General features: G+C 42.3%; 6 protein-coding genes across 9 annotated transcripts; 3 read left to right on the forward strand and 3 right to left on the reverse strand.

Moving 5' to 3' along the window:
- Window positions 1–956: 956 nt before the first annotated feature.
- lrit2 (leucine-rich repeat, immunoglobulin-like and transmembrane domains 2) lies at window positions 957–5,176 on the reverse strand. Of its 2 annotated transcripts, XM_062401371.1 has the most exons (4): window positions 5,046–5,176; window positions 4,000–4,790; window positions 1,823–2,568; window positions 957–1,533 (listed from the first exon to the last, which is right to left on the reverse strand). In XM_062401371.1, the coding sequence occupies exons 1-4, from the start codon at window positions 5,153–5,155 to the stop codon at window positions 1,507–1,509; spliced, it is 1,674 nt and encodes a 557-aa protein (XP_062257355.1). In that variant the 5' UTR covers window positions 5,156–5,176; the 3' UTR covers window positions 957–1,506. The 2 variants fall into 2 exon arrangements, with proteins under 2 accessions (XP_062257355.1, XP_062257354.1); XM_062401370.1 differs by having other exon boundaries at window positions 957–2,568.
- A 612-nt stretch (window positions 5,177–5,788) lies between these two features.
- lrit1a (leucine-rich repeat, immunoglobulin-like and transmembrane domains 1a) lies at window positions 5,789–13,988 on the reverse strand. Its single transcript, XM_062401256.1, has 4 exons — window positions 10,352–13,988; window positions 9,433–9,893; window positions 8,204–8,509; window positions 5,789–7,942 (listed from the first exon to the last, which is right to left on the reverse strand). Exons 1-4 carry the CDS (start codon window positions 10,471–10,473, stop codon window positions 6,876–6,878), a joined length of 1,956 nt encoding a protein of 651 aa, XP_062257240.1. The 5' UTR covers window positions 10,474–13,988; the 3' UTR covers window positions 5,789–6,875.
- Window positions 13,989–14,292: 304 nt separating this feature from the next.
- Window positions 14,293–19,350, forward strand: rgra (retinal G protein coupled receptor a). 2 transcript variants are annotated; one of them, XM_062401259.1, is made up of 7 exons: window positions 14,293–14,653; window positions 15,003–15,159; window positions 15,681–15,802; window positions 16,375–16,528; window positions 16,625–16,742; window positions 18,837–18,950; window positions 19,187–19,350. In XM_062401259.1, exons 1-7 carry the CDS (start codon window positions 14,575–14,577, stop codon window positions 19,328–19,330), a joined length of 888 nt encoding a protein of 295 aa, XP_062257243.1. In that variant the 5' UTR covers window positions 14,293–14,574; the 3' UTR covers window positions 19,331–19,350. The 2 variants fall into 2 exon arrangements, with proteins under 2 accessions (XP_062257243.1, XP_062257244.1); XM_062401260.1 differs by lacking the exon at window positions 14,293–14,653 and adding an exon at window positions 14,724–14,903.
- A 10,223-nt stretch (window positions 19,351–29,573) lies between these two features.
- slc18a3a (solute carrier family 18 member 3a) lies at window positions 29,574–32,132 on the forward strand. Its single transcript, XM_062400449.1, has one exon. The coding sequence runs from the start codon at window positions 29,959–29,961 to the stop codon at window positions 31,519–31,521; it is 1,563 nt and encodes a 520-aa protein (XP_062256433.1). The 5' UTR covers window positions 29,574–29,958; the 3' UTR covers window positions 31,522–32,132.
- A 1,222-nt stretch (window positions 32,133–33,354) lies between these two features.
- Window positions 33,355–42,996, forward strand: chata (choline O-acetyltransferase a). Its single transcript, XM_062400448.1, has 14 exons — window positions 33,355–33,402; window positions 33,835–34,026; window positions 34,181–34,299; window positions 34,861–34,914; window positions 35,021–35,201; window positions 37,528–37,705; window positions 37,808–37,977; window positions 38,532–38,632; window positions 38,792–38,920; window positions 39,005–39,127; window positions 39,218–39,359; window positions 40,100–40,162; window positions 40,262–40,399; window positions 41,115–42,996. Exons 1-14 carry the CDS (start codon window positions 33,355–33,357, stop codon window positions 41,499–41,501), a joined length of 2,025 nt encoding a protein of 674 aa, XP_062256432.1. The 3' UTR covers window positions 41,502–42,996.
- A 769-nt stretch (window positions 42,997–43,765) lies between these two features.
- On the reverse strand, window positions 43,766–60,631 carry ogdhl (oxoglutarate dehydrogenase L). Of its 2 annotated transcripts, none has more exons than XM_062400843.1 (23): window positions 60,532–60,631; window positions 59,712–59,944; window positions 59,078–59,248; window positions 58,030–58,132; window positions 56,230–56,345; window positions 55,972–56,126; window positions 55,089–55,235; window positions 54,890–54,980; window positions 54,621–54,800; window positions 54,387–54,515; window positions 53,625–53,804; window positions 53,387–53,539; window positions 52,695–52,797; window positions 52,484–52,612; window positions 51,617–51,767; window positions 48,615–48,742; window positions 48,346–48,524; window positions 48,128–48,199; window positions 47,478–47,603; window positions 45,947–46,019; window positions 45,694–45,857; window positions 45,433–45,587; window positions 43,766–45,350 (listed from the first exon to the last, which is right to left on the reverse strand). In XM_062400843.1, exons 2-23 carry the CDS (start codon window positions 59,940–59,942, stop codon window positions 45,227–45,229), a joined length of 3,060 nt encoding a protein of 1,019 aa, XP_062256827.1. In that variant the 5' UTR covers window positions 59,943–59,944; window positions 60,532–60,631; the 3' UTR covers window positions 43,766–45,226. The 2 variants fall into 2 exon arrangements, with proteins under 2 accessions (XP_062256827.1, XP_062256828.1); XM_062400844.1 differs by lacking the exon at window positions 60,532–60,631 and adding an exon at window positions 60,277–60,388.
- Window positions 60,632–60,948: the final 317 nt, after the last annotated feature.

Below are 60,948 nucleotides of genomic sequence, written 5' to 3' on the forward strand. Positions count from 1 at the left end.
GGCACAAAGATCATGTGTGACGCATGCCTGCTGAGTGGTGTGTGCGTAGAGGGGGCTGACGTACATGTGCAGTGATGCACAGAGGATTAAACACATGTTAATGAAACTTTGCAGTTCAGTGGTAACTAATTGTGAAAGTGACACTCAGTCACATGAACCGTCGATCATCTGCAGTCCTTATAAGTTCCTGTATGTAAAACTAGTATCACTGATCACTTCAATGCAGATACATAATGTGAACAAGTAATGCATGTAACCTTGTGCATAATCAAATAAACACACACTGAATTGCATTAAAGGTGAACTTCAGATATAAACAAATTTAGAAATCTATAGAGGAAGCTTTTTGCTAAATTGGTCTAAATGGAACTAGCAGAGATACTCTGACTCCTCGAATAGATCCAGCTTCGGAAATGCAGGGTCCTTCAACCTCTGTAATTGAACCCAATACCCACTTCTTTCCACACCTCCAGTTTGTATTGATGACTTTCAGTTAAAACTTAGTACGTGTCAAACTGACAAACTCAAATTTTAGAAGGTTTCCTCCAGAGCCATTTCAGCCAAGGGGTTATGTTTTCGTCACCTTTTTTTAGTTTGCAGGATTCATCGAAAATACCAAATTAATTCCCACAAAACTTGCTGGAAGGATGTGCAAGGGATCAGTGAAAGCCAATTTAGGATTTATTTTTTTACTTTCTTTAACATTGTGAAATTTTATTTCTCTGAAAATACTAGTAGAGGACTTATATTCACGAGTGCGTGCATCTCGATTGAATTGAAGGGGATCATTGGACCTTGGTGGGGGCATGAGTTCTACTGACGGCCATTTTAGTTACATACTTACTGCCCCTTAAATCATTATTTTGCGGTAAAGCATGAGTAATTAGCCCTAAACGATGAAAAAAAAAAAACACAACATTTGAATAATTAATCAATTTAATTTAAATTTGGTGCTAGTGTGTCTGCCTGGCAACTTGACAATATAAAATGGACAAATACAGTATTTAAGGTTTTGTCACTTAGTTTGAGGTGTCATATTAATGCTGTGGTCAAAAGTGCTATGCAAAGGTACTATGTCACCACGACACATGGTATGACCTCATACACAAAGACATATAAACATAAATACAAACAAATCCAAATCTAAAATGAAATTATCAATTAATGAAACGTTTCCAATTACAAAATGCTTAAATATTTGATATATTCATTATCGAAATAGAACGTCTTTCTTTTCAGATCAAGTTTCATTTTACAGTAAGAAAATAATAACAGACTAACTGACAGTCTATGTGAGATGAGCCTAAATGAAACAGGTTAGCAAGAAAGTCAACAATCACAAAGGCTTCATATAGAGCAGCAATTAAAAATGTGTGATCACTTACATTTATATATCTCATGATAACAACGTCCAACATGTCGTATTTCAGACAGAGACGAACTGGGGCACTTTTCTCTACACTGTTGCAAATACTTGAATAACATTCTCGACATTATGGTCACCATTCACATCTTTGCAACACACTCCCCGGCCTAGAACAGAGGAAGAGATGAGATTAAAACCAAGGCAGACATGAAGGTCATTCTTTTGAATATTCGAGTCACTGTATATCAGTATCAAAGTCAGCACGATGCAGTGGATTTAATTAATCTGACCTCTTGTTGTAAGGTTATTGATACAGACTGAGTCATCGGCCTGTTATAAGGTCAGTTTCATGTTTTCTCGCTGATTAAACAGAACAGTAAATTAGTATAGTACAGCTGTGACTCTGCTGGGTTCAGCTTTGCCCTTAATCGTTCTGTCCTCGGACCTCCTCCTCACCTTCCTGTCTTCACTGGATTCCTTATTAACCAGGCCCTCGTCGCTGGCGGCCTGCAAGCTGTCGAAGGTGCCCTGCCTCTCCCGCTCCATCTCATGCGAGCCGCCCTCTCTCCGCTGTCTCTTCCACAACTTCATGACATCCTCCACACAGGAGAACCTAGTGTCAGTGGTGCACGCGTACATGCCTATAGGCACGGCCAGCACCATGGCTAAAACTATCACTATTATATGAATCAGTTTCTCCCTCTGTTCCATCTCAGTGACGTCACTTCCTGTTACAAACACAATGCACTGGCCTTGACGCGGCGCCTTATTCTTGAGGGTCACACAGATTTCATATTTGGTGGCAGGCATCAAATCAGAGACCGAGTATGAATGAATCCCGGGACCGATATAGACCATTTCTTTCTTATTATCATCTGCACGGCCAAAGTGGATGGTGAACCAGGTTTCTGCAGGACGATCCAAGGCAGCGTACCACTCAATGGCTATGCCACGTATTGTCTGTTTGGCGATGCGGATGTCAATGTAGAAGTTTTCATCCCCAACACCGGGTGCAGCAGGGAAGCCGGGGAGGTTTGTCAGGTGGGAGCCGTCAAGAGAGTGAACATCCAGGAAGACACTGACAGACGAGTTCCCTATAAAGTTGACAGCTGTGCAGGTGTAGACGCCCCGGTCGGCCGCATGGAGGGAGGGGATCACCAGGAGGGATCTGATGGTGTCCTCATCCACTCTTTCCTGAGACTCTGGTAGGAAATAAAGGGGGATCCAGTGTTATTTTAGAGAAACATTGTAATTTAAAGAATAGAACTTAATCTGTTTTGACAGAAAGAAAGAAGATAGTAAATTCAAGACAAGACAAAGGAAAGACGGAAACGTTCAACGTTAGAAAGATAAAGCCAAATCATGTTTGGCATTTTTGGCATAAATTTACTAAAACAATTAATATATAATAAAATATTAGAAACAAATAATTTCCCTGTCATTGAACCAGGACTAATCAACTATCAGGAAATACGAAAGGATACTGTGATATATTTATTTGACACATTAGTTACATGGTTCATTTGATGTATTAAAGAGGCAAATTGGGGCATAATAGTAAATAGTTTGTACTTGTGTAACTAATATAATATAATATAAAATTGAGATTTAGAGTTATGATGGTCAAAACAACATCAACCACATCCACATGGAGTAAAACTTGGCATCAATGTGCCAGTATTTGAAAACTGTGTACCACTTTCTAATATGGTACTGTTTTTTTTAATTGTGCATACTTTGCAATTATTATATACTATTTAAATGATTCACTGATGATAATAATAACAAAAGCCTCTAACAGAATAATAGGTTTGGGCAGCCTGATTGGCCTTTGTCCTCATTCATATGTTGTTGTTTCATTCTTTAATTTACCAAGAAGATCCTAAGTTAACTTATCAACACCAAAATGCATTCATAATTGGAGTGTTGGCATTTAAGACTAGATCAATAAGGTTATTATAAAAAACACTTTAGGGGGAAAAGAACGTCTATAAATGAAAGTGACTGAAGGTGCCTCTCATTAGACAGAAAGATGTCTTTGGTTCTTTGTAAGTAACTTGTGACTGCAGCCTTGGATCAATTTTCTCAAATTGTCAATTGTCGTGATTTAGAGTTGGACGATGGAATGATTGGAATGATCAATGAACAATTTATTGAACATTTGATTTAGCTAGAGTAAACTCAAGGTAGCCGAATGTTACCTCTAGTCTCTAACTATTGGTTACATGTTATCAGTAGCAGTAGAAGCTGTGATAGTATCAGTATAGGGGCAGTATTGGCTGCAGCAGCCTGCTTCTCAGTTTATGATGGACTGGTAACTTGCAGGTCTGATCTACAGTAATCAAAAGTGTAAGTCTAATGACGCAGATGTTTACTTAATTACTCAGTATCCCAACACTGCTGACATTAGGTAGGCTACAGTACACTATAATCTCCAACACTCTTAATCAAGAGTGATGGTGATGTGCAGCTTGAGGGAATCAGTGGTGGGCCAATGGCCAGATTTAGCCCTTCTCCCTTAAGGAGAGGTTCGAGGCCTCTGCGATTAAAATGTGTGCTTAAGTATCTAATTTACCGCGAAATATCAGTGGCGCCAGTGCCTGGATGACCCGCTGCGAGTGTCACACTCTTACCATGAAATCCTCTGATTATCTTCAGACCATATGTCCACCACACCGCGGGGTCTGGCCGGGCCTTGGCGAGGCAGCGCAGCGTCAGGTTGGTGCCCTGCGGCATGCTGATGTTGGAGGCTGGGCTGCTCACCGCTGGCTTCACGCACGCCTGTAGCTCGACCTCGTGGAAGAACTTGCCCGCCCTAAAGTCCGGCCCGGAGCAGGTCAAGTAGGAGTTCATCAGTATAATCGGGGGCGTGGGGGACCTGATAAACTCCACGAAGCCCTTCAGCCGGCAGTCGCACTGCCAGGCGTTGTCGTGCAGCGCCAGGACAACGTTCACCCCGAGGGCAGTCGCCTCCCGGTCGTCCATGCCCTGCAGCTTTTGGTAGAGGGGCCAATTTTGAAAGACCTCCTTTGATATGACCGTGAGCCGATTGAACGATACGTCTAAGTACGTCAGTCCTGGCAGAAATTTTAACGCATGCTCCGGCAGCACGTCCAGCTGGTTGTGCTTCAGGTCCAGGATCTTGAGAGCCGGCGTGTCCTCGAACGCTGTCCATGGTACTGAACGCAGCTTGTTCCCCTGCAGGCGCAGCTCGGTCAGATTCCCCAAACCCTCCAGGCCCTTTGAGTTTATGAGTGTGATGTCATTGAAGTTCAACCACAGGTTCTCCAAGAAGGACGCCCTGGTGAAAGCCCCTCTTGGTATTTCAGTAAAGTGAGATTTTTCTATGCGTAATTTGGTCATGTCATCTGGGAGGTTCCCTGGTATGGCCCCAAACGCGTTCTCCTCCATACATATGAGCGACCTACATGATTAAAGGGAAATAGGATAGGTGAGCATTTGCTTTCTGTGCCTCATGAACACAGCTTTATAGCCTGTGTTTGGCTGTTATTGGGACCACATGTTAGAAACAAACGGTGCTCGACTCGATTGAGAAAATATGCACTCGGTAATTTTACAGTAAAACATAGTCTCCTTCATCCACAGCCACCCAGTGACAGAGTTAAACCGGATAAATATACCCCTGCCTCACAGTGAACTTCGTGAAATCAGGTCTCACCTTCCATGACGGTCCTCGACGCAGCTGCACCCGCGTAAACATTCAGGGACGCTTCCGTGCGCTTGGGTGCTCAACACAACTATAACTAGAAGGTAACAAATTATGTCCATAGTCCGCGAAAAATCCCAGAAGTCGTGGGCTACATTCGTGCTCAAGACATGTCGAGTGCGGCAGACGAGAGAAGCCTATTAGACCTAATCCCTGACGCACCCTGAAGTGCACTAAGCAAGTGGCATCTAATTCTTAGGAAAGACACGAAGGATTGACACTTGACAGTGTTAGTGCGTCTGGCCCACTCAGTTCAAATTGGCCACACTGTCTGATAAGGTCAACTGTTTTTTTCTAAATGATTAATGATGCTTTAGTGAACAATTCAATTGATAATAAAGACCCGTTTATTATTATAATAATACGTATTATTATTATTGTAATGTGTTATTAATGTTGTTATTAATAATTATTATTATAATCACCATCATAATCATAATCGTTTAATAGTGTCAGATCTGGATCCTGCAGCTCTGGAGTGAGTGAGAGAGAGAGAGAGAGAGAGAGAGAGAGAGAGAGAGAGAGAGAGAGAGAGAGAGAGAGAGAGAGAGAGAGAGATAATTGATACCTTTATTGGCATGTTCTGATCTCATTCCTCAAAATTGGTTTAATCAATTAACAGCACTTCTCCAAAATGAATAAAATCAATAGTATAACATTTTTCCCAGTGATTGAAAAGTTTTCAATATGTCGAGGTGAAAGAACACATGTAAAAAGACACGGCAATGCCTACTGGATGTGTATATATAAAAGTTTATTTAACTATATTCAAATAATATAATTGAAATGAACAGATCTACATCTCATTGGGGGTAATGATGCCTCTAGGTGGCACAAAACAGGTACATAGAGATATTTCAGTATGTGTCTCGTTGCCGGGAGTATAAATCATTTTTTTAACATTTCATTTTTTGCATCATGTCCACGCTATTTACACGGTGTCATAGTTCAGACCTTCATGTACTTCTTTCTCCAGCTCCAGCTTTTTTCTCCATTCACCAGAGTTGTTGAACCATGCCTGTGTGTATATCTTCTCTGAGAACGTATGACAGATTATACAGGCACAGACATAACTGTATATGTAAGTGTACATCATCCAGGTAACATATTTACAAATCATACACGCACATATATGATATAAACAATGGAGTGTCTACCGCTGATTTCCCTTTTAATCAGATAAGGATGTGGAGGTTTCTTTGCTGGGCCCATTGAGTGAAATGAAATATTAATTACAATAATGATTTCATATGTTGACTTGTTTCCTCTTACAGGCGTAGTGATAAAAAAAAAAAAAACATTCTTTTAGACATTAAAGCATGAGTGTGTTCTGATGCTGGGTCAAATGTCTTGTAATTGTCTCACTATTAATGAGTGGATACATGTGTGACCGGTGAGGATGGATGTTTGGATAAAATACAAGTTAATTAAAATGTTTAATATTCTCTAAACTGATATTTCCATGATAGTGCAGCGTGCAAAGGTCCTTTGATAGAAGTTGGCTCTCTGTGGCGGCGGAGTCTGTGGCGTGATCCAGCGCGGAGGAACGGGTGGGGGGGAGTCCCAAGGTGTGGGCGTACGGGAGCGGGTGGGAGGGGGACTGACGTTAGGATGTCGCTGAGGGTGGGGGTACTGGAAGTGATGGGGGTATGGATGTGGATGGACATGCAGGTGGGGGTGGTGATGGGTATGCGAATGCGTGTTAGTGTGTGGGCTGGGACGTGGATGCGGGTGAGTGCGAGGGATATAGCGCGTAGCAGGAGCCGGAGCTGGAGCATGATGTCAGCAGAAGTACTCGTTGGGCTGTCCCTCTATCTTAGCCGTGGCCTCAGAGTCCAGGCTGGAGCGGGCCGACAGCAGCCTGTTAGACTCCTCTGGGTTCATTCTGTTCAAATACTCGCCCTCGAGACCTTTGGCCTTTGTACCAGGTGACAGCGTTTCAAAGGTCACGTATGAATCTTGGATGTCCTTGGATTTCTTGCCCCAGTACTTCTGAATGCGTCTCTTCAGCGCCCCACAGCACACGATGACGGTGAGTGGGACTGCGATGATACAGGCCACTGTGATCACAATCACGTTAATCAGCCTCTGGGTGCCAGTGGCACTGGCTGCTTCATCAGTGGAAAATATCACACACTGCTCCTTCTTGGGGATCAGCCCCCTCACACACACACAGGCAATGTACTTGGTCCTGGGCACCAGCCCTTCGATGGTTACACGGTTCTGTCCCGCTCCAACATTGATCTTCCTCATGTCCCTCTCTCCAAACACAGCGTACAGCACACTAAAGGCTGTAGTGTTCTTGGCTTTAGGGGCTCTCCAGTTCAGAGCAATTGTATTGTCTGTGTCCCCCACTACCTTCACGGAGCGGACCACTCTGTCTGGGTCCTGCTGCAGCGACGAGGTGTTGGCAGCCAAGTTGCTTAGGTTTGTCTTCTCCAGATCCAGCAGTGCATCTGGGTTGGAGGAGGTGGCAGGCCCCGGTGTGGTTCGGTCAGCCAGGCTGAAAATAGCCTGTTCAGACTCGGAACCAAGCCCAGGTGGAAGGCCAGGATCCAGGGCAGGCAGGGATGAAGGGGTCGAGGTTGGAACCAAATATCTGGCTACCAGTTTCTCCTGGTAGGCGGCTTTGCCTATTTGGTTGGATTTCTTGGCTTTTGCCTTCTTTTCACTACTGGTTTGGTTCCCCTCTGGCTTTGGGGTGTTAGAGACAATAAGAGAAATAACAGCCTCTGCATTCCCTGCATAGTTAGTGGCCTTGCACATGTATTTCCCTGAATCCCGATAGGACACAGCTGGGACACTGAGGATGGACCAGGTGATTCCTTCCTTTGACGTTTCCTGCTGAACTGTGGCAGCAGAAAAGAGAAAAAATGTTTGTTACACAATGACAAAAAAGGACAATACGAAAACTATAACATGAGACACCAGCTGCTGAGCAGTGCTGCAGAAACCACTGTTGTGGCTGCAGCTGTCAGTCAGACTTACAACCTCCCTATCTCCGCAACTCTATGTTTAATTAACAGCAGCACTTTAGCTCAGACAAAAGCATCTTATCTCAAGCTCTAAACAATGAAAGTCCCTGGTGTCCACAGAGCTGCTTGACTCACCTGTTCCATTGAGGGCTCGTCCATCGGCCCTGCGCCATGTCAGGTCCGGGATGGGGACTCCAATGGTCCCACAGCGGAGCAGCACATTGTTTCCAACAGCGCTCCGGACTCGCGCCACGGCTGTGTGGATACGTGGCAGCTGACAGCGCCTCAGCTCTGCGTCACTGAACAGAACTCCCGACACACTCTCCGGGGCTGAACACCGCAGTCTCGTGTCAATGAATGCCACAGACAGAGTTGGGGACTTCTGGAACTGGACCAGGTCGTAGAGCCGACAGTCACACACCCAGGGGTTATCATGGAGACCTGAGGGAGAAGGTATAAGTGAGGCTACAGCAGGAAAGACAAGCGTCCAGCTGTGTGCAAAGTGATGGACCAGCCAGCAGATGGCTGGTGTGGATGTTACAATGTTAATCCAGTAAGAGGATTAACATTTAATTCATAAACTACATTATGACCATGACTATGGCAATGATGATGATTATTATGATGATGATGATGATGATGCGCTTGCGGTCAAGGTCAGGTTTTGCTGTCATTTAACCCACCTGCCCTCAAAGTAGTGGACAGCTAAGCGTGGAGCAGCTAAGCGTGGAGCAGCTGTCCACTACTCAGTGAATGAGGAGGTTTTCTGAACATGCGGTGGGATGTGAAATGTAGAAATATTGAGCAAGTCTTTCTTAAAAATTTTAGGAAAATTGAACAAAACACAAATTTAATTCTCACTATTTCCACATATACTTAAACAGGGCTTTATCCTAGAGTAAACTGGTGCAGAATGGCCAAAGGATCATGTCTAAGCATGAGGAGAAACAAATCTATGACAAAAATGGCATAACCCTCAAAGAAATATTTAATAACTGATTTCTGTAGCCTGTGTTTGTAACTGAATTTTTATCAAATATCGTTTGTAACGACATTAAAGTGTTTTTTATTAAATGCTTGATAATGGATGTTAAAAAAATTGATTTTGGTCTTTATGTGATATATTTTTTTTGCTTGTGATATATATCTTTTCCTCAAATATTGATCTATTTTTATCGTCAGATATACCGATAATAAGATGTGATCTGTTGCTTAGCGGCTGCTATCCAGCTGTTCAAGGACATTTCTTTGCGCAAACGTATCACAACTGTCTTTGACAGTGCGCACTAAGTGTTTCAATTAAGACGCAACCCTGGAGCTGAGGGATTGGGTGCATGAAGGTTGTGTGACAGGATGTCACTTACCAAGTATCATCTTGGAGCTCTCTGGTCCTTGCGCTGGTTTCACCGCCAGCCAGGTGAACAGCACCTCTGCAGGCAGGGTCAGCAGGTTGTTGCTGGACAGGTCCAGGTAGGTGAGGTTCTTAATGTGACTGGTGGCCTCCGCGGGCAGCGAGGTGAGCTGGTTGTTGTGCAAATCGAGAAGTCTGAGGCTGGGCATGTCCATGATAGATTCCCAGGGAAAAGCGGTGAGGGCGTTCCCGTCCAGACGCAGCTCTTCCAAGTTGAACAATCCACGGAAACTGTCCGGATTCAAGGCGGACAGGGTGTTGAAAGACATCCACAGGAATTCCAGACTGGAGAGGTAGTTAAAGGCGTCGCTTGGTATCCGTTGAATAGCCGTCTTCTCAATCCGCAGCTTGGACGTGTCAACAGGGAACCCGACAGGCACAAGGGATATGTCGGGATCATTGCAAATCACGCTCCTAAAGGAGGAAGAGACAAGTGACTTTATGTTCAACATCCTATGCAAATTACACAATTTGACATATTTCGCAGTAAATTAAACGAGTAAATGAAATGTAAGATAACAAAATTACCATTAATGTCAGTAAAATCATGTTTTGGACTCTAAATGACAGTTCACATGCAAATAAAATCCTGTGGATAATTCTGAAAAACACTCATTCCCCAATCCATCCAAACACTTAAAAACGCATACATGGGAGGGTTGAAAGTGCCTTTGAGAGATAATCCTGCATTAAATAAAATTGGACCGACATGCACTCCCTGAATTATCTTTTGTACACGTGTTCACCTCTGTGCAAATACCTATCCTCATGTGAGGAGTAGACCTGCCCGTTTAAAGAAAGCATGCGTCTTTACGCACAAACCAAACCACACTGCAGTGTGTTTTTGGATATCAAATAAAGTCCGTGCTTACCTGGCCTTTGATCCATCACTCAGGTTGTGGTAGAAGCAGCTGCACTGCGACGGGCAGGAGCTCACTGGGGAGACAAGTTCACCTGTGGCCAAGTAGAGCCCCAGAAGCAGAACGAGGAACATTTTGGCCCACTTTTACGCATACGCAGCTACATGCGCCCAGTCTGCGCCCACTGAAGTCAGACAGACTTGTTTTTTTTCTCTCATTTACAAGAATATCATCCGCATGGCTTTTGTCCCACCGCTTCGCTGTCCCATAGTGATCAGACTGCTATGAGTCCCGAGATAAAAAGGATATACAAGGATTAGCGAGGACTGGCGTTCTTTTCATTTGGATGCGTATTGCATCCCGGAATCCGATAGGCTGTGCAGAGACGTCCCTATTTATTATCACAGAAAAACACTTCCGAAATGGTCATAATCCACTGTGATGTTTGGATTTTTTTTCTTTCTCTCAAATGTAGTTTGTTCATTTGATCCCTGCCATGACTGTTAATCTGAGTGGGCAGCACTGCGTTTTACCACACGGTGGCCCCTACAACAACCTGAGGCTCCTGTGCAGTCAACAGATGTGCATTTTCGGACTCTTATACCGGTTTTATTTGGAGGACAATGAATGTTAATATCACAAAAGAAAATAGTATATCACAGTTCTACAATATACTGTCACATTTTTTTTGTGATCAAATTTTTATTGGGATTTGAAGGACAACAATCATCATCATTCAACAGCACATAAATAAAGTAATTACCGTATACAAACATAAGCATACCCATGTTCTCACACAGACAGATATACACATACACGCCGGATAATAATAAAATGAAAACATAAAGGGGAGATACTGTCACATTCTATGGTGTTCATCCTTATCTGATATAACGATTTTATAATCAATATTTTTCATAAGGTGAATATGAATTTGCTTTGTTACTGTTCATGTGTGATCATTGGATGATTGCATGTCTGCTATTTCTGGGGTCTGTTGATCAACCAACACAATCTTCAGACCTTTTTTTTAAACAAACACTTTGTTATTCAGCTCTCAAAAGCACTGAAGCATCTCCACCAAAATTGTGCTTTAACTTTGTAGACAAATTGCTAAGAAAGAAAGTGATTATATGAATGTTGCTGCCAGGACAGAGATCTGCACCTCCAATGTCCGACTCTGTCCAATATGAAATGGAGAGGCGGTGGACTAGTGGCAGAAACTTGGACTATGGGCAGAAAAGGTCTCTGGTTCGTCTCTGGTTCGACTCCACGGAGAAACAACAAAAAGACGAACCTGGATTGATCTGTCCAAAAATCCAAGAGGATTCTCCCTACCCTGTCTAGTGCCCCTGAGCAAGGCATCTTACTCCCCCAACATCTGCTCCCCGGGCGCCGTACATGGTCGCTCACTGCTCTGTGTGACCTGCACCAGATGGGTCAAAAGCAGAGGTTAAATTTCCCTACATGCATGAGTGTGCCTGTGCATGTCTTTGCATGTGTTTGGGACTAAGAAATGCATCTTAATCTTAAAATGAAAATATTCTAAATGTTCTGGCTGCGATTCTGACCCGGGTTTTGACTCAGGGGTCAACTGCTGCAGTTGTTTATCAAAGGCATCGGTCCACAGCCTGAAGGCACCCTGCACCACTGACTATTATAGCACTGGTAAATACTACACGCACGTTTTTTGGCACTTGTCCCTTGTGTTTCCCCCTTGGCATTAGAAAGTGTGCCGACTAAATAGCTAAACATGCTTTGTTTGAAAAACTTGGCAGCTGGAACCCACTTTTACATTTGACCCAGATTTAACCACTGAGCCCTGGTGAGTTTTTTTTTTATTACAACACAAATAGTTTATCCCATTCATAATAACAGATTACAGAGTTGCTTTATTCAGAAATCATCAACTTCTATGTGTCTTGTGTGCATCATTCTGACATATTAGCCTCTCCTGTCACCCATCCTGCACATTTACACACAATATTAGTTTCATTGAGCTCTTACACTTAATATTAAAATCCCTCTGAGAGGATGAAAGACTTGTTTCACAATGTATGGTTTTAGGACCGTGCAGGTCGGTACTGAGGCCATTGACGTGTTAAGCAATCATGTTCCCTCGTGTTAAAAACGTATACATTCCACATTGCAGTGCAAGACGATAATCTCATTTACTGAGGCCCCTTTTATATGGTTTGAACCAGAGGACTGGACTTTATTCAAGCTGCAACGTCATTCTCACTGTGCAGAAAGTCTAACATAGAAAGGATGAGATAGTTATATTGGATTAATCAGGCTTCACATGACCAGCAGAAATGTTGTATATTCAGGCCTATTTGTGTCACCATTTCTTTACATGTAGGATTATTTTTAACCCTGATTAATCTCTGTAGAGAAAAAAAGTGCACACGTCAACTCATGTTGGGGTCAAGCAAGGACAAAGAGATTTGGGTGTTTGTCATCAACATCGATACAACAAATGTAACCAGTGTATTGTCATATTTTCTCTTTATCTGTATCTTGCAAATCGTTTTTATGGTTATTTGTCTTATTATGGCCACATAAACTGCTGTCAAGTTCTGGAATGACTATTCTGACTTTGTCATAATATGTAGATGTAAGTGTAATAACATAATGGATTGTATATTATAATGTCAAATTGCATTGCCATATGCTTAGCACTTTATGCATGTTCACCTATATTTCACGGGATTCCTGATCTTATAATCCTCAGAGTGAGACAAACCTCAGCCACACAATGTCCGGCTTGTTTCCCCTCCTTCATCCCTGTGGCATGAAAAGCTGCAAGTGATGGTGCAACTGAAACATAGCAAATCCATGGGAGGCTCTGCATGATGGCAGGATTTCATGTCATTCAAACATTTGTCGATCAGCTAAAGCTAAATAAGAACACAGACTTTAATTTGGCACCACATTTCATTTCACCCATATCACCCATTAAACCCCAGACTGCAGCAATGTTGTGTCTGCGGCTCCAAAAACTCAAATTTAGTTTTGTCCCTCATCATTTCAGGCAGATATGGAGTTTAATCTCTTGACGTCAGTATGTCTGAAAAAAGTTTTTAAACGAAACAACAAAGGCATCCAGAAATCAAAGGCTGACATGTCGAGTTTCACATTCACTAGTCGATCTGAGTCCAGCCACGTGGGTCAGTGGATTAATAAAGAGACTCTGCAGTGTATTCACAATAATCACTTTGTGTCATCAATCAGTGAATGGACAGGGTTATGTAATGAACTGATATACATCATATACATTTATGATTGTGTTTCTACATAAACTGTGGATAAGACGCAGAGCAATGATGTGCATATAGGAGGATGTATATCTATGAATAATAAACCAGGAGTCCTGTATCATACACCAGAGTTAATGGAATTCATATATGCTATCATATATTTTTAACACTTTGTCCAGTGCATGTAACCTTGAGTGAAATAGTTGCAGCAAAACGCGGGGATTTAAACCATGTTTGAAGAAAACTCCATCACGAAATGACTCTAGATTTGGAACCAGAAGATGCAATAACCTGAATGAGATTAAAATAACTGTCGCTGCTTAAAAAAATGTCACATTTTTTACTGTTCAATACCTAGTCCTCGTAGACTGCTTTATCACATTAATACATATTAATACACATTAATATATATATATATATAATTACGTGTATATATCCTATATTATAACGTTTTGGAGGTACACAGCCTATTTCGTTGCACAAGAAGATGTGATAATATATTGCGTGTGTGTGTATGTGTGTGTCGTGGTGTGTGTGTGAGGGGGGGGGGGGGGAGGGGGGACGACGACGACGACACCTGTTGTGTCTCCTTAAAGCGAGACGGAGGCTGCATCCAACCATCGTGTCGTCTGGTCGCTCGATACCGGCGCAGCCCGCATCCTCGTCACTGGGTGGCAGACACAAGGGCTTTGTTGTGCAGGAGCTCAAACTAATTGAGGGCTTTGCGGTTGCGGACAAATGCGCATTACGGGTTACTATTTGTGTGGTTATGTTCATTAAGACATTCCAGCACGGATTGGGGCGACGCAGAGAGAGGGGGGCTTTACATAATGGAGTGCATGCTTTTCACGTGAAATGCGCCTTTAAAAAGCGGGACTCTCCTCTCTGCTAGTCGTGGCACATCGTAAACCAGCGGACGCGCACGAGTGAAAAGTATTTGACAGCTGCACTTTGTTGAGTGGACTCGGATTCAGGATGGTGTCGTCGTACCCGCTGCCAGATGGCTTTACCGACTTTGATGTGTTCTCCCTGGGCTCCTGCCTGCTGGTGGAGGGTGAGTGATTGTGTGTGTGTGTGTTTGCCTGTTTTTACGCTGGATTTCAGCCAAATACGATGTTAACCCGTGACAGGACCTGAATCCACCTGGGCTCCGCCAGCTCGCTACTGTCGGCGGGAGGAGAGGATGTGCAGCTTTACGCTGACACACATCCGCGTCGTGTTTTTGTGCGCAAACAGAGAGAAACACTGCGATGTTTGAAAACACTCTGATGTGGTGCCACTGGTTCGGAAATGTCACGGTGCCTGTATGTGACGCCACCAGCGCCGCCGCCGTGGTGCGCACTGATTTCCATTCATGTTTTGTTTTTTTATTGTTTTGGTTTTCTCCTGCTCTTCGCCAAAAGGTCTGCTGGGCTTCTTCCTGAACGCGGTGACCATCGTTGCTTTCCTCAAAGTCAGGGAGCTGAGGACCCCCAGCAATTTCCTCGTGTTCAGCTTGGCCATGGCTGACATGGGCATCTGCATGAACGCCACCGTCGCCGCTTTCTCCAGCTTCCTGAGGTGAGTGATGCAACCGGCCGCCGCTTTCATGAGGAAAATATCAAGGTCTGATCTGGACCAATACAATTCTGTGAGAGAATAATAACAGCTGCTTATACCAGTGCTCGAGGCGAATAATCCAACCTATGGAACTATATGTAATCGATAGATGGTGAAGTAACGGGGGAGTAATGGGGGAGGGTCGGAGGGTCAGTCCACTGCTGTAGCCTGATGTACCGAAGCAGGGGGCTTTCAAGCTGTCAAATCACAGCTGCTGCTCTGGCTGTTCATGAGCCCAGGGATTATATATATAGGCTATAAACATATATGTGTGTATATGTATATGCAGTATATACACTGTCTATGTTGTTTTAAAAAATAAATATATATCCAGGGTCTAAAATGCCTCTGCTTGAAGGTTTTCTCTGCATGTTTGGTCTAGATAACATCTTTCGGCCACACCCTGCTATAGGGACCAATTCACCCCATTCTTTGTTGGTGGCTAAATATTCACACCCACTCACTCATGTCCTTATCTCCAGGTATTGGCCATACGGCTCTGACGGTTGCCAGACTCACGGTTTCCAGGGTTTCGTGACAGCTCTCGCCAGTATCCACTTCATCGCCGCCATCGCCTGGGACAGATACCACCAGTACTGCACCAGTAAGTCAACACCTTCCCCGGGCCCTGAATGACGACAAAAGCAAACACATCATCCCACTGTCCACCCTCAGCGTCACTCTCACAAACACACACACACAGGCACATGTAAACATATAGGCATACTGAACAGGTTTTTGTCCTTAGTCTCCCCCCGGATCTTGAGACCTCTCACGGCTCTGAAGTGGTCAGGTGGTCATCATGCGGCCTATTGTCTTTGGAACGGCCCGCGGGAAAATCTAAAAGCCTTGTGATGAAATACATTTGAAGAGACAGTTCCCTAGGAGACACTATTGTGTACAAAACAACCCTTTTATTTAACTTTTAATTAATTCTTTTCCAAATCAGCCCCACCGCTGTTTTATTTTTAACAGGAGACAGGGGGAAGGGAGGTGATCCAACACCTCAGCTGATCTCACATCTTTCACACCGATTAGCGAGTTCAGCACATTACAGCAGACCACTGTGAATACATGATTAATCATTAGCCCTGGAGACCTTTAGAAAAAATAAGAAAAGTGTGTCAAGCATGTATCTATTATTGATGACGAATGGTTTGACTCTGTGCTTTCCAGGGACCAAGCTGCAGTGGAGCAGCGCCATCACTCTGGTTGTGTTCATCTGGCTCTTCACTGCCTTCTGGTCCGCCATGCCCCTCATTGGCTGGGGAGAGTATGACTACGAGCCCCTCAGGACCTGCTGCACCCTGGACTACACCAAAGGAGACAGGTAATGTCTCCATGCATCGAGATAATTACAGATGTCTCTGTATCTTCAATAAGCTGATTTTTCTGACACCTTTCTCATGTGTTTCTTCCTCCCCAGAAACTACGCGTCCTACTTGATCCCCATGAGCATCTTCAACATGGGCATCCAGGTGTTTGTTGTCATGTCCTCTTACCAAGCCATTGCACAGAAATTCAAGAAGACTGGAAACCCCAGGGTAAGTGTTGGAAAAGTCCAAACATATTTCAGTCAAGTTTTCTTTTTTCATGCCAACACAGAGGACGGTAGTCTGAGTTTGGCTTCAGATACTCCAAACCCAGATTAGTTTGCATGCATGATGTGATAGAAATCCGGAAATACAAGAGGCTGAACACACCAAAGTTGTATCTAATTAGGGGCTTTCTGCAAATAGGATCAATACATGGAGTCACAAGGATCTCAGAGTGAGAACAGTTGAATACAAAGATCTTGTGTAGGAGGAATGAGGGCTTTCTCTCTGAACCAATCCAGACTGGTTCCGTAGGCGCGGGAAGGAGAGGAATCTAAACACAAAGAACTGATTAACATGCGTGTCCTAATGAGATAAACAGACATACACTCCTTCCTGTGGTGGATAAACAAGTGGCAAAAGGCTCCGGCACTTCTCAGGTCGTCAACAGTTCAGACCACAAAACAGCTCAGATCATACATGTCTTTAGACAAGGCTGCAAAAGATTACTTTCCAAATACAAAATAGATTCAACCACACTTAGTTAATTTTTCTAATACAATGATGCAGAGGAATTTTGGAATCATTCTGAAGACCAAGAACCTAGCAGCTGAAACTAACAGAGAAGTTAAATCGAATGCGCAAATCCTTTGAAGCACAAATCATTGTCACAGCTCATGTAAACACTGTGAGCGCTTTTCGTCGCTTCCTCGCGTGAGCACAACTCCCTCAACGTGGTCCTTATTCAGAGCTACACAAACAGTGAATGGGGGGCGTGGTGGCTGTTGCACACCGTATATAGGTCATTGCCTCGGGGGGAAGACCCTGTGCTCCGGCCGGGGAATGCGGACAGTAGCTGGTCTGCCGTGAAAAGAACAATGTATCTGTGAATAGATAATTCAGTAGAGGAGTTCCTCAGGGGCTGAATCAGGCTGCCTCACTTTACATTGCATAAGGCCATTAATCACAGTTATCTGAGTCGGTCAGCGACGCTTTTATTCCAAATGAAAAGGCTCTGGAGGAGAGACACCAAGCACACCACCACAACAAGGCAATTATAGAATGACTTAAGGCCTTATTGCCCCAACGTCAAGAACGTAGCGTGCAGAGTATGTCACAAAAACGCTGCAGAGACAGGGTTAGAGGTTGTATCTGATGTTCCTCTATCCTCAAATTAACCCCCTGTCTGTCATTTCCAGACTCCTGCTGGGCCTGTCAGTGCAAGCCTACTCTCACCTTTTTCCTCCTCCCCTTCAGGGCTTTATTTTTAAACTGTACAGGAGCTCCTGCAGTTCATCAAGATGCCAAATACATCAGGGTGAAAGAAATGTAGAATACTGTATGTCCATATGACTGAAGATGCAGCCATTAAATGTCTGTGATTCTGAGGGGCATTTTGTTACACTGTCCAACCCATTCATCTAACTAATTAAGACAAGGTGCATTAGCAGCAACAATCCGGAATCAACATGCCAGTGACTCATGGTTCCTTTTGAATTCCGGACCAGCCAATTCTTCCAGAGTTTTTGTCCCTTTCATAAAAAAACCACTAAATCAACACAAAGACCACAATGAAAGTTGGAGAAGTTTAGCGTCTTCAACGTGTGTATTCCTCGATTTCCCCGCTTGAATGTGTTATCAGTGTCTGCATCACAATCAAATGTAAAACATGCACGAACTATATTTTATTCCCCAACCTTAAAGCCTTTTATGTGGAGTAAACTGGACATTAAAGGGTTAAACTGTGCTTTGCATGCGTACGCTCAAGCTCAGAATAATGTCTGCTCTGACCCCTGGATTACAACAGCGTGCCTCTTTACTCATTGGCTGCCTGCTGTTTTCTCACTGAGCCCGAATTATCTTAACACAGATATTGTTTTTATCCCAGACTTTATCCCCGGCGTGTGATTCGCCCCCAAGTAAAAAAAAAGAAACAGAGGCCCAAGGCATTGCTTTGGTCTCCTTCGCTTTGTATGGTTTATCGGTAACTAATCATTTTTGTTCTGATCCTCTCTCCCGCGCCCTCTCTCTTTTCTCCACTTTTCATTCCTTTCCCCGTTAATCCCTCCCCCTCTACCTCTCTCTCTCTATCCCCTGCTGCAGTTCAACCCCAACACTCCTCTTAAGACCATGCTGTTGTGCTGGGGCCCCTATGGCCTCCTGTGTTTCTACGCCATTTTGGAGAACGCCACCCTGGTCTCCCCTAAGCTCAGGATGGTAAGGAAAACATGAAACACATGAGCACAAATATTATTTCACCATAATCCAAACATATTGATGGATATAGTTTGAAATGCAGCTCACACACCACCAGCTGCTCACTGCTGACGGTTGGATGTGCCTAAATTTCCAGTCTCTACATGCAGAAATAACAAATAGAGAATCTTTTACTCTTCTGCAACGTCTTTGTTTAAATGCTAACATCCGTGTGTTTCCTGCGCCCGTCCCTGCAGATGGCACCTATCCTCGCCAAGACGTCCCCGACCTTCAATGTCTTCCTGTACGCTTTGGGAAATGAGAACTACAGAGGAGGCATCTGGCAGCTCCTCACCGGGGAAAAGATTGAAGTGCCTCAAATTGAGAACAAGTCCAAATAAACTGAGCATGCAATATCGCACACTTTCTGTCCTGGTGGTTTCTCGCAGGTACCTCAGTGTCTCTGTGAGTGTGTACGTGAACGTATAGTGTATTGAACAATGGTCCCCCCCCCCAACACACACACACACACCTGCAGACATCCCTCCCAAATTTTCCTATTGTTGATTGTTTCAGCATAGTGATTTTTTCGTGAATGAGATTGTGAACAAAAAATAATTCTCATATTATACTTTTTAAAACAGACAAGCTATTCCTGCTGTGTTTAGTTTACTGCACCACACAAACAAAAATACTTTGGAGGTGGCTGCTTCTAGAACCAAACAAGTGATTTTTTTCGAGTCAGTGTCAGATTTAATGCAATTCCTTTTCCGGGTAGGGGATGACTTTCATTTTAATTCATCCTAACCGAATGCTTATTGTAAACAGACACTATCCATGGTGGCTGATTAAAAATACAAACAGGAACACAGCATCCAAGGAACATGGATGCTGAATGATTATAATGATTATAAATAACTAGCCCACCAAACAACACTTATATTGCCAAGAGGCAGCCTTCTGAGCTTTGTCAGTCATCTTTTAAAATCATTCCAAACAGCTACTCTCAAACGTTGCCTGTTTGTATCCTGGTCGAGAAGGGAAGGTCCCAAACAAAATTATTTGAATCTTAAAAAAGTCCCAAAAGACGACTAATATCGCCGATTTATGACCTGATGTCTCAATACAGCGTCTGTCCTTGTTTTATGACGCCTGTCAGTGAATGTGAAAGTGTGTGCATGCCAATGATGTGCTGAAAAGCTCTGTAAAGCAGTGAGCGATCGCTGTATCCAGAGGAGAGCGGCACTAATCCATCAAACAAGAGCCACATTCTTCACTACACAGCCCCCACGATGAGTTAGAGATTAGTCGCTGCCCATAGATTAACTGGACGTACTTCTCGCCTCCAGATTTACATATGAAATAAAGACAGAAGTGTGAGTGACGTTTAAGAGGAGTCAGACTTAACTCCTGGTCTTTACATAGAAAAGATTCCTGTTTCAATTAAGAATAAGGTTTACAATTCAGCCTTAGATTAAATTAAACTCTTGATCATCATTAAATAATACAACTATAATCCTCCATGTGTGATTTTATGTGCCATAAGAAACAAGGCATTACTTTGACATTTCTTTGAGATGTATTGTCGGACCACAGCGTTAAACAATACACAGTTACATGCTGGTTATCATATAATCAATATTCTTACCGTAGGTTTCAAAAACCAAAATAGTCCACTGTGCTGTTCGTTCTACTGTCACATTTGATTGAGTGAAGCAAAGGATAATGAGGAATGTTATCGACACACAACACATGATCAGACTCGGGGGTCACAGTGCAGCGTGTTTCTAAATTCGATTACATCATCACAAGAGCCATTGATCCAAAAAAGAAGTGGACACAGATTTCAACAGATTCAGTATCTACAACACGTTGCATGTATGTGATGTGTGGCATCACAATGTAAAACCCTCATCAGCGTAACACTGCCCTGTTCTCACCCCGACTCTCCCCGTTGCACATGTGAAGTTCTTAGAAATCTTAAGATTAGTTAGTGGTGAACATCTGGACTCCAGATGTTGATGGATCAGATGACAATTATCCCATTCTCTACAATCACCATGTAGTGACATGTCGATTTTGTATATGTATCAGTCCCAGTGAAATCCAGTAAACTCTGAAACCTTGTATTTCCATTTAATTGTGACGAGTTTGTAGTGGAAATTTATCTCGCGTTGTGAAATAAAGAGTTTCTCAGATCGGAGCTGTCTTTGAGTTTTAATCGTAGGCTCTGCAGGGGGGTTACACAGTCAGCCACAACGCTTCAGAGTGCAACCACGGATAGTTAAAAAGGAAGGCTTTTGAAAAATTTGTGATAAAACAGGAAACAAAACAGTAAGCAGACGTGAAACGGCTGGCATTACTTTTTTTGGAAAGAACCCCAGCACCAGAGATAAAGGTCAAATGGAGGAGAAATTAACAAGTAAGGGCATGAATTTTGAAGTTGTATCCGCTAAGTGCACAGAAAACCGTCAAAACACTAGTAAGACATTGATCAGTGGTATTTTCCATTACAGTTAGAAAATATGGATTTATTTGTTCAGTTCATTTGCTTTTTATCCTCAACAGTGATTCAACTCAATTATTTTCACGATTCAAAGCATTTCATAAAATTGACCCCTCTTAACCAGTTGTGACATTAAAGTCTTGTGTAAATTGATTAAAATGTGTTATTCTAAAATGAGCCTCTCTTTAGATTAAGTGCGTTTATTTAAACATCTCACTGTTTCCTCCACCGCATATACGTATCAGTGCAATCCAGAGAAGTAGGCAGATAACACCCTGAGGTTGCAGCATTTACAGTAGAAGCCCCCAGTGGTGGGTATTAAGCAGATTAATTGTTGACAGTCTGTCGGCGGACCGGCTTGTTGCATAATTATATGGTAATGACACACGAGCAGAGGGCAAACCCAGCCACTGTCGTCAGCATTGTTCTTATTTATTCCAGCTAATTCAATCATGGTGGAGTAAACTTTCAGATGGCATGTATTTGTAAAAAGATTAATTTGGATTACATGGATGAGTCTTTAAGAGATTAGCATTTTTATAATAAACGTAACACTTCCACAAGAACCTTCATGACGTGAGTGTGAGAGTCCCCAGACATATGGATGAATGGACATGTGGAGCTGTCAGCTGGCGGGAAGAGATACTCTGACCTATCTCCCTAACCCACCGGGCTGGTGGGTTGGTCCGTGGGTTGGTTGGTTGGTGGGTGTGTTGGTGGGTTAGTGGGTGGGTGGATGGGTGGGTTGGTTGGCTGGTGGGTTTGTGGATGGGTGGTTGGTCGGGTTGCTTGATTAGTGGAAGGTTTGTTTTCAATGTTCATGGAGTTTATTATCATCCTATTTACTAATGTATCTAATTCATCACTAGCCAAATTGGCAAAAGATTTAGGTCAGTGACCACAGTTACTTTTTTCATAAATTGTTTTCAGCTTTCGCTCTCCTACAATCGAACATATTCAGGTACTTAAGGGTTCACAGAGGATTATGTCTGGTCACCCAATCAAGTTTTCATATGGGCTTTTTGAGAGGATTACACAGCAACATGAGCACGAGTGCAGGAGAAAGAAAGAATCAAAGAGTCAGGACAATTCCAGAGAGAAAGAAAGTTTTATGCATCAGCATTTCTCTAGGCAGTACAACTATATAGAGGCTCATTGAAACAGATCATGTGGTTTTTGTATGTGTGCCCCCTGCACTCTCAAGTCTGCAGTCAGTGAATTAAGAGGACGTTATACTAAACATAAACAAGGTTTTCGTTGTGATCGGAATGCACCAGGATAATTTTGTCTTGACCTAGAGGCAAGTTTGGAGATATTAAAATGTGTAAATGAGCACAAATGATGTGTTCTCACCCAGTTCATCAAACACACACACAGTATATGAGCTAGAATAGCACACAGTAGACTTCATACGTCTGCCAAGGTCCAACAGTCCCCTTATGAAACCACTTTTAATTTCACTAGATCCAGAAGTTTATCAGGATCTGCACCAAATTTCACACACTAACCCCTAAACATGGCTGATTTATTCCAAAATCCATTAAAAAGGAAAGTTAAATAAAGTCAAATAGATTTACTGGAACTGCCTCCTGAATTAAAACCACACTAACATTGAATTAATTCTTTCTTGGGTCATGCTCCCCCCGCACAACGTTTCCCTGAAATTCGTTGAGTAAATGATGCATAACCCTCCTAACTAATAAAAGTAGAAGAAAACACAGCCCTGCTGCAGACCGGAGCAATTATGTTTGTTAAACACACAATTCCCAATAAATTTGTTGGAAACTGGAGAGTCTTCATTCTGTCCATTTATGATACAAGACTAAGAGTCTTAAGCCTTGCTCATAGCTCTGTGAGACTGTGCTGCAGCTCAGGATTATGAAACATGATTTCTTGCATTATTTCTGCATCTTTTTGTTCATGACTTAAAATGAATTCCTGTTTCTGCCTGTAATGTTAACTATATTATTAAGAGGTCACAACTCTCTGTGACTTGGAGCTAAAACATTTATGGTGCATTTTAAAACATGTACCGCAAAGGCCCAAAGTCACAGATAATGAAAAACATGTTGAGCCGTGCCCTTTTCCCCCCGAGCAGCCTTAGTCTAAATCCTGCTTGTTTACAGAACCCCTCTGCCGAAGGGTGTAGTGAACAGTCTGCCCGACCTGCATGAGCATAGAACTTTAACAAATTAGTGTCACTTCCTATCCTTCCCTCCTTGGCAGAATCAGATGGTTCCTCATGATCGACCTCACACTCAGCTTAGCACAAAAATGGAGGTGAAATGTCAGTGTTCTGCCTCAGGTCCACCACACTCTCCTCTGCTTCATCAGTGATCTTCACTGTCAGCTGTGAAGCCGATTATGTAACCCCACCAAAGGCATAAGACTACATAAACACCCCCCCCCCCACACACACACACAAACACACAGCAGCGCACACACTCTAGTTGAGCAGCCACAGGACAATCAGCTTTCATGCTGCATCCAGCTGCTTTTCCAATCAATTCATTGACCCCCAGAGATCACACTGTTTTGTTGCACAATAATTAATGGACATGTCACAATATTTTACACACATTCTATCTTGAGACAACAATCAAATGCACACCTAACACAGGGAAAAAAGCACATCTTTTTTAAAGAAACTGTATTTTTTGAAAGGATTAATGTTTCTGTGTAATCTGGATTAAAGTGGAGCAGTGCGTCACTGCTCTGTCTTAATTGATTAAACCGCTCATTTTTATCAGTATAGGGTGGACAGTATTGTGACCGCTTCACACTGCTCACACCCTGACTTACAGACACACACACACACACACACACACACACACACACACACACAAACAGACACACAAATAAAGGCAGATCATCTTGTACTGAGCAGTGAACGTCACTGTGATGATCATCATTTCAAGATCATTTCATAGCATCAGATATGCTCCATACAAACAAGCGGAATTCAATGTCTTTCAATTTCCAAAAATTGGACCACGACATCTTTCTGGTGCTGATTCACTGAAACGAAAGGTGACACATCTTGACACATGGTTTGTGTGGGGACGGTACATGCACATGCAATCCTGCAAGTCAATTACTAATACCCAGTCAGCTACACTACGCTTTGATTGAATAATCGGATTTCACACATGGAGAGAATGTTTTTAATCCATTCAGTTTGAGGGATTTAGCCATCAATCAAAATGTCTTATTTTTATTTAAATGCAGAATTCACACAGCACTCGTTAAAATATGTAAATGGCCTGTCCTTGAATGGCGTAGTAGCCTATACAGTCCACATCTTACAAGGTAGAGGCCCATGTCAACTACAGACTGTTGCACGGTACAAACACTGTAGTGTAATCCAACACATTAATCCGAGGGCTGCTCGCGTTTCTTTGCAATATTTATTGTTTACATCGACATCATTTAAACTTATGAAATTCTGTATCGCTGTTGAGTAATACTGAGACCCGGTCATGCTGCAGCTCTACTACGTGTTTTGATCCAAACGTTAATGTCAGTGCCGTGGGGGCACACGCACAATGACCAGGCTAACATGCTAATTTAGCTTGCATGCTTTAGCAGGTGCAATGTTTACCATTGCATCAGTTTAGCATGTTAGCATGCTAATAATGCCTACATTAGAATTAATGAATACATATTATGAGCAAGCTCTTTACTGATTGGTCCATTTTGAGATTGAATCATGCAGGTTTCATTTTTGTCTACTCGCTTGTACATGTAAGGCCACATATTGGGCAGTGTGCAATGTGTTGGTCGACAACGTGCTATGTGTGCATGTGTATATAGGCAATAGTTGTAGTAGAGCAGATAGTGTGTTCCTTCAGGGTGATGACATCTATCTGTTCTTTATCTTAGATCAAACCACCAGAGTGACGAATTTATCAATACAATGTGTGTTCTTCTTTGTGATGTCAGTTAAATCAGATCAGAACATAAGATTATCTCAATTTTGCAGGGAGTCATCTGTGCAGTGTGCAGACTTTTGTCAGATTTTTTCATTCCTAACATGCCTGAAATTCTTGCATGTCCAAAATGTTCACTTTTCAGGCGCCATTTCCTTCTCTCTTTCATTTTTTCTTTCCCTTCTTCCCCTCTTAATGTCTCTTATGACATTCCTGGTGTTCTTCACATTTCGTTACAAGTGATTTTAAAGCGTGAAATATCACTGATGATGCATGAGCTAAATTCCCCTCTCCTCGACAAGTTCTGTGCTTTGTACTTTTCTCCTCTCCTCTTCCTTCCTTTCCTGCATTCCTTCCAACTTTCCTTCCTTTGCCTCCTCAGAAAACCTCCATCTGTTCAAATTGACTGCATTGTTGGCATTTGCTCACTTGTACTGAAAAATGTAAACGCAAGACCTGTGTCTATGTGATGTGCCACAGTGATATTGTTTGGTTTAATAAAGGAATCTCAAACCACAGTAGATTATAGCTGGAATGCAAAGCATGTGAACTTTGATAGAGTCATAATAGGGGGAGTTTGAGTTTAAAAACACATCCGTCTCTTTAATGCAGCAAGCAACTGCATTTATGGATGTTAAGTCCATCTATAATTTTAAATCTCTTAAATCTGTTTACATATTTCGCTATATACTAAAAAAGAACCTAACATTGTCATCATTCAAGTGCGTCAGGGTTATTTTCTGATGTTTAGGCCGAGTGCATTTTGCTGCAGGGGCTTGGGATTTTGTACGACCGCTACAAATTAATACTTTGGCAAGCGCTCAAGATTACTTGGTGATCTTGAATCTCTCGAGCTAGTTTCAAATCAGATCAGAGCAGAATCCCAGGGAGAGCAGCACAAACATGTTGATCCCCTAACACAGCCAATCCAGTTATGAGGGCAGAGGCGACTCCGCCCTTTGACAACGCTCAAGAGGACACCGAGCTAAAAACAGAATGACAAAGTTCACCAAATTTGAAATGTGTTTACACAGACTGCTTGTGTTAGTTTATCTCCTCTTCCTGTGTGTGTGCGTGCATGTGCATGTGCTTGTGTGTGTGTGTGTGTGTGTGTGTGTGGGAGAGAGAGATTGAGCCCAGCAGTCTCTTGGGTGAACCAGAAGCCGTTGCAGAGTTCCGGCCTCCATGACGCTGCATAAGCTCTGCAGTGACAGTATGTTCAGTGGGGGAAATAAATGTGATTATCAAAGCTGTTCTCTCACCGACATGACGTAACAGGTCGTCTAAAAATAAAACTTGAAATATTCGAGCCCCCTTTCTGTTTTCATTCCTCACTCTTTTTTTTTTTATTGCCCTGACTTAACCCGCCTGCGTTAAACCAAACCTCGGGGGTGATACAACAGGCTGGATTTCACTGTCGGTGGAAAGAACAGTGTGTTTGGTGGTTTAAAGAAAAGCTGATTGTATTCAACTGAGGACTAAATGTATAAGCAGGGTTGGAAGAATCTGACAAATGCATGCATGTGACTTTTCAGAACTCTCAGAAAGGCTTGATGTGGGAAATATTATATTTAGTTTCTATGCTTTTCATGGCTACTGTTTGTTTTTTAAATATCATCCCAATAGGCACTGATGGCAGCATCACAATGATGTCTTATTTTAACACAGTGGCACATTTTAGGTAATTTTTAGTATTGATTATATATAACCTGTCATCTTAACTTTCTTTTGTTGTTGTCTTTTCTATTATTTGCTGCTTTGGTGTGTATTTGTCTCTTGATCTCATTCATTTTTAACTTCCAGTGTTTTGCGTGTAAAGCACTTTCAATACAATTTAGTAGAGATCTGTAGGGAGCATGCGACAAGGTTTAACATTGCACGTGTTTGTGTAATTCCTGTAATAGAAAAAATAAAAGGAGAAAGGATGTAGTCTGGGTTCTACCAGTGCCCAATCCCTAAACCAAGTTTGGTTCAAACGAACTAACAAACAAACGACATAGTGAGCGACATAATGAGCATGATGCTTTTATAGTGGTAGGATGCTTTTAAGTATAATGAAAGAATAAACTGTATTTTAATAAGTTTGTTTTGTGTTAGTGACTTGCTATTAGAAACCTATTGTTCTCTGAGGAAGGCCTTTAGTCGAAATGAATAGTATTTTAGTCAAATACAAAACCTCACTCTCCTTGTTTCAGTTTAATAACTGCTTGAACATATTTGTATCTTTATCTAACAGTTCAGATACAGAGTGATGGCCGTGAGGACATCATTAAAGAATCAAATTATACAGTCTGAAATCCTGTAGTTGGTATTTACTGGACATGATTGAGGATATGAGGACATCTACTGGCTGAGCGAGGAGATGTGAAACTAAAACCACAGGACTGAAATTTTAAAGCAAAATGACTGGTTAATGAATGACTGAAAACAAGAGTCCATTCACAGACAGGCAAAGTGTCTTTATATTAATCACTGTTACTTGTTTTCAGTTTTTGATCTGTTTAGTTACAACAAACCAGAAGCTGGGGTTTATATTTAGTTGTACAACACAATAATTGGAGGGAATCTGGTTGAGTCAACTTCTCTGATGTCAAATGATCCTGGACGATTCGCACCCTTCCTCCACTAGGTGGCAGTACTGTTCTATCTCATATTGCAGATCGGTGGCCTCGTGCAAACCTGACGATCCAAGGGCCACAATGTAAAATGTATTAATCCTGAAAACAAATGGGGTGAATCTAAACCACATATGGATAAAAACTCAAAAACAGACACACTCCCAATGAAGTGAAATGACTCAAAGCTATTTCTAATTCAATTCTCCCGAGTTAAATATACTTCTAAATGGTGTAATCATCTAGAAACCCACAGAGAGAGAGAGAGAGAGAGATCTAACTGCACTGTCATGCTAAACACAAATAGAAACAGAGGTAGATTAGCGTTTGAAATGTAATGAATTAGCTCCATTACTAACACGTTGGGGCGTAAATGACAGCGACAACTGCTTAACCTTTCCCACGCCGCTAGATGGCAGTATCCAGCTACATTTATTTGAACCTCCAGTTGTCTAGCGTCATGCAGGTTTGAGTGTTCAAGTGTTCTTAAAATATAGGAGACATTCTACAGATTAAATCGAAAAAAACTATTCTAAACATATGTGATGTTCTTTTCAACTTTACATTTAAAAATTCTGAAGTTATTTTCTTTCTAACTAAGTGAAGAAAGACAGGAAACGAGAAACTTAAATGGAATACATGTGCAAAATAACACAATTTGAAAGCAAAGCTAAGGTAGACAATGCATTACAATTTCAGATGAGAACGAGTCTCGCATATGAGTGAGTTCTTATGACTTGTTTCCTAATTTTCTCAGATGTTACAATGATTTTGAGGATCTGCCTCTGACATCGTGTTGAAGCACAGGAGCAGTGTTAGGATGTTTAAACTTTCAGCCACGGTTACACAGTCACACATGGAGCTGAGAGAACAGGGTCAACTTTCCTGGATCGGACATTCTGAGTTGGTTACACTCCAGGAGCGTGGATGTGCGTTATTGAACCTAAACTCACATCAGCTACGTAGTGTCAGAGACCCCGTGGTTTCAGAGACTGTACTGTTAGTGACTGAACAAACAAACACGTTTTATTTGGGCAGGGAACAAATTTTGCCTTTGGTGACGTGCCCCGTGGAGCTGTCCGCGACAATGTGGTGCTGAATCTAAACAGTTTTTGTCTCAATTAGTATTAGTATTTCTTTGTAGGAGTGTTGCCACTGAGTTCCAACTGCAGGTTGTATTATGTCAATGAATCCAAACTAATTCAAAAGCGAGTGTTACTTTTAGGATGTATACTAATCCAAACTTTTGATAACTGTCCTTTGATATTGAGAAGATCAAGTAAAACAGAAAGTGGAGCACGCACCATGGTCTCTGCTCTGAAGCAAGTGACTGGGCAGCAGCGGGCACTGGGGATTTCGTGTTTAATTAGCATAAAATATCTGCTGGAGAGCAGCAGGACCGTGCGTCACAGCCATCGGCGAGGATAGGAGGGAGGAGGGAGGGGGCACCTATGGGAGTCAACAAACTGCAGAGTGTATCCCTGCTAATGCCGTCAAAAAGCAGTCCGGTTGATGTGAAATGATGACTTAGCTCTCTGCGTAACGGGTGACTGGAGACAGCTGCATGGGAGCTTTTGGGAGCCGGAGGGGCGCAGCGTACACGGACCTACAACAAGGAGCGGGTTGGCAAAGAGCGCTGCAGGTTAATCCCCCCAAACTGTGAGCGCTGTTCGAGACCGGCACTCCGCCTGAAGGACGAGATATGAGACAATGAAGCAACTGGAGATACAGCGTGTCCAAGTCACGAGAGTGGAAATGCGCGTGCGATGACGGACGGCGCAGGGGACAGAGAAGAGGTAAAGCAGAAGAAAGTTATCTAGCTCATTAGTCGGTGTCCCGGTGCCGGAGAAGAAAAGGGAGGAAATAAAGACGGGACCAATGTGCCAACCGTGCGTAAATTTATAGACAAATAAGCCAGAGACTTTTTTTTTTTAAATATCTTTTAACAGACAAGACTTGAACCAGAGAAGGAGAGAAACATGGAGCCGGAAGAGACCACACCGGGACAAGGCGCCAATTTGGCACAAACTGCCGCCTCCAAACTCGCCCAGATGGGTGAAAGAACTAAACAAATAGGCAACAATGTAATCCAAGATCCAGAGCGGCAGAAGCGGATTATTCTCGTAATAGTCTGTACAGCACTTTTGTTAGACAACATGCTTTACATGGTGATTGTGCCAATTATACCCGATTACCTTGAAGGGCTACAGAAGGCAGCGGATCGAGCCCAAGACGCAGTGGTGTACATCAACTCCACCAACAGCACCATCCATAGAGCCCCTAAAGGGAACTTCGACCTCCAGATAGGGGTTCTGTTCGCCTCCAAGGCCATCTTGCAGCTCCTGGTGAACCCGCTTAGTGGCACCTTCATTGACAGGGTCGGGTATGATATCCCGCTCTTCATCGGACTAACTGTCATGTTCCTCTCCACTGTCACATTTGCCTTCGCCGACAATTACGCGACTCTGTTCCTGGCGCGCAGCATGCAGGGCCTCGGCTCGGCTTTCGCGGACACTGCAGGGATCGCCCTGATCGCAGACAGGTACACGGAGGAGAAGGCGAGGAGCAAAGCGCTGGGTATCGCCTTGGCCTTCATCTCTTTTGGCAGTCTTGTGGCGCCCCCCTTTGGGGGGGTGCTCTATCAGTTTGCCGGGAGGCGGGTGCCCTTCATGATCCTAGCCTGCATTTGCCTCATAGATGGCCTGTTGGTTCTGATTGTGCTGAAACCCTTTTCAAACCGAGAGAGACAAAACATGCCAGTGGGAACTCCCATTTATAAACTGATGATTGATCCATATATAGCTGTAGTGGCTGGTGCTCTGACTATTTGTAACATCCCTCTCGCCTTCCTTGAGCCCACCATCGCCAACTGGATGGAGGAAAACATGCATTCCAGCCAGTGGGAGATCGGCATGACATGGTTCCCTGCATTCTTCCCTCATGTCTTAGGTGTATTTCTTACTGTCAAACTAGCAGCCAAGTACCCTCATCTCCAGTGGTTTTATGGGGCTATAGGTATGGTGTTCATAGGCGCCAGCTCCTGCACGGTGCCGGCCTGTAAAAACTTTGGACAGCTCATGATCCCGCTGTGCGGTATCTGCTTCGGCATCGCCTTCGTGGACACGGCGCTCCTGCCCACACTGGGTTTCCTAGTGGATGTGCGACACGTGTCGGTGTATGGAAGCGTGTACGCCATCGCAGACATCTCCTACTGTGTGGCCTACGCACTGGGGCCCGTGGTGGCCGGACAGATAGTGCACGACCTGGGCTTCGTTCAGCTCAACTTGGGCATGGGCCTCGCCAATATGCTTTACGCACCGGCGCTCCTCCTGTTGAAGAACGTGATGCAGATGAAGACTTCGCACTCCGAGAGAAACATGCTCCTAGAGGACGGCCCGACCGGACTGTACGACACAATTAAGATGGAGCAGCGGGAGAAGAAGAGGAAGGGTTTGTGTACAACCCTCGACGAGAATGGTGTTGAAACCTTTGCGCAACGGTCGTATTCAGAGGAGGAATCCTCGGGAGGAGAGTATGCGTAAAAGGACCTTTAACCGAGAGTAAAAGTCTCAAAGTGCCCATGTAGAGTTGTGTGCATCGCGTCCGATCAATTGCATAACACGATCAGGATTGTGTAACGACATCAATTATTTTACTGTCTTTGGGTTACAGTCCCTGCGGGTATATTGCCAAATCAAGTAGCTTCACGCTTTCTGCAGTAGAAAGGCGCTCGCTGGCGTGTGTTCATCTTCAAGTGAGAGTGTATTGTGAAGGATGTGTTGAGATTAAGTGTCTATTCATGAATTAACACTATTAACCACTGTATCAGAAGCCGACTCGTATTCAGGGACTATGTGTAAATGTATTTTAACAAAAAAAAAGAACAATTATGATGTACTGTTTGCGTCTTCTAATGTAACCTGTATTTTCTTTTCGCCAGAGTTGTGCTGCTAAACTCAATATGCAATACCGCGTGGGACTCTAAACTGTTTTAGAGGAAGTTAAACCAGATGGAAATTAGCTGAAATCTGTGTCTTGATGTTTTATTATTTTTTGGATGATGTACTTCTGGAATGCAAAGCCTCACTGTATGACCCAATACTGTACATACGTGTATATTCATGTACATAATTAAATCAGTATAATGTGAATGTTGCTGTTCATGGGGATCTTTCATTTATGCAATAAATACATTTATTTCGACATAATAACACTTTTATTTTCCTGTACAGCTTAAATATTCTACACTGACAAAAATATAACTTCAATAAAATTAAAAATATTTTATGGCTTCATTTATAATACGAGGATTTGTTTTTCTCTAGGCATATTTCAAGATTAAAATTAATTCATGTTAACGAATGCCTATATTATAAGGGGAAGTGAAAATCCCGTATATATAAAGTTCGTTTATCTGAATAAAAAAGGTTTGAACAGGTTGAGAATAGAGTGTAATAACAATATCACGGTTTTCTGAGTTTGATACTGTGCGCAAACAAATGGTTTCGTAAAGCATCCGCAGCCTCTCCAAAACGCGCACACTTTGCATTTAATATCAAACACACAGCGCCGATTAAATCAGTCAGATGCAGAGAGGGGAAAACAGCCAATGCTGCCAGACTGCCCCATGAATAGGGCCTAAGTAATAGAAAAGCCAAAAGGAAGAAGTCTAGGCCACATCCACGATCTATTCCTAAGCTCATCAGAAGCGTGTGCGCAGCCGGTGCGTTACAGCCGACGTCTAAATAAGGTGCAGTGAGGAGTTGAAGCGCCAAATAAACTTCTCGACGAATGGTAGGACTTCTGGGAGGAGCCTGGCAGCCGCGCAGGGGGGTGAGGTACCCTCTCAGCATCTCCCCTCATCCAGCGAGGGACTTACGCACTTGCCATGCTGGGAATTTGAAAGATGCTTTAAAATGATGCAGGACCCGAAGAAGTAGTTAAGATTTAAAAGTCAAGATGGACAAAGCGGATTTTTCCTGACGAGTGGGAATGACGGTTATTCAGGTTGGTGAGTAAAATGTTGTTTTCTAAGTGACTGATCATTTTGAATTATAGGTTAGTTTAGTATATTGGTATTATCATGGTAGCATGACAACAGCACGTATCATCATGCTGTTAAATCCGTAAAAAGTGCGCATTCTTGCAATTTTTACTGAAAAAAGAGGCACGTTTTTTATTTTAAATGTTTACTATTTGTCTTAAATATTCCAACTAGAGATGAGATGTTTAAATGCAGCTGCAGCTCAGACGGTCACATGTGTCTGATACTTTCACGGTTCAGAACTTCACACTGGTTTTTATTTTATTTGTGGACATAGAGTCTGTCTCGTGAATTAACCTGCTGCCTGACAGCCGCTCCCTGCACCGTCAACATGCCAGTTCTGGACCGAGAGCCCTCCAAAGATTCCGGGGGAGACGATGTAAATATCTTATATGTGACTTGTATGCATTTAAAATGTGTTTGAAAGGAACATGCATGAGATAAGTCATGTTTTTCAATAAACAAATAGAGATATAAAAAATAAAAGCGAATGAAAGTAAAAGCATTTATCAGATGAAGACAATATAAGAGCCAAGGAGGAAACCTAAAAGAATAATTACTATATTGTGTTATTTTAATTAACTTATCTCTTGTTTTGAGTCAAAGTGTATTTTCTCAGTTTCTTGGTTCCAAAGTGATATTATTTATCATAAGTAGTGTTTATTGTCTTGGCAAAGTGATGTGATGCATGTGTCAGAGGACACTCAGGCCCTTTCAGTTGATTTGAAGCCACACATTTAGATTTAAATAGAAAGAACGAGTGATGAGAATTGGATTTTGGGTGGGGGGCTTCATCCTGCACTCTGTTCAGGGCCTGCCGAAGCTGCCACTCCCCCCCCTGAAAGACACGCTGGACACGTACCTGATGTGCATGAAGCACCTGCTCACAGAGGAGCAGTTTATCAAGACCCAGGACACAGTGAAGGAGTTTGGGGCCCCTGGAGGAGTGGGAGACCTGCTGCAGAGCAAACTGGAGGAGAGGAGGTTAAAAGAGGCCAACTGGGTAAATTAATAAAAGGACAATGTCTCACAAAGTAATGACTTGTGCAAAACAAGGTATTTCAAACAATAGCAGCACTGATGTACAGCTTCCTGTTTACTGACCTTTGGATCACTATTCCTCTGAGATCTAACTTCAGGTGATTCCCTCTGTTTAGGTGTACGACTTCTGGCTGAGTGACATGTACCTGAACAACAGAATGGCTCTGCCCGTCAACTCCAGCCCTGCGATGGTCTTCCCCCTGCAGAACTTCAAGGCTCCCATCGACTCTTTGAGGTAAGACACACAGCACAGCCGAGACAAACAAGTCTGGAGGAAATAAAACAGTGTGAATATATTGTCATGGAAGAAGTGTTTTTTTTAACCAAAAACAGAAGAAAATGCATCAACTGCAACACACTGTAAAAATACCTTTACAGGTAATTATTGTTTATTACAGCATAAAGACTTGAGAAATGAAAGTGAACTATATAAATGACTTGGACACCGGCTCTGATTGATTATAGAAAAACTCAACACTTCTTTGCCACACATTGACAGATGGGGTCATTACTCAGATTGTCCTCAGGGCTGAGGTCAGGCCTGGCTGCTGGTGGCAACGTTCATAGACAGGGTCTGTGGTTTGGTAAAAATGGTATCGATCTGGCACCAGCTCCTTAAACACAGGATTTACCTAAAGAGCTATAATGTTGACACAGCTACACAATGAATGAAGAATTATAGGTCAAATACTGAGAATAGAACGCAATGAGGAGGAGGAATCAAGTACTGTGTGGGTTGCGTCCGTGTTGTGTGTCTGTTGTCATGTATTTAACAAAACAATGTTTGCTTTCCTAGGTTCGCTGCACACTTACTTTCAGGTGTTTTGGAATACAAAACGCTTCTAGATGCGTAAGTTAAACACACAGAACAGCCAGAGAACAAATAGTTGACAGTATGATTTTGAAAATAGGTGTAACAGTGGTGTGTGTTTGTGTGTGTGTGTGTGTGTGTGTAGACGTGCCCTGCCTGTGGACTACGCCCGGGGCCAGCTGGCTGGAACCCCAATGTGTATGGAGCAGTACTATCGCCTCTTCACTTCCTACCGCCTACCGGGACCTGAGAGGGACACACTAGTGGCCCAGGAAAGCTGCGTGATGCCAGAACCTGAACACGTCATTGTGGTTTATAAAAAACAGGTCAGACAAAGTGAGAGAGCAAATATGGAATTTGACAAACCGATCACAACACAAGTTCCTTTTTCTAAACTTTTCAACCACATCACACAGTCAAAATCGATCATTGGAGGTGCTTGGATCAATTAGCATGTGAGCTCAGCAATGTCAGGACTTCTCATCTGTGTTGCTCAATATAGGATGAATTGGTTTCCCATTGAAGGTCCACAAATAAGTCCTTTAATAGATTTCAACCATATCTTGTTCAATCTTCACCAGAAGCTCAAGATTTGGGAAGATAAAGACTGAACCTTTATTCTTATTAGACAAACTTTAAACTTTAAACAGACTTATTTGCAAATAGAATGAAATCTGGCGATGGGCTCTTACAAGATGCAATGTCTGTCAACATGTTGATTTTTCGACCCTTGAGTAGTGCAGACTGCAGCCTCGTAATGCCAAAGATGGCAAAGTATGTGTCCAGGATAGTTTAGCTTCATTTTGAGATAGTGGGAGTAAGTGGACACATGTTGTCCGTCTTTATATTCAGTCTGGGGTTGGACCATACCCATCTTTGAGCGCAGCTTTTATTACTTTACTACACACTGGCAAATCTTGATGACTGTATCTTACGGTGGCCCCGAGAGCTCAACGAACAGCAACCTAAGAAAACACATGCAAGTTGACAAAACACAAGCAAAGTAAGAAAACATCTTCATCAAGTTCACAACACAACACAACACATTACATTGTGTGTGTGTGTGTGTGTGTGTGTGTGTGTGTGTGTGTGTGTGTGTGTGTGTGTGTGTGTGTGTGTGTGTGTGCGAGCGCACCGGCCCCTGTTCTCCGACCCCGCCCACTCGCTCAGAAGAGGGGGCAAAATGTATCTTTTGATAGTGAAGGTTTGTTTCCTACCCCTGCACACTATGGACAATACATTGCCTCACAAACAGGGGCTTGCTTGTTAGCACTGTTTATTCAGTTTAACAGAAGAAGACGGCATGTCTCTAGATATAGAAAGAAAAATATGCACAACACTTTACTGTACAGCCACTGCAGAGGGCTGAAGAGTCGCATTCGGCTCCAGAGCCGCGGGTGGCAGACCCCTGTGTGGAACCGAATTTGTATGGTGTATTGGACGTTTTTGTGTCTGCTGTGGCAGCAGTGTCCATCACTTTTAGCTGTCCTCTGGAAACACTTCCATTGTCGTTTCTTTTCTATTTGCAGCGTGTTTCACTATTTGCAGCGCGTTTGTCTATTTGCTGCGCGTTTCTGTAATGTGTTCTGTTGTGTTGTGAACTTGATGAAGATGTTTTCTTACTTTGCTTGTGTTTTGTCAACTTGCATGTGTTTTCTTATCTTGCATATGTTTTCTTCAGTTGCTGTTCGTTGAGCTCTCAGGGCCACCGTAGTATCTTGTATGGTTTTGACACAACACGACATGGAAGCAATATCTGCACCTCTGTGGCTGTTGTCACTCCAGGACATTACACACACACACACACACACACACACACACACACACACACACACATACACATACACATACACACACACACACACACACACACACACACACACACACACACACACACACACACACACACACAAGACACACACATGAAAATAGCCCTGCTCGTGTCTGGTAATTAGACTCTACATCTCTGTCACTCTCTTGTGTGAGATGGTACAGTAAACAGGCTCTGCAGGCACAGTGCAAACATATCTCCCACAAAATAATTACCAGACCTCTGGGCTGCAGGTCTTCTCTATTGAGTTATTATATATTACATGCTTGACATTTATACCTCAGCTCTGTCGACGTTACCAAAATAATGCATCAACATTGTAATCAATCTTAATTGCAATATTTTGTAAACATAAAGACAAAAAGGTCAACTTTAGATGCATCTAGATTTAGCTCATCTTTAATTAAGTTCCTTGCTTCAGCCTTTTTCTTCTTTCACTTCCCTCTGAGTGTTTTGGGACGAGGCATCAGCATGAATTTAGAGGTGGTGGTAAAGACTGAGTTAACAACTCCACATTAACCTGTATTTCACTCATGTCAACACATCAAGGTGCCATTTCTGCAGGATAATTATCAATATTTCATGTGTCTTCACTTGATCTACTGGTGGTTTTGATAATCTGGCTGCACGGCACTGATCATTTGTGTTCCTTGCCCCATCAGATTGAGAAGATTCTTATAATTGATATACATTTTCTGCTCTAAAATTAAGACCAATCTTGTAATTTGGAGTTACCCGTCCTGCCCAAAGCAAAGATTAAATATTAAAGAAACACATGAGACACTGGTGACATTTTGTGTCCGATCTAAACCTGTGTCCAGTTCTACGTCCTGGATGTGGTGCTCAACTTCCGCCGCCTGAATGAGAGGGATCTGTTGACTCAGCTGGACAAAATTGTCAAGATGGCTGACAGTAAAGAAGAGCAGCTCCCACCCATCGGTCTCCTCACCTCAGATGGACGCACAGAGTGGGCAGAGTCTCGCAGAGCTTTAATGAAAGGTACATTACGAATGGAGATCCTACATTTTCTGTCAAAAACTCTTAATGTTACCAGATCTGTTCCCAACTACACTTTTTTTTACAAAACTTGTTACTCTCTAGAGTCAACAAACAGGGATTCTCTGGACATGATCGAGCGTTGCCTGTGTTTGGTTTGTCTGGACGACGCCAGCGGCCCCGAGCTGAGCGACACCACACGTGCCATGTGGATGCTGCACGGAGGAGGCGTGGCCAAGAATGGTGGAAACCGCTGGTACGACAAACCAATGCAGGTCAGTGAGCACCGCTGTCCGGTCGGTTGCTTGAGTTTCTGTGTCTTTAACCCGTTTGCTCTTATTTGTCTTTGAGAACAGGTTGAAGAATGGTAATTTGAAAAAAAGAGAGAACGAAATCAGGATAAAATGGCTGAATGGTGGACGCTCCATGGTCGAGCAAATTTACTTCTTTAATTTCCAATGAAAAATGACGGAAAAAACTGATGAACAAATTCATCTTTCAAAGTGTCAGTGGATGTCATTAGCAGATCCCAAAGCCAATTAGGATTCTACAGTTAAAGGAGCTCTTGTGGAGAGTTGACATTCCCAGTGGATCACAAACCCTGGGCTTAAGACACGACTTTGATGGAGTTGTTTTGATGAAGAATTCAGATTCCTTGAATGAACTACTTGATTAATATCAAATACATACAGGGTTGGAGGCCTCCTCTCTAAATAATTGGTATGTGAAATGTATATGAGGGAATATTAATATGAGTACAACCGCAAATGAGCTGAATCTTGGCATTGCAGTTTGGCTGAACAAAACTGAAGAAAGCGTCACGTGTCAGTTTGTTGTAGGAGCTGACGGCTGCTGTGGAGTCGTGTGTGAGCACTCACCATTCGAGGGAATCGTCCTGGTCCAGTGCACAGAGTACCTACTCAAATACATGTAAGAGATGAAATGCAAATGCATCTTTAAAACGCTGAATATGTGTGTGCGTGTGTGTGTGTGTGTGTCTGTGTGTGTGTGTGTGGCATATGCTACAAGACACCAGATGACTAACCTAAATAAAGTGCTAAACTATACAATATTCCCATATGACGTCAGGATTGGCAGCCCATCGAAGCTGGTCCGAGCTGCGAGTGTGAGCGAGCTGCCGGCACCGCGCAGACTCCGCTGGAAATGTACTCCAGAGGTGCACAAGCTGCTCGCCTCCTCCGCTGACAAGCTGCAAAGGTCAAAGTGTTTACTGCACGTTCTGTTAAATCAGACAAACCCATGACAGCTTTCAAATCACAGGGTTTGTCCTGCTTTCCTCAGGCTGGTGACAAATCTGGACATGAACGTGCAAAAATTCGACGAATACGGGAAAGAGTTCATCAAGAGGCAGAAGATAAGCCCAGATGCCTACATTCAGGTGGCTATTCAGTTGGCGTACTACCGGTAAGACAAAGTTAAACAGAACTGGACTGATTCTGATGTATCACATCAACCAAGTGTCCAACCAACAAGGCTTTCCCTCTCTCTTTCTAGATGTCATCGCAGACCAGTGTCGACGTACGAGAGCGCCTCCATACGACGCTTTCAGCAGGGCCGAGTGGACAACATCCGCTCAGCCACTCCCAACGCCCTGGCCTTTGTCAAAGCAATGACTGATGGGATGCAGAGTAAAAGCGTAAGATGTTTTAGTGCAGACTCCAGCTGAATCTTAGCTTTGCAGCTTGGTTCAACAAAACCGAAGATAGCTTCACTGTGTCAGTTTGTTGTGGGAGCTGACGGCTGCTGTGGAGCTGCTGAATCGATTGGCAGATAATAATCATTTGATCAATAAGAGCCGACCACAAACATTTTGGCATCTGCGACTATGTCTAGATTTTATTTGAATGAATAAAAAAGCAGAAAAGATGTGCCATCTTTGTTTGTATCAAAGGTTAAAAAAATATATATATTTTCTATATTATTTGCGGGATGTATAAATTTGGTTGTTGTTTCTTTATATTTATAGTAATTTATGATAAACTGTATGGTTTAACTATAAATAACCTCAATAGCCTCAAATACATTTCTTTTGTAACAAGAGTTTGAAAACAACTTCTACGGAATAATTGCAAAATTTTCTTTTAAATATATATTAGTATGTATATATTCAGTATTGGATATTTTTTAACTCATAACATCATTATCAGGCGTCAAAACTCAATTTTTTTTAGATTCTACAGTCCATGCTGCTGCTGCAAAGTAAAAGCTCAGTTTGAACTACGTATTGAAACCATCAGTTGTCGTTGCTTTTTAACAGTGAAATGTAATCTTTTACTTCATTCTGTGTTGACGTTCCTCAGCATGAAAAACTATGCATACTGCAAATAAAGGAAATGTAATAGCCTGTTATTGATTCTCTGTTGTTTACTTCTGCAGGATACAGAAAAGATGGAGATGTTACGAGGCGCCATAGCTGCACAGACAAATTACACTATTCGGGTAACTACTCTCCAACCTCATCCACTCAAAAAAACAACAGGATTTCAATGTTGCTTATGAATGAAAATTCACTAACATACTCTTGTGTTTTGTATTTAGACTATCACAGGGATGGCGATAGACAATCACCTACTAGGACTGCGTGAAATTGCACATGAACTGAGGATGGAGAAACCAGAGATTTTTAAAGACGAAGCCTATCTCATCAGTAACCAGTTCATTCTCTCCACAAGTCAGGTATTGGATTTCCAAACATCAAAGTCAGATTTAATCCAGTTTAAAAAATTAGGTTACAGGGTAAAAACTGACATGGGATGGTGTGTACTGGCAAATTAAGTGGGTATTAACAAAAGATGCTAGTGAGTTGCACTATGGGAAATGTAGGATCCAGCATTTTTGGAGCTAGAACAATAGTACAGATGAAAACTCGGGATATCTCAGCATCAACCATCTCAATTATTGTTTTTTCTGTTTTGGTGAGAAGCCCAATTCTATGTTAGTTCAGAACAAAATTCCTGGAGTAGCACAGTTAGAGAGCAACACAGTACATACCTGACCTGTTTCCACTTTATTTTAGCTCCTCTAACTGAGAGAAAGTGACACACAAACATCCTCAACTGCAACAGAACTTCATTGGCCACTTTATTTGGAATTGAAAGTAAATATATAAAGATAAAACCCCTAAAATACTGTTTATAGATTATTTTTAGGAAATTCCCAAAAATGAGGAAAAATACAATATCTTGCAATGTTAAAGAAAAAATTCTGGATCTGAACCAATGTTTATTGGGTCATTCCATGACCCATACTACTGTACATCCTTCCACCAAGTTTCATTGCAATCCGTTCAGCGTTTTTTGTGAAATCCTGCTAAAAATGCTAAATTATATCTAGCCTCAATGGTGGAGGCAAAGATATAAAAACATCACTGAAGCCTTCTTTCTCCCCTCAGGTCCCGACTACTGTGGAGATGTTCTGCTGCTACGGACCCGTGGTCCCAAACGGATATGGGGTGTGTTACAATCCTCAGTCAGACCACATCATCTTCTCGGTGTCTAGTTTCCGCGAGAGCCCTCAGACGTGCTCGGCAGAGTTTGTCAAGTGTCTGGTGCAGGGACTGTTGGACATGAGGGACCTGTGCAATAAATGCAACTGTGTCTCCACCCCGACCAAGCAGAGGAAGGAGCAGACGCTGGAGACGCACACGCAAACGGAAACAAACTGGCAAAGCAAAACACAGCAGAGACCGTGTGAGTCGTCCAAGAACCAACAAGCGCCGCCACAGGTTCTGGTGAAGAAGCCGGACCAGACTCACGTGGAGGCTCAAACCCAGACTTGATAACAGGGAGAGGCCCCAGCTTTGAAGAATGGCAGTAAATCCTAGGAGATTGTCAGCTCCAGTTTAAATGTGTTTTCTGTGGTGCAATAATTTATTGAGTCCTTCAAAGAAAATCCAATCCAACTGTGATACGAGATGTTATGTGAAGCAGTTGGTCGTATACAGTATCGTTAAATCTGTCACGTGTTGACGAACATTGAATGAATAACCCTAACCCTAACCCATACAGCAGGAATTGAAATGTCTAAAAAATAGCAAATATATACGTAGATAGAAATTTGAGGCAAATTTGAGCTTCTGATTCTTGTTTTGCACTAAATTAAGACGAATCGGCCAAAGAAAAGAGGAATGAGAATGATGACAACCAGAGCTGCAGGTAAGGTTGTTGGGAAATGAGCAAATATTGAAATGAAAAAAACATATATATTATTCTCTCTTCGATATTTCTGCATCACGCCTGTCAGTCATTGTGACAGGACCAAACCAGTCTGTGACTTATGACAAATGGTTGATTGTCTCAGTATATGTGTCAATTTGCAAAGTTGCATGCTGCTATCTAATGGTTTGAATCATAATGAGGATTATGGTACATTGTAAAACCCCAATCTTTTATGCAATCTCCCAATGTTGTCTTCATAAATTATTGTCTATTGCACCAATATACATACATGTTATCATACATGTGGTATTAGTAAAATAACTGTTAAAAAATTTATGTCAATCATTAGACATTTAGATCATATGAAATATGCATACAACTGATTTCCAGGGGATATTCTTTAGTTAATCAATGTGAATGTTGAGTGTGATTATCATGAATTTGTAAGTTCAGGAGCAGAATATTAATCAAGCTATTTATTTTGTAATACATCAATTATAGTAAATGTAACTTTAAAGATGAAACTTATTGAGCAGAGGTGATCACTGTGTTTATGTCCGTCAAATTGTATTTATAGAGTATTAATGAAGATTAAAACAGAGAAACCAATATTGAAATTGTTCTGTTGGTTTTGCTGTTTCCAGATCAATAATGTAAAATCTATTTATTTATCTTACTTCGCTGTGAATGTTAAAAGGTTAATTTCACTGACCTGTGGTGGAATTACAAAATCGTACATTATTATAAGCTACATGTGTATTCATAGGCTCGGCTGAAACAGCCTAATCAGAGCCTTGCCCCCCCCCCCCCCCCATCACCTTAATATGTACAACAATTTCCACCAATAAGATATTTGTTTAGATTTTTGGAAAATTATGTTTGCCAGATTCTCTATTATCAGTTTCTGTTTGTGTTGAACGATTACATGTATGAACAAGCATCAGTGAATTTCTTTGATATTGAAGAAAACATAAAAACAAGGAGGGAAGTATGAAGTACGTTTTTCTCTGAAGTGGGTTCATCACTTACTGAATGTAAACATATGTATGTCTTTGTTCAAATGTATTAAAGGTATAATATATAGGCTACTTATTATACTATAAACTATGTACATCTCATATTTAGATCAATAATTGTAAACACCTTTAAAACCTTATATTTATATAAAACGTGTACATACAGTGATTTTTTTCCTCATTCAAACAAACTATAGGTTTTGTCTAAGAAAAACACAGTTTGTGTTTGTTTGTGTGGACTTAACAGATTGAAAAGGAGGTTTATTAAGGGGGCAGCTGCAACAGGGGTCACATATTTATCACATTTACTTTCAGTTGATGTTGGTATTAAATGTGTTTGACTGCATTGCAGGGCATTGAAGGGTATGTAATGGAATTTTCACCACCATAGTCTAATATCAACCTTATCAACATACTGGACTCACATTTTTAAGTGAGTTAACTGGAGACTCTAAATTGAACGTAGGTGTAAATATGAGTGTGAATGGTTGTTTGACTCAGCAGGTCAGGCCTGTGATGGACCAGGCTCAACGCTGCCCATTGAATAATGTCAGGTGGGTTTGGCTCCAGCCCCCAGGCAATCCTTAAAAGATAAGTGACACGGATAATGGATTGATGGATTATGCATATTCCGGAATCATGTTTGATGGTGACAAAAAACTTGATTTGCAGGATTCAGGGTAAACAATGCTTTGAGCCGTTTGGAGACCTGGAGGCAACAGGGTGGGCTACATACATGATGTGCAGAGATTTAATTTGCCCTTAAAAGTTTGTTCCATTTATAATTATATCATTTTTAATTGTTTCATTAAACCATAAACCTTTTTCAAGCATCAAACTGAACTTAACATCACAACCACATCACTTAATTGGATTGAAACCTTTTATTGCACATGTTATTATTCCTGGTCTAAGTAAAACCCCATCGACCATGAACATTTGTTTTTCATTAATAAATTAAAATACATAAACCTAAAAAATCATTGAACCATCTCTGTGTATGGCTTATAAGTAATTCTTACAGCTGTAAGAGGAAAAGGAAAAGCTACAATACATTTAAACAGGAAGCATAATTTTGAAGGAGCAGATAATACCAGTGCTGTTAAACACCTGGGGATTTCCATGTGACAACCAAGCGTCAGTATTGCTCTCACAGCATCCAAGGCTTTGCTGTGTGTTGTGTGCGTCCCTCAGCCTCCGAAGAGGAAGCCAAGCCGTATGTCCTAAGTAGAAAACATGGCTGCAAGTCTCTGTGCCAGCTGGCTCATGTCTCCTGGTGAAGTGAGGTGTGACAATAAATACACACTCCTTCACTAACTGCTAAGATAGCCAAAGCAAATACAGGCACTGAAACCCACTGATGTGTTTCATCTCACAATAGTCTTCATACCTGTGATGTGTGATTCCCATTCAGTGTTTGCTACTGCTATTCATATACAAAATTCACTACAAATATAAATCAGCACTATATATTTATATATATAAACTAGTATTCTGCAGAGCAACAATGGAGGTATCTACATTACTAAAGCTGCTACAAAACAGTGATTGTCACAAATCTAAACTTAGATATTTGACTGTTAGAGGTAAAAGGAATTTACTGTTTCTACTTCAACACTGACCTATTGTGGATGCTCATGTGGCATTTCTGTGAGTGATCATGTTTAATGTTTGTATATTATTTTTATAAGGAGATTTTATTTAGAAATAAAGGTGTTTCTAGTTTTCTTTGGACTAAACTCTGTGGTGTATGATTAAATGGTTAATGATTGTTTATTTGGTATATGATTATATATAGTGCAGATATTCCCAGTAAAGCTGGGATCAGACTAAATGATATTGTTTTTTTGTGGCAATGTCCTTCTACAAATTAGGGAAATACAGAAACAACATTTTGGTCTATATAAACAAATATGACTTGATTCAATTTGACAAGCATGGCCAGGGAATAGCAGTGAGCACCAGCCCCAACAATTTGCTGCTCTATCTTACGCATTACATTAGTGCTTTACAGTGAAGATCACTGCAAACAGGGCATCTCATGGAGTTACTACTATGTATTAGTTTGAAACCTCAAACCTAGTTTCTGATATCTACACTGTCCTCCAGGTTGCTCCTGACACCACAGTTCAGCATTAAGCCAGTTAGTCATGGAGACGTATCTTTCTTGTAAACTCATCAAGGGTTAGCTTAGGATTGTGTTTACTGACACCAGACTGTCATAAATCTATACGAGCTATAAAAGTGCGCCATGAGAAGAAATAACAATGACACTCTGGTGGTTGGAGATGAAACTGCACCTCGAGCCTGGTTCTCACTCCAGGTCTCCACTACATGTGCTTCCCCTGGAAGGCGCTCAGGTTGAAAGCCGTGTCCAGGAACCTCCTCAGCTCATTCAGGTGGGTGGACTTGTTCCCTGTTGCAGGCGCGGCTGCAGGGCCCCGTCCCACGTACCTGGAAGAAAACACTGAGGGCTCAAATCCATCACCAGATTCAATAACATATTCCTCCTGTTTGATTCAGACGAGACCCTCACCATATGTGTTTCTTGTTGGCCACCACTGTGAGGAAACGTGGCCTCACGTAATCATAGTAACCCATGTTCTTGTGCTCCTCCTGACACCAGACCAGCTCGGCGTTGGCAAACTTTTCTGCCTCTGCCCTGACCACGTCGAATGGGAATGGAGAGATCTGTGGGGGAAGCAGAAGAACAAGTGAAATAACTCAAACGCATCTCGCTCTTATTTTGAAATCCACAGTCCATGAGAAGCTCGGACAGAGTAGAGAGTGTAAACACCTGTTCAAGTCTGACAATGGCGACGTCACTCTCCAGATTGTGCAGCTTTCTCTCTTTAGCCAGCTCGTAGTAGACTTTACCAGTGCAGAAGATCACCCTCTTCACATGACCTGGGCTTTGATTTGCAGGACCCTCGTCAGGAATCAGCCTCTTGAATCTAGTGCCTGCAACCATTGAAAGTGGTGTGTAAGCTACAAAACATTTTTAGACATATTATCAAGTCACATTTCACAGAGAAAAAGTCAAACTTCACCTGTGGCGAGGTCATCGAAACTGGATCTTGCGTCCGGGTGCCTCAGCAGAGATTTAGGAGTAAAAACAATCAACTGTAGAGGAAAAACCACAAGAGCTTCTGTCAGTGACAAACAACAGATTGCTCCTGTCATCCGGATCTTCATCGCACGCACTGGTAAACTCCAGAGATAACGTTTTTATCTCTTTTCACGCTAATTTGCTGCCGCCATATAGCATCAGCATTGGGAAAACAAAACATTTCTTCAAAAATCAAATAAATAAAACCCTTTGCGCTCAGCCAACCAGGTCCAGACTTTTTCATAGAAAAAAAACAAACAATATTATCCCCTATTGGCCCTCTCACTAATTTGCTCGGGAAGTACTTTTCTCATGCTTCACAAAGCATCGCATTTATGTGCGACAGGGGATCAGTTAAGACATTCACTGTGGCTGGAAACCGAGACTGGAAAAGAGAGCAGTGCACATACAGAGAAGGGAAACAAGTTATTTCTCCCAACTTTATACCCAAAGTAGTTCTTCTCTAGGGGTTTCAAATATTAAATAAAGAACACAGAGAACCACATATGTTCTGTATGTGAGTAATTTGAATATAAAGGTAAATGGTTTGCATTTATATATATAGTTTTTTCTAGTATTGATGACCACTCACATGCCCAATCATGCAGCTGTAGCACTTTCTCTCTCACACATGATTCATACAGGGTTCACTATCTTGGCCGAGGACACTTTGGCATGCAGAATGAGGGAGATGGGGATCAAACCACTGACATTCTGGTAAATGGACAACACGCTCTACATCCTGAGCCACAGCGGCCCCATTATCACAAACTAAACTTGTTTTTGTAAATTATTTTTGAAGCATGGTTGTGATATATCATAACATAGTAATTTTGATTTCATTTTTATAATAAATTCCAGATTTTCATAGTTTAGACAGAATAATAACAACAAATGAGACAAACTTTATATTTTTTCAGTCAAATGTTGAGTGGCTGAAGACTTCACCAATGCTTCACAGATCATCTGGTATATTTGGGTACTAGTTAGTTAGTTAGTTAGTTAGTTAGTTAGTTAGTTAGTTAGTTAGTTAGTTAGTTAGTTAGTTAGTTAGTTAGTTAGTTATTTAGGTAGGTAGGTAGGTAGGTAGGTAGGTAGGTAGTCAATTTGTTAGTCCTCTTCGTCCCTTGAGGGGAATAAGGCAACGACCATCTGCCTCCATCTGGGGCTCCCCAGGGCTCTATGTTGGGCCTCTCCTCATGAAAAAAACATTTCTTTCAGCTCAGCCGTCACAGTTTGCCACCATGTTGTTTTGTGCCCAACTTCATGTCACCTTTTACTTCACGCCAGCATTCCGAGCCATAAAGGAGAACAGGTTTGACATTCATGTTGCAACGCCTTGGATTTTTCTTTGAGGGAAAGCAGTGGCTTGTATGTGTGATTTGAACGCAATAAAAGCAAAACATCGAATCACATCAATGGTTGAATGACGAGCAAGACACAGATGTAGTGAGGACAGTGTTACACTTTACCGGTTTTCTGAACGGCAGCAGAATCTGCCGTCTGAGCACATGACAGTAGTTAGCAGGCGTGGAGCAGTTCACCACGATCCAGTTGCAGTCATGCAGCTGCTGGACTTCAAAATCTCCATTAAACTCCTGGTTTTGAAAATAGAATATAAAATTTAAATTTGATCAACTATAAAAACAACAAAAAATGTATGTGCACAAAATCATTAAGTTACTGTAGGTTGCAGCGATGCTTCTTTCCACGCTTGAGCGCATCATTGCACTGTATCTATCTCTTTCTCCCTCTCTCTCTCACATGCACACACAGCGCAGAACGTTAATCCCCCAGTATGCTACCACTAATAGTTTGATCAATATCCCATTTGAAGATGAATCTAGGAAGCTTCTGCTGATGCTGTGGTTCCCTCCGTGAATGTTCCTGTGAACGAGCAAACCCTTCGCCTTGACTCACTGCTGAATACCAACCCTTTGGAGGGCACATTCAAAAGACCCTTAAGCTCCAGAGACATTGGCAATCATCACTTAAGCAGTCGTGACATCAGCATAGCCATTAAAACAGGAAGCTGTTTGATGTTAACTACAGTGCACTGTCAAATTCTTTGACATTTATCATTGGGTAATAACTGTAATGTAAATTGTACATGTGACCATACAGGGAAGTGATCGGGGTCGTCTTTGCTCATCTGCAGGAAGCGTTCAGGTCGAGCTGACGAATGTTCAGGACCCTGAGGACAGAAGACGAAAGGAGCACGACACGTGATGAGAGAATGGAAGAGGAATTTCCACATGTGGTTGATAAATAAATTCAAGTTGATCTATAAAGGCAACAGATGGACTTTATAAAAACAACTGGTCGTGTTTCTATTCTCACCATTCCCTCCATCCCATGTGGCAGCAGGAGGATGATACCATTGTTGCGGACCCACTTGGCCTGGCCCGAGCTGATGAACTGGTCGATGATACACTGGGCGGTGTTGTGAAAGTCACCGAACTGAGCCTCCCATAGGATCAGAGCATTTGGATTGGCCATGGCGAAGCCGAGCTCAAATCCTAAAATTACAATCATCATCAAGCAGAGCAAAAAAAATCGATTATAAAAGTCTTTAACTCGCTGTGTAGCCGGAGCCACTTCACCCTTACCCAGCACTCCGTACTCTGACAGGGAGCTGTTGCACACAGTGTAGGGAGCCTGGTCGGCCCACAGGTGGTTCATGGGAACACATGTGCGTTTGTCCACCTCTTGGTCGTGAAGAACATGATGACGGTGACTGAAAAACACAAGAGAGACAGGAAGAACTGAAACTTGCAAACAGAAAATAACTACTGTTACATATGGAACTAGTTAATTTTTCTGGTATATGCATTCTAAAAAGATTAAATGATGAATCCATTATTGAAATGAAGACTAAATATTTCAATAATAGTATTTAGGGAAACAAAACAAAGTGTGTTAAGACCAAGACCAATTCAGACCAATCCTGCCACATTTTCTGTACAAGCTGTTATTCAATGATGCCGGGGAAAACAACAGGTTTACTACACACGGACACACGGACACACAAACACACTCTACAGCCTCGTGTTTCAGCCACCGACAGCCCTCCATGAAGAGTACCCTCCTCTCTCCTGATCTTCAGGCAGCGTGAGACCCAACAAGAGCTGATGGGAGCAAAGAGCCGAGTGTTAACAAGTTCTGCCAGTCGGCTCACTCACGGTGCAGGAATCAACCCCTTAAAACCAGCACGATCAGACAATCACTTAAAGCCCTTTAACATCACTCTAATAACGTCCACACAAACAGACACACACACACACACACTAGGCTTACACAGAGCAAGAGGTTATGTAATTGTCAGGCGGAACGACTGCAGGAAATAGCAAAAATCTATTGATTATAATCTTGAATCTGATATATTACTTCCTAGAAGATTAGACGATCATGATTTCAGACCTCTGAATAATACCATCCATAATTATGGACTAATGAGGCCACATAATGTACTGCATAATTGTTGTGTTTGATCCTTGCTCCACATTTTGCTGGATATACATTTTCACTACAAGAAACCCTTTGATGCTCGAAGAGAATCGAGAGCATCCAGCATTAATTGAGTTAATGTAATTTCCTGTCTCATTTTTTCAATCCAGTTCCACATATTCCAAAGAGGACACACAAAAAAAATAAGTATACGAGCATGAGGTCTTTCTCTGGGATTTCCTCATAGACGGTACCCAACTCTCATCTTTCTGGTATTTTAAACGCTGGCAAAAAAACAAACACACTGTTCCTCTGCCTGGGGGCCCCATTAGTCAGGGGATAGGGGTGCACGATGCCACGCATGCAACCCAGCCAAACACAACGACTGAATCCATTAGTCCACACTGTTACGTACATCACAGAAACGCAAGCAGGTCCGCTCAACTGGAACGTGCCAATATGCTCAGCTCCTAAGATGGGAAACGAGGGTAGAGAGGGGGGGGATGAAAAATATTGTAGGTGGAGGAAAGAAAATAGCGATAAAGGGAGGTAAAGTACAGCCGGAGTGAAGTGGCAAGAAAAAGGATACAACCTGGGGAAAAAACAACAGGTGACAGCGAGATGAAGGGTGTGTGTAGCACTCAAGTGTTTTGTTTTTTTGCAGGTCAGGGAAATTGCCCGATTGGAGAGGACAGTGAAATGTGAGAAGTGGATATCAGCTGTAAATGCGAGGGAGAAGACAAAAGCCCCGTAGCCTCTGGTTAGTTAGTGTGATGTATGTCGCGGCGAGGTGGAGGGGAGCCGGTGTCAGTAGAGATGAGATGCTGGAGAAATGATAAAGGACAGATGAGACAGGCGCAGTGAGGGTGGGGGGGGGGAGCTGGCTTTGTTCATGTGTCACTCGTTCCCTCCATACCATGACAACACCATGTGGGCTTCACAGATCTCAGGAGACAGCGCTGACGTCTTCTGTCTGACAGACTCACTGTGCCACTACACCCCCACCACCCAGCTTCTTAATTCCCTATCTGCATGAGAGTGTTTTTTTTTTTGCACTTTATCTCAGGTCAGGCGTGATAACCCTGACACACTCAACAAATGTGCCAGTTGGAAATAGTACATTTGGGACAATCTCAAGTTGAGAGTCATTGTAGAGCTGATGGCACAATATTAAAGTCCCACTCCAGCAGCTTATTACTTCTTTCTTCCTCCAAATTACATATTCAAAAGGAGTGTTATGAAAACTTTTGACTCACGGTCTTAACTGTTGCAGTATTAAGGTGTAAATATTTGCAGTGGAACGGTGGAAATACTCAGCCATGATGCTCAAAATCGGTCTTTTGCCGATGTAGCCTAAGTTGTCAATGCGACCAACATCAGGGGAATGCTGATGACCCAGAGGATGTGCATTATGATATGAAAGGCATTTAACATGTTTAAAAACTAGATTTTCACTAAAGGGAAAAATTGAATTATAGGTTTTCCAATATTGTCATACGCTTAAGAGTTCACTCTATAAGGTACACCTTCAAAAGCTAATGTAGTCAAATCCAACTGTGATGCCATAAGTGCAACCTTTACAATTACATAATAATTACTCAGGTTGTAGTTTGTAAACATATTTCATTACTGACTACTATGAACGAACTGCTCTCTGACAGTGACAACAAGTTTTATATAATATTCCTGAATGTTGAATTTGTGGCAGATTTATTGCAATGGATAGATGAAACTATATAAGTTTACCTAATTATGCGACTGTATTTTACAATATGGAAAATGTATGCAAAACCTGATGGAGCTGTGCTCATGTTCTTGAAGCTGAAAGTTGATAAGCAATGATACTGACGGCTCACCCAGCCCCAACACTTCCTTTTAAAGCTAGATAAAGCTAATTCTTGGTTTGTGTGTGAGCTCATTCATAAGAGGAGAAACTATGACTCCCACAGGGATTTATAAGCTTTAAAAATCACAGTGAGAAAAAAATCAATATACTTAAAACACTGTTTATTCAATAACTACCCTTAAGGTTTCTTGCCGTGCTGGTAGCAGGCGATCCTTGTAGTGGATGATAATTCTAGCAGACATGGAGGTTTAAAAAAACAGTAATATAAATCCTAGCAAAGGAAGGATTAAGTTTTAAGTTGTGTTGACATGGACTCACCTAAAGGTGCCCCTCTCCACATCCTGCCCACTGAGTCGCACATGAATGCCATCTTTGAGGAGGGAACCAAAGGCCATGTACTCTCCTAGAGCCCAGTCCATCTGACGATTCTTCACCAGGTCTGCACGACCTCGCAGGATACGAGACACGCCTGGACACATGTGATGTCTTAAAAAAAACATGGAGAGGGGCTACAGAACACAATGAATTCATCTGATAAGGTAATGTATATACAGGTGACCGGCTTTAATTGACTTGTGTCATACCTGTAAAAAGAAATAGTTAAAAAATTAAGTATTTACTGCAGAGAGGTTTGTGTTCTACTAACCTAAAGCATATCATTCAGGGGCATGTCTCCTATATGGCCGTCAAGTGTGGTCTTCTGTCTTTGTGTCAATTTCTAGTTCAGTTTGGTGTATCTCAGAATTAGGGTATGGTCACACATATGCAAAGGGTAAACTGCCTGTATTTTATATAGAGCTTTTCTAGTCTTGATGACCACTCAAAGCACTTAACAGTACAGTTTGCCCTTCACCCACTGACACACACATTCATACAGTGCATCTATGGGCAGCACTCTTTTCTATGAGAGGCCATTCGGGGTTCAGCATCTTGCTCAGGGATCGAACCACCCAACCTTCTCGTTGGAGGACGCCCGCTATATCCCTCAGCCACAGTCGCCTCAAGACAAATGTGAAGTGAATATCCGAAGTGAAGCTACACTTTGATTTGTCTCACCTCAAAAGCAAATGTTTTACTTACCCCTGCTCTCACAGATTGAAAGTGAGCAGAAGGTAAATGTTTGCTAATGTGTGACCTGGTCATATTGGTAAAATCACTATTCCTGCACAAAGCCACTAGCCTCACCAGAGTGAATCTTAAAGTCTTCCAGAGGCACGGAGCTGGCAGTCTGGCCAATGTGCTGCAGAACCTTCTCCTCCAGGCCCGTGTAGACACAGCTCATACTCTTGGGTTCTCCCTCCGCTGTGAAGAAATCTAGAGAGAGAGCGACGGCTTCACTTCATCAAGAACAGCAAGTATTCACAGACAAAGAAGAAAATGTTTCAAAGGGTTTTACCGGGCCAGGGGGAGTCGAGCCACTGTCGGATAAGTAAGATCTTTTCATCCTTGGAGCTGGTGTATGCCTCCTCACATATCTTGTCATATTTGGCAACTTCTTCCTGCAACAAAATGTGGTATCACACATAATGAAAGGACTGCACCTGAATAATCAAAGTGTTTAGCTGAGTCGAAGACAAAGAGAAAATATTGTAGGAGGGGAAGGAGGAGGACCACTGACAGTAATGGTTCTGCCCTGCTATATGACAAACGAGGCTTGTGCAAAACTCCAAATACCAAACGATGTCCATCAACAGCCACGAACTAGCACACCACAGAGGCACTGCAGTAATTCTGGGTGTGGTGTAAAAAAAACTGTTCAGAATGGATGTTGTGATCAAAGTTTATGGTTTGGATGAAGAACCCGAGCAGCTCCACTGAATGGTGCAAGAAACTGAGGTATACTTCAACTTCATTGAGCAATATATACTCCATGAGAGGGATTGTGAGCCGAGGAACTTTGTCAGTAAATTGAAACTCAAATACAGCAGCGCTGGCACAATATATAGTTACTCAAAGGCCTGGGTAATATCTATGTGTGATTTAATACGCTATAGTCCTGCAGATGGTGATATCAAATAAAACAGAATGCAGGATGAGCTACCAATATACACTATATTTAACAAGAGCAAACCACACTAGATCACAAACCTCGTATTCCTGCAGTGTCACCACTCCCTCAGCGATCAGCTTGTCAGAGTACTTCTTCAGCACATGCTCCTGCCGATGGATCTGTTTGTACATCAGCGGCTGAGTGAACATGGGCTCGTCCATCTCGTTATGTCCAAAACGTCTGTAACAAACCTGTAAAAGAACACACCAACCTTAAGAACCCAGGATAAGCTTTAATATATAGTTGTTGATCAATTCAAACTTGACTGTGACAAACCAGGTCAATGACCACATCCTTGTTGAAGGTGGTCCTCCACTCTGACGCAACCCGACAAACGTACATGACGGCCTCGGGGTCGTCGGCATTCACGTGGAAGATGGGCGCGTTGACAACCCGAGCAACATCAGTGGGGTAAGGAGAGGAGCGGGCGACCCGGGGGTCAGAGGTGAACCCAATCTGGGAGGCAACAGACATTAAACATTACTTTGTTCCACTGTGATTGGGCAAAAGCATGTAGAATACTACAACTTTGACAACTTTTTTAATACGTTTCTATCTTACATTTAACTTACCATCATTATTTTGACATAACTGTGTAAAGCAAATGTAGCAGGAGCAGTTATTACACCAGTAGGATAATTATTATGAGTATGAATATGACTATGAGTAAGAACATTTAAATTAATGTGAGATTGAGATTGAGTATGTATGAGAATGAGCGTAAATCTATATATGAGAATAATAATGAATATGAATAGGAGTATGGAAATAAGAGTATGCTTAAGTATAACTGTGAGTATGAAAATTAAAATGAGTGAGTATGAGTATGAGTACAATATGAGTATGAGTATAAAAATCAGTGTATGAGCAGGTGTCTGACTATGCCTCTGAGTATGGGTATAAGTTAGTATGAGAATGAGGATAAGGGTAAGTATGAGAATGTTTATCAGTATGTGTACGAGTATTACTCCCTTAACTATTGTCATGTGAGCAAATGTGCCCGGTCACATGTTACAGTGACATGGATCTCTCCAGTACCTGGTTATTGACCACCACATGGATTGTACCATGTGTCGTGTAGGAGGGGAGCTCACTTAAGTGGAAGGTCTCATACACAACTCCTTGTCCTGCAAAAGCAGCATCTCCATGAATCAGGATGGACATGACCTGGGGACACAAATCACATCACAGACTCAACAGGTGGAAACCCATTGCTACTGGGATTCCAAAACATAAACTCAGCCGTTGTGTACGTGGCATAATAATCTTGACCTTCTTTCCCTCTGTGTCTCCTCTGTAGAACTGCTCAGCTTTGGCCTTTCCCTGAACCACTGGATCCACTGCCTCCAGGTGGGAGGGGTTGGCCATGAGCGACAGCGTGATGTTCTTGTCAGTCTCACGGTTAATCCTCTCGTGGTACATCCCGAGGTGGTATTTAACATCACCTGAACCCTACAGGTACAAGTGAAGATCAAGTTGTATTCCCAGAAGGCTCTTCTCTGATAGTTTCCCATCTATTCAGATATTAGCAGCTACCTCACCTCATCAGATGCCTCTAACTTAGGGTCAAACTGGCAGAAGATCTGGTCCAGGTCCTTACGGATCACGTTAGCGAGGACATTCAATCGACCTCTGGAAATATAGTTTACAAAATCCATATCAGACATGGGAGGAGAGTTACAGGCTGCATACATACAGTAAAATGAACTGAAAGGTGAGAGACAGTGTAATGCAAATTACCGATGTGGCATCCCCATGATCACACTGTCGATGCCCGCCTCACTCGATTTGTCAATGATGCTTTTCAGAGCAGGGATTAACACTTCACAGCCCTCGAGACCAAAACGTTTCTCTGAAGACCACTTCCTGGCCAGGAAGTCCTCAAACCTAAACAGAAAAAAGTTCAGTTTATAACAACTAAGACATAAGGTTCATAACTGCAGTTATTGTATGATATTAAATGATACATATTTGTCGGGTTTCCCTTTCCTCTAGTGTTTTATAGTTTTTTTATGAATTTAAAAGTCCACAGTTAAGGAAGCTCCTCCCCTAGGCCTTAAAGAGACAGAAGCTGAACCAAGTGTTTCAGACGGAGGCTGAAAAGAGGAGCTGCAGCAGTGGACAGTTTGAAGAAACGTATGCGTTTTCTGAACATTAAAGCATGTAAACCTTTTCCAGTAATAACACACATTCAAATCTTTGAACCTGGATATAAGCACAACAGATCTCTTTTAATGCACCGCCCAGTAAAGTATTTTTCAACATCAAGAGGGTTTAAACATTAAACGTTTTTTATAGGTAACCTTCTGTGTATACAGGATATTAGCATATACAAATTTACTATACTTGAAACTAGCACAAAGAATAAATATGTCACAGTAGACGAATATGCAGAACATAATAATAGGTAGATCACCTGCAGGAACCTCCGGTGACTTCTAGGATAATTTATCAAGAATGAAAATGAGCTCACATGAAGAATAGGGTGTTTATCTTTCAAAATAAACAGACGCACAACAGTTGTGATTATGTTACGCAAGTCCTTGATGTGAGCTATAATTTAAAGGTGAAGTATTGCGCTGTCACCAGAGTGTACATTGGAAAATGTTTTGTCACTGCTGACCGTGTGGATCTGACCAGGCGGGCGAGCAGAGTTCTCTTTTCAGCATTAGTGAACTGCAAGATCCCTGGAGTCTCAAACTTCTGACGGATCCACTGACACTGGTCCACGTTGTTTATGAACATGAATTCCATCCCTATGTGACCACAGTAGGATGTCTGAAAAAAGAGATATCAAAAAAATACAACATTCTAATAGTGACATATCCATGCGTTCTGGCTTTCCTTAGCAGAAAAATGTTTGGACGCAAACAAAAAATACCTCTAGTCTGCGTATGATTTCTCTCAGAGGAAGAGTGGTGTTTCCTCCTCCGATGAAGGTGGTAGGGGGAAGCTGGAAGCTCTTGTCCAAGTCAGACTCATCAAGACCATAGAAACCTGTAATAATACCATGTGAAACATGGTTAGGCCGACCTACGGCACATATTATATGCATATGTAATAAACCACATCTTCCATTTCCAATCAATATTGTCTCCTTCTCATACAGTCTGCCAAATTCAAATGTTATGCAGAAGAATGAAGCTCTTTGTGTCCGGGGAGATCTTTTATAAAGTAATTTATTAAGGCTTTAGACAGAGTTCAAAGATTAAGACCAATAAAAAGCTAAAACAAAAGTTCCTTTTCAGCACAATAATATTAATTTTAAAGAAACATGATTTCATCCCTGTTGTTGTGTAGTGACATGGAAATTTGATATATTTTGACGGTAGAGATCTTGAATTCACTTCATCTCATATCATGTGAACGAAGCAGACAACATGTTTTATTATTATTATTACTGTGATATACTATGATCATTATTTAATCATGGATATTTAAATAACTTGATTAGTTGATGAGGTTGGTCAGTTATGAAGCAAAATTGGGATGGATATATTTCTCATTTAACTAAATGATTAACCAATCCATCAAAAAGTATAATAACCAAAAGATAAATTGAAAACGAGAATACTAATTAGCTGCAGCTCTAAATGAGACTGTACTGCTGCCTCAGAACTCTGAGCAGACGTCTGCAGCGAATGAACTGACAAAACTCAGAACGTATTAATCAGACTTGATTAATTTGATGACAAAACGTGTAAGAATAAAGGTTGGGCAAAAAATACCTAACTATTAGCCAGAGTGTGGGAGCCCAGAGGAGCAAAGGAGATACACTATTAAAGCATCAGTATTGGAAGCCTCACATCTGCTCGGACAAAACCCACCTGAGAGAGCTGCTCAAACTCAAGACCACAAGCAACATAAGAGGAGACAGGTGCAAATCATATCAGGAAACCAGGAAAGATAAAAGGGGCCAGGAATAGACTCGTGCACTATCGGCCGAGCAAATAAGGGGCTGTGGAGCCTATCATTAACTTTCATTATAGGAGCTAGAGCCCTGATGACAATACATAATGCAACGCTATGTCCTGATCACGGATAACTTCAGAAACCAAGTCTCTCTCTCGGTTTCTGTCTCTCTCTCCTCTTTACTGGATATTACTGTACCTCTCTACCACATCGTTTCCCCTTCAGTCAGCTAAATAAAATGAAGAAAGACACCAGCTCGGCCTGAGATGGCGTTTTGCTGACCAACCCGTATACGGACTTGTCAGAGGACATGATGGAGCCTTTAATACTTTCATGTTCTTGGGTCTGATGAGCTACGCAGCCCTGGATTGGAAATGTGTGTATGGGTATAAATTCACTGGAAAAATAAAAATATTTTATTTATAAAATAATAATTCATATAATTATGAAGAAGAGGAGGCGTTTGAAGTATAAGCCAGTCAAAGAGAATACTATGCTTTTAACTGAAGTATTTTAACCCAACATATCTCCTGAGTTAATTAGAAGAAGTCTCATCAGCATATAAACTGCCTGTGGGTCTATTCATTTACTTTCTTAAAAGGGGATATAAGAAGGAACTACACCTCTCATATACAAAGTCTACACAGTAAAATGTATAATTAAACCAGTAGTTAAACTTTATATATCTATTCTATTTATAACTCAAGTATTAATAACACTAACTGCTCATTTCAACAGTTAGTGTTAGTGTTATTAGTGTGACGTGCACCTAATTTATCGATGGTAGTGATCAGGTCCGAGGGAACGAAGGAGTCCAGGTCAGCATCCAGGATTCCCAAAGGGTCTAACTGTGCAACATGGTGACCACGGATCTGCTCAGAGAGATGAAGATGAGAAAGAAGAGGAGGAGAGAATCAGGTAAAAAAGAATAAGAAGTCACTACCAGGAGAGACTACTTGGTAAATCTACAATGGGCTGCAGACCTCATGATGCTGACGAGTATTGACAACTGGACAAAAAGAGCTAACACTTGCTTATAGGTCAACAACTCCATTGAGGTGCTTTAATGTGCATGTACGCACACAAAAACACACACACACACACACACACACACACACACACACACACACACACACACACACACACACACACACACACACACACACACACACACACACACACACACACACACACACACACACACACACACACACACACACACACACACACACACACACACACACACACACACACACACACACACACACACACACGGACTCCACCAGGCTGGGAATAGAAGTGACGCCATTGCCAAAATACAGAATTTAATAAATCCCTCGGATAGTTCCTTGGATTAATTTGAGAGCGAGGGGAAATGTTACCACCTGTTTTGTTGAAGCAAACTCTTTGATATTTCCATTTTGAAAAAGCAGTCGGGCTAAGTAGGTTAGACTTAATCTGCCAATTTGCATAGCCTCGCGAATAGACAAACAAATCGTGTATTCCTTTTAATGAAAGGACACAAACAGCTCCCAATGCCGGTCACATCTGTCACAGCAAGCCAAGTTGATTTGTTTTATGAATTTTTCACACACACACACACATTGGAGATACAAATAGTCAGCCAGTTCAAGACAGATGATATCTTAATTCAGTACACACACACACTGCTTTGAGATTTAAACAGATGCCCATGAGATATGAGACCAATCTTGTAATTTGTAAATAACACAAGTCAACATTACAGAGGCTGATTCATGTGTGTGTCTGTATACATGTGTGTTGCTCACAGTCGGGCAGGGTGAGCGTGCACTAACCTGGTAGGCTCTAATGAGAGTGTGCACGGCCAGGTGGTCGTCTACCACTTTCTGTGCCATGTCTGGTGAGTGGGACAGAACTCGGCCCTGGAGCAGAGCGGAGGGGCGTCCTTCACCCGCCTCGCCAGACGGGCTGGAGGCCTGGATGCTGCGGAAGAATGTGTCCCAGGACTAGAGGAGAGAGGGAGGCAGATCCAACTGAGGTAATGAGGTTCATCTCAGACATGGGCCAAACATGTCCTGCTAGCAGTGGACTGTAAGGTGTCTCAGGGTTTTCTTAACTCAAGGTGAGAGTGTGGAGAGGGAGGAAAACTGTCTAGGGGCTGACATCTCATCTTGGATATTTACAGCTACAGTATATTTGCACATTTCAGAGGCAGTCCAGCTACCAGTACAGTACACCCAAGTGCTGGTTTATCATGTGCCCACTGGACAGAGATCTGCAGAACTGTCACACAACACTGGCAACTACACCAAAATCAGTGTATCTGTTAAACCATCTAGATGCTCCACATTGTTTCTTCTGTAAACTTCCTCTCGTGGGCAAAATAAAAATTGTATTTTATTAGTGGTGATTAGTGGTGAGATTGACTGATATCCGTGAATGATTGGCACACATGTTGCAAACGGTTACCTCGTGGACGTTTTTATGATCCTCCAGCCAGGCAAAGTACATCTCCTCCATATAGCTGGAGCTGCCGGCCACCGCTGAGGGAACAGGCGCAGCCCCGGAGGAGCAGCCTCTCCTGGGATCGACCCAGCGGCGCCTGCAGGCCGGGGCCCCTCCACCACACCCGCGCAACCACTGGCTTCCCCCTGCACATCTGCCTCGCAGCACACCCGCTAACGCCCGCAGCTGACTCATGACTGGAGGAAGAGGAAAGATGGATTCATTTTTGGATTGACAAACATTTTGACCAGCAGCATTCATCAGTGGTTCTGACGCCAAACAGCATTTTCTGCAGTGATTGTAGGTTACGCATAATTTTTGCGCAGACTCGTTTTGTATGAAATAACCTTTAAGAGCGTTATATTTACATCGAGCTTCCTATTTCAGTGCAGCAAAACATCTGAGCTGCAACTCAGTGCACGAAGCACAGACGGCACGTAACGACCTGCGCGTCTGTTCCTGCGCAAAGACGCTCCAGCTACAGAATGCGCGTAACCAAGTGAGCGGCGCAGTGTGACTTGCTCCTCACCTGGTTCCTGCTTGATGCTTTAGTGTTTGCTTCGGGGCTGCAGCGCCATTAGCCTACCCACACTCAAAAACACTGTCTATTTCATTCTGGGTCTGAAACCACTAATCCCTCAACGTCAACACAAATCCCCCATAATCCACCCCTGCTCGTCTCTGACACTGCAGGAGCGCAGCGGTGTCACCGGAGGGAGGACACAGGACAGTGGTTTCAAAGAGTCGCGTGTGGTTTTTGTTTATTTGGAGAAGTTGCATTTACCTTAGACCGCACTGCTCCTTGACTCTACTGGCATCGCCGAAGTAGGACAGGTAGCTGAGAAGGTGACACACGTCCGAGAGCTAGCAGCCAAGTCGGTGTGGACACGCCCCCCCCCCTGCCACACGCACGCACGCACACACGCTCACCGTGTCAGGTGGTGCATCCCATACAAAACCAAACGCACCGGATCAGACACAGGGAGAAGAAAACGATGAATTGATTCATTAGTAAATCAATAAAAATGTTTCTTGATAAGTTTCTCTTAAGTGCTATAAATAAAAACACACCAGTCCATTATCATAGTTATAATCAATACACTTTTATCCTGTCATATCAGGCCCCTCCCTTAATGCATTTCGACATTAACTGTAATAATAATAAAAATATCAACACAGGAATCTGTTAATTATGGTCTAG

The sequence above is a fragment of the Platichthys flesus genome, chromosome 12 (assembly GCF_949316205.1).
Source record: "Platichthys flesus chromosome 12, fPlaFle2.1, whole genome shotgun sequence".
Lineage (NCBI taxonomy): Eukaryota > Metazoa > Chordata > Actinopteri > Pleuronectiformes > Pleuronectidae > Platichthys > Platichthys flesus.

What these genes read in the sequence shown, in the direction of transcription:
- lrit2 (XM_062401370.1), bottom strand. Translation starts at nt 5,155, where the DNA reads ATGGACATAATTTGTTACCTTCTAGTTATAGTTGTGTTGAGCACCCAA. An exon ending in GTCGAGGACCGTCATGGAAG is followed by an intron (nt 4,791 to 5,045) that starts GTGAGACCTGAT and finishes TTAATCATGTAG; the next exon opens with GTCGCTCATATGTATGGAGG. An exon ending in GATAATCAGAGGATTTCATG is followed by an intron (nt 2,569 to 3,999) that starts GTAAGAGTGTGA and finishes ATTTCCTACCAG; the next exon opens with AGTCTCAGGAAAGAGTGGAT.
- lrit1a (XM_062401256.1), bottom strand. Translation starts at nt 10,473, where the DNA reads ATGTTCCTCGTTCTGCTTCTGGGGCTCTACTTGGCCACAGGTGAACTT. An exon ending in GAGCTCCAAGATGATACTTG is followed by an intron (nt 8,510 to 9,432) that starts GTAAGTGACATC and finishes CTTCTCCCTCAG; the next exon opens with GTCTCCATGATAACCCCTGG. An exon ending in ACGAGCCCTCAATGGAACAG is followed by an intron (nt 7,943 to 8,203) that starts GTGAGTCAAGCA and finishes CTGCTGCCACAG; the next exon opens with TTCAGCAGGAAACGTCAAAG.
- ogdhl (XM_062400843.1), bottom strand. Translation starts at nt 59,942, where the DNA reads ATGAGTCAGCTGCGGGCGTTAGCGGGTGTGCTGCGAGGCAGATGTGCA. An exon ending in TGCTGCCGTTCAGAAAACCG is followed by an intron (nt 46,020 to 47,477) that starts GTAAAGTGTAAC and finishes TTTCCTCTACAG; the next exon opens with TTGATTGTTTTTACTCCTAA. An exon ending in TTTCGATGACCTCGCCACAG is followed by an intron (nt 45,858 to 45,946) that starts GTGAAGTTTGAC and finishes CAATGGTTGCAG; the next exon opens with GCACTAGATTCAAGAGGCTG.
- slc18a3a (XM_062400449.1), top strand. Translation starts at nt 29,959, where the DNA reads ATGGAGCCGGAAGAGACCACACCGGGACAAGGCGCCAATTTGGCACAA.
- chata (XM_062400448.1), top strand. Translation starts at nt 33,355, where the DNA reads ATGCCAGTTCTGGACCGAGAGCCCTCCAAAGATTCCGGGGGAGACGAT. An exon ending in AAGATTCCGGGGGAGACGAT is followed by an intron (nt 33,403 to 33,834) that starts GTAAATATCTTA and finishes CACTCTGTTCAG; the next exon opens with GGCCTGCCGAAGCTGCCACT. An exon ending in TCATTCTCTCCACAAGTCAG is followed by an intron (nt 40,400 to 41,114) that starts GTATTGGATTTC and finishes TTCTCCCCTCAG; the next exon opens with GTCCCGACTACTGTGGAGAT.
- rgra (XM_062401259.1), top strand. Translation starts at nt 14,575, where the DNA reads ATGGTGTCGTCGTACCCGCTGCCAGATGGCTTTACCGACTTTGATGTG. An exon ending in ATACCACCAGTACTGCACCA is followed by an intron (nt 15,803 to 16,374) that starts GTAAGTCAACAC and finishes TGTGCTTTCCAG; the next exon opens with GGACCAAGCTGCAGTGGAGC. An exon ending in AGAAGACTGGAAACCCCAGG is followed by an intron (nt 16,743 to 18,836) that starts GTAAGTGTTGGA and finishes CCCCTGCTGCAG; the next exon opens with TTCAACCCCAACACTCCTCT.